We start from the raw sequence: 72,089 nt of genomic DNA on the forward strand, positions 1-72,089 counted from the left end.
TTACGAATGTGAGCATAACCAAGAGTCTGTGAGCATTTGTGCACAGCTGTGTCGTGATAGACTTCAATGCAAGAAGGAAAGAGAAGAAATGCTTATCATGCGATACCACCACAGGGTAAGGGGCTGGGTTGAGAAGGTTAGTGAGAAGCACAAACATACAACAACAACCAGTACCAAAAGAATAAAACATGCAACGGGTAATTATATAAAGCGTAGGAAGAGGGGGGTATTGAGTGGATGTGAAAGAAAAAAAAAAAAAAAAGGTTAGGGGTTGGAGAAGAAAGAGGTGACATGGGGGTAGAGAGTGTCCTGTGAAACTGTATGAGCCTATACGTGTTTACCAACATCTGAGCAAGCATACACACACATACATACACACACACTTAGTATATATACACATATCCATGATTTTCTTTTATTTATCTTTTGAATTATTTCAATTATTTTAGATATATATATATACATACATACATATTTAATTATTATTGTTTATATTTCATTTTTTATTTTTTGAATTTTGTTACATACATATATACATACAGTACACATATATACATACTGTATACAAACACACACACACACACACACACACACACACACACACACACACACACACACACACACACACACACACACACACACACACACACACATTTTACCTTTTAAATAGTGCTACCTTAACTACACCATGAGTGGAGAATTATCCTTTCAATATTAACTCATAAATCACCTGTTTTTTTATTTTTATTTATTTATTTATTTATTTATTTATTTTTTTTATTTTTTTATATGTTTTATTTTATTTTTCTTAGTAGAGCCAGGGGGTGATGTTGGAATCCCTAAGTAGTCGGCCATCAATGTAAAGCTTGTCTACGACCAGTTTGGAATTACGGCCTCTCTGTCGGTTTTCTTTGAAGATAGGATATAAGGTTTTTCGGCGTTCATTTATTTCTCGAGGGAATTGATCATTCATGCCGAATTGCGTACCTTTACTTTTAACCTGGATTTTCTGTTAAAAGTATTCAAATTTGGCAATGATACGGCGTGGGTGGTTACCTCTGCGTGGACCGAGACGATGGACACGGTGAAAGGTGATGTTTTTCATGGTTTCTGCTGGGATTTTAAGCGCAGACGACATGAAGTTTTTCAGCAGAGCCTCTGGGTCGTCGTTGGGGGTTTCTGGAATACCTGAGAATATTAAGTTGTCTCGCATACTGCGAGATTGGATATCCAGGACTGTCTCTTTAAGAAGCTTGTTTTCATTTTTCAGCTCTTTTACCTCCGTGGTCACCGCAGATAAAGCCAAATGGATGTCTTGATTGACTTTCTGTAAGTCCTGAATTTGTTGGTATGCAAATTCCAGGCTGGTTTTCATTTCCTGAAAATCTTGGTGCAGCAAGTCGACTACACCCAGCCTCTTATTGATGGATTTTAGAACCTCGGTGTGGGATTCTGCCTCCAGATCTGACGTGTCTGTTGATGTTGATTCGTTTTTTCGGCGTTTAGCGGACTTACCTGATGTGCTCGCGGCTTTTGGTCCGGATTCCATTACATACTCGGTGTAATATCAGTCGATGAAGTCTTCGAGGTCCTTCACTCTGGCTGGTGAGAGGGCGCGTGGTCGGCTCTCGTTTGTGGCGTGGATTTAACGGTAAGAAGTGTTAATATGTGCAAATAAACAAAGTTGGTATGCTAGTCAAGGCAGCGAGCCGCCATGTTGAATTTTCACAGACTGTCACGTGACTCTCAGAACATCTCGCGTGACTTACGGTGTCTTTCTGTTTGATCTTGGGAGGAGGAGACACAGCTTGATCATTCACACCTAGGATTAGTGTTTAAGTTGTCGTTTATTTTTGGTGCCGACATATTCATTCTTTTTTATTCCGTTTTTCAAGTGCAAAAAAATAAGTCAAATTTTGTTCTCCATTTTTCAGCCATTTAGCTCTAGATCGTTTATAATTTGACTGCATCATTATATAATTTATCTATTTCTTTTTAGAGTTGTATTATTTTTGTTTGCTCACTTATAGAAAGATTCTCTTTATTTAATAAGGGCTTTAAACTATTCATAACTCCTCTTTCTTTTGCATTGTTAATTTTCTTTATTTCTTTGCTACGATGAATAGCAGTTTCTCTAATTTTGAATTTGAAATATGCCCATTTTTGAATATTATTTAACTTTTCATTATTGAAAATATTTAGTGCATTTTGTTTCACAAAGTGTTGAAAGATTGTATCTTTAAGTAAGTTTTTATTTAGCTTCCAGTATCCTCTTAGATTATTATTGTTATCTTTGGAACCAGAAATGAGAATCAAAATCATTTTGTGATCAGATAATGGAGCATGTAAATGTGAAACCTCAGATATAAATTGTATACAAGATGAAGATGTTAACCATGAGTCTATTCTAGAGTGTTGAGTGCATCTAGCATTACACCAGGTAAATTCCTTACAGCGAGGGTTAAAAAACTCAATGTCATTCACGATGTCTGTCACAAGAAGTTTTTCAGTTCAGTAAGATGTAGCTTTAAAACAGAAGCTTTGAGAGTTCTTTTCCAGGATTCTATCTATTGAATCATTTGGAGCATCATTATAGTCACCTCCAATAATTAGTTGTGCATCTTTATGTTTTCCTTGTCGATACTCAATTTTGGAATAAATCTGATAAAACATATTTTTAACTTGAGTTATTCCATTGTGACCATATACATTGCATAGTATGAAAAGAGAATTGTCTAGTTTGAATACAGTTATAATCCATCTGCCATTTTTTGCCATGAGTTTCCAAGACATTACCAGTAAATTTATTAAACAAGAGACATTCCTGCTGGGATCACGTGATCCCTCGACTGCGATGCCAGCGTAGTGTCTATCTCTGCTTAGCATAGTCATTTTTTTTCAATAATCCGATATTATACAACAAATATTTCAACATCCATCTCATCATGAGTACTTCCTCAACCAAAGACGCTTGGAAAAGGGAGGCTGAACAGTCGCCTATAAAGAAAAACTTCAAAGAATCTGCCATCTCGAAGGAAGAACTGGATGCAGCCATTGCTAACGGCATTAAGCTAGCGCTCAAAGAACAACGCGGTGTACTGGATTCAGCTGTTGCCTCCACCATTAGGGATGCTGTGGATTTGATCCTGGTACCAGCTTTACATGACATGCGAACAGAAATACAAAAGACTGCTGAAGCCGTGAATGGCATTACCAATGAACTCGATAAAGTGAGCAAGTCTGCTAAGAGGACCCAGGACCGAATGGATGCTGTGCAGGCCGTGGCATGGGAATATAGGCGTTCGCTTAGCGAGCTAAAGTCACAGCTTGACCTCCTTATCACAAAGTTGACGAACCTGGAGGACAGGGGGCGAAGGAATAACATAAGGCTGGTCGGCTTACCATAATCAGTGGAGGGTTCAGATGCAGTTGGCTACCTGAAAAAGAATCTATCTAAATGGATCCCTTCGTTGGATGGCAGTGACATCGATATTGAAAGGGCGCATCGGGTGTATGACGGAGGCCAGGCTAATTCCAACAAACCATGAACTCTCATCTTCAGACTGCTCTGTTGGCAGGACAGAGCGGCAATCCTTAACGGTGCACGGAATGTCTTCCCAGTGAAGTATAAATCCAACGAAGCCACCCCGAAAACAACCGACTTCAGCCCAGCAATGACAGCCAGGAGGAAGAGCTGCAGCTCTGTCCTGAAGAAGGCTGTCCTGGAGAGAGTGAAGTGGTTGCCATGGTAACAACCCCAGGCCTATTAACAGTGGCCCAAGCGGATCTCCAGGATGACAGAGAGGGTAACGTGACGGACATGGACGCATGAGTCTTCGAATCTTACCTGACATAAACAAGTTCTTAAAGTTTAAGCAGTTAGTGTTTAAGCAGTTTTTTATTTTTATTTTTTTGGTGAGCGGGTAACATTGGAAATTGTATTATTTAATTGGCAATATTAAATATATATTTGCCAGTCCAGTACTTCTGTTCTTCTAAACGGGCTCTATTGATGGTTTAGCATTAACGTACAATCCAGATTGACTTTGCTGGTTCTAGTATTGTCGAATGTATTTATTTTTTGTGTTTAAATCACTGTGTGACTATCTGGCACAATTTGTTGAGTTTATGTTCTTGCAGACCAACAGTTTTTTTTTTTTTTTGTACGGTCTGTTAGTTTTTGTATATAGTTTTCCCCACCCCCTCTTCTTTACAGACATATTTTTACTCTATATTGCAGCAGTATTTGGACAAATATACAGCATTTGGCAGGGCGATGACGCAGTTAAGCTTCATCTTACGTTAGCACTAATACATCTTGGTAGCTGAATAATTTGTGTACTTGTGTATTAAATCTATTATCACTTAATGTGAAAAACTCATGTTCTTGAGTACTTACACCATTGAAAGACACGTCACTGGAAATGATGGGAAAGGAAGACTTGCTTTTGCCCGTGTTAACAATCTTAATCATAAATTAGCTTTTACATCCATATATTGTCCAAATGAGCCTGATAGAGACCTTTTTAATTTCATTGGAAACACACTATTAGAACAAAATGATTGTTCCCTTGTAGTGGGGGGCGATTTGAATACAGTCCTTAATCCATCTCTTGATAGATCAAATTCAGATGCTACTGCCAATCTATCATCTAACCTGCTGAATACACTTATTAAAGATCTTGCTTTGCATGATCTTTGGCATATACAAAATGCTAATGCAAGAGATTATACATTTTTCTCTGCTAGACACAAGACATTCTCCAGGATAGATTATATTTTTCTCAGCCCAGCTTTAATTACATAATAATACAAATTAACACAAATATATTCATCACTATTTTACCGAGACCACTGTCCGATCACTCTGCACTACTGTGCAACATTGATTTACCCAATATTAAAATAAAAGCATCAAGGTGGCGACTAAATACGTCCTTACTAATTAACTCAGGATTTATCAGTTCACTTAAAACCCAATTAAAATAGTTTTTGGACATTAATGCACAAGAGTGCTCTAACCCACAGATATTATGGGAGGCCACAAAGTGTTTTATCCGTGTTTCTGTATCTCATTCTCTTCAACTCTAGCAAAGACAAGAGTTCGACAAATAACAAATCTTGAAAACAAAATACAATCAATAGAGACTTTACAAAAAAATAACTTCACAGAGATTCAGGCCAAACTAGACCCTCTGTTTCTTTAATATACCATGAACTGATAGAGCATAGCGCTAAAGTTCTACCAACTGAATCCGTGTGAAATAAGGAACTGGGCAGTTTAGATTGGAGGAAGATCTGGTGCAACCTCACTTCAACTTCCAAAAATCTAGCGCAATAACTAATTCACTTCAATGCCATACATAGAGCTTACATTACACCCTATAAGAGATTCCAAATGAAATTACAATCTACAAAAAACTGCCATATATGTGGAACTGTGTCACTTGGGACATTCTTACACATGTTTTGGGATTGTCAAATCATTTCTGAATTCTGGTCTCATGTAAACTCTGTTAGCAGACGTACTGAACATTTTTTACATTTTTAATCCCACATTTTGTCTCCTTAATTATCATTCTGATGTAACTTTAACACAAATTAAGCTCAAGTTGGTGTTTGCAGGTTTTACCTCTGCGAAAAAAAAAAACCTATATTAAAACATAGGTTTACTCCAGGTATGTGAATGAAATAATTTTGGTCTCAAAGCCTGATCAATATTATCAACCTCGAACATACGACTGCACGTCTTAACAAGGCTCAACCAGCGACTGTTCAAGCATGGAACTCTATTTCATCCAAGTTCATCTCTTGGACCAGAGACAATGATGAGGCTATCACTGAACTTTATCTGATTAAGGTGCATTATCGTGGTGACGTATCGATCATTTCCTGTTTACGCTCTACCGCTGCTTGCAGCGCTCTACTACTGTGTTCTGCTAACTCTAATCAAACTTGTTGTCATTGATATTTTAGCCTTGAAAACACTTGTTTTAATTTTTACCGTACAGTTAAACGTACGAAGGTTAAGTAAAAAGCAATCTCGCCTCTTATAGGCAGTACAATTTCCTTTAAACTTCCTTTTGTCCTTAGCTTAGCTTAGCTTAAATTTAGAACCTATGGCTTCTCTCTCCTCCCCTCCGCTCTCCTGCCCGGTGTGTCAGATGTTTAGTTACTCCTCGTCCTCCTTTAGGGACAATGGTAGTTGCATAAAGTGTAGCGTACTGTTAGATATGGAGGCGAGGATCAACAATCTGGAGAAGCGGTTCCGCACCCCTGATACCAAAACCGAAGCTAGCAAGCAGGACCTAGCCGGTGCGGACCGTACTAGCTCTAGCTTAGCCTCCCCCCCGGCCAGCAATGAGTGGGTTACTGTCCGTGGTAAGCATAGTCGAAGGTCAAAAAGCCGCTCGGGACACCACCATGTTCACGTCTCAAACAGGTTCTCCCCCCTCTGTGAGGACAACACACTCACCGGGGAACAAACTCTGATAATTGGCGACTCCATAGTGAGAAACGTGAAGCTAGCGAAGTCAGCGGGCATTGTGAGGTGCATCCCAGGGGCCAGAGCGGGCGACATAGAATCAAATCTAAAGTTGCTGGCAAAGAGTAATCGTAAGTTTGATAGGATAGTCCTCCATGTCGGCACTAATGACTCCCGACGTCGTCAGTCGGAAGCAACCAAAGTGAACATTGAATCAGTTTGTGCTTATGCTAAAACAATGTCGGACTCCGTAATTTTCTCTGGTCCTTTACCAAATCTGACCAGTGATGACATGTATAGCCGCATGTCATCATTTAACCGCTGGCTATCGAGGTGGTGTCCAGAAAACGAGGTGGGCTTCGTTGATAATTGGAGATCCTTCTGGGGAAAACCGAACCTGATAGGAAGAGATGGAATCCATCCTACTTTGGAGGGAGCATCTCTACTATCAGAAAACATGGCACATTTATGACATCTCATGAATGAGACCATGTTACAGAGGTGGAGTCCTCCACGCCCCTCTGCGCTTGCCTTAGGACAGTTTCCCTCCCATTGCTATCAGGATAGCTGTGTTCATCGCCATGACAACTGTTGTGATGGTGATGAATATTATTTTATGGAGACGGTGTCTGTCCCCCGACCCATATTTCACAATGATTTTAACATAAAATCAAATAAAAGAGCTATCAATTATAAAAATCTGAAAAAAATTAAAATCTCAAATCTAGAAACACCAAAACATAAAACCATTAGATGTGCTCTATTAAATATTAGATCACTGAGATCCAAATCTCTACTAGTAAATTACCTTATCTCAGAAAATAACTTTGATTTATTCTGTTTAACTGAAACATGGCTGTATCAAGATGAATATGTTAGTTTAAATGAAGCCACTCCTCCCAGTCATTTAAATACTCATATGCCACGAGACATAGGCCGTGGAGGTGGTGTAGCAGCTATTTATCATTCCTCTCTCCTAATCTATCCTAAACCAAAGGCCAATTACACTTCCTTTGAAAGCCTGGTTCTAAATTTATCTCATATCGAATCAAAAACCTGCCAGCCAGTCTTATTTGCGATAATTTACCGTCCTCCAGGCCCTTATTCTGAATTTCTATCAGAATTCTCTGAGTTTATATTAAACTTAGTCCTCAGTTCTGATAAAATACTGATAGTAGGAGATTTTAATATCCATGTGGACAAAGATAGTGATAGCCTGAGCTCAGCCTTTATGTCCCTAATAGACTCAGTTGGCTTTTCTCAAACTATTAATGAAGCTACTCATCGTTTAAATCATACTCTTGATCTTGTTCTAACATATGGCCTTGATATTAATGAACTAAAAGTCTACCCTGAAAATCCTCTGCTATCAGATCACTTTTTAATATCTTTTAACATTATCCTAGAGGATCTCGCACTGTGCAATAAAATAGTTACAAGTAGAAATCTATCCAACAGTGCTGTGGCTAAATTTAAAGAGGCCATTCCTGCTGCCTTAAACTCAGTGCACCATCCAATAAATAACTATGATATTAATTATAACCCCTCTCAACTGGATCTGCTTGTCGATAGCTCTGCTAGTCTACTAAAATCCACCTTGGACTCAATTGCCCCATTGAGGGAAAAAACTATTAAACGTCAGAGGAAAGCTCCGTGGTTTAGCTCTGAAACTCACACACTCAAACAAACAACCCGTAAATTAGAGAGAATGTGGCGCTCCAATAAAACAGAGGAGTCACGAATACTTTGGCAAGAAAGCCATAGTAAATACATGACAGCCTTACGACATAGTCGATCTACATACTACTCCTCACTAATTGAAGAAAATAAAAATAATCCGAGGTACCTTTTCAGCACTGTAGCCAGGCTAACACAAAGTCAGAGCTCTATTGAGCCCATGATTCCTCTAGCCCTCAGCTGTGAGGACTTTATGACATTTTTTAACGATAAAATTCACAAGATTAGAGATAAAATTAGCCACTCCCTGCCTTCACCTGGGCCTGCTGTACCATTAAATGTAAATAGGCCTAACCTAAACTGTTTCACACATATAGGACTTCAGGCCTGGCCCACCGCGCCAGCGGCACGCTCAGCGAAGGCGCGCCCCAGGGAACCAGGCCAAGGCGCCCAGACCGGCCGGCGGAGCAACCCACCGCACCACCCCGCCACCCGACAACCCAGGACGCAAGTGCCGCCCCCAAGAGCAGCCGCCCCCAGCGCCACCCCCATCCCGGACCCCCCCGTCCCGAAGCCACGAACCCCACCACCCCAGGCCCCCAGACGAGCCAACCCCGAGCCACCCACCCAGCGCAGCAATGCCCGCCCCCCAAGCGAAGGCCACACCCCCCCCACCAGCACCCCGGGCCGACAGGAGCCCCCCACACCAAACCCAACGGGAGAGCCGGCGCCGAGCGAAGGCGGAGGAGGGGGGGAGGACGAGACAGGGGGACAGAGAGCAAGAGGAAAGAGTGGCAGAGAGACACGCAGGCCCCCGGCACCAAGGGCCACCCAGATGTGCACGAAGGGGGCAGGAGAGCAACACCCAACCGCCCAGGGACCACAAGAGCACCCGAAAGGGACGCACGCCCCCACAGAGGCACCCAAAACACCCCAGCAACCCACCCAAGCCACCCAGGTCAAGGCCACCCCACAAGCCCATGGAGGTCCAAGAATACAGTTAGATCAGTGTGTTAGTAAAGAGTGGTGCTGGCAGTTGCTTGCAGGCTAGATCATCAGGCTAAAAATGAAAAATCAAGATTCAATGCATCTAGAAAAGGAGTCCAACGCTCCTCAAAGCAGGTTATTTTTTTTTTCTGAGAGCAGACATCTTTTCCATGGAAATAAATTCTATGAGGAGATTTCGCCATTGGTTTATGTTTAAGGATTTTTTATCTTTCCAATTCGCTAATATTGTTTTTTTTGCTATGGCAAGTGCCGCAAGGATGGATTATGATTGGTTTGCTGGAATATCAAGCATAGTCAGGTCTCCTAACAGACATAGATTTGGAGATAGAGGAATCATGTAGTCCAAAATGGAGGACAGTTTTTCAGTGATTAGAAACCAAAACTGTTGAACTGGCGAACAAAGCCATACGGCATGTAAATAGGAATCAGCTGTTCCCTGGGTGCACTGAGAGCAGATGTCTGTTGGGGAGAAGCCCATTTTATACATTTTCTGTTGGGTAATGTGGGATCTGTGGAGGACATTGTATTGAATTAGCTGAAGATTTGTGTTTTTAGTCATCTTTAAGGTATTGCAACAAATTTCTGTCCAGAAATCGGTGTTCGTGGTGATTGAGAGTTCAGCTTCCCATTTAGCGATTGGTAAGTGATTAGAGTTAGTGTTCAAGAGTGCTCTGTATATTTTTGAGAGTTTTTTTGTTTTTGTTGAGATATTTTTCATATATATGGCCAGTTCTGGAGGTTGCAAGGTGATTAAATCTATTGCCGTATTTTTCTTAATTGTCTCTGTTACTTGTAGGTATTGAAGAAAATTACTTTTATTTATATTAAATGTTTGGGTAAGATTGTTATATGTCCTGAGCTTATCATTTTCAAAGAGGTCTTGGAGATGAATAATTCCGCTATCTTCCCATGTTTTTAGATAGAGCGGTGTTTTTCTTTTTCTAAAGGGTTGTGCCAGATAGGAGACAGCATGCTAGTTTTTAATTGAACATTTGTAATGTCCAGGGCTTTCCACCACGCAGTCAGGGTGGAGGCAATCAGTGGGTTTTTAAAGCAGTTATGACGTTTGAGGGTCACAGTGATAAAAGGGAGATCAGAGAGTTTAATATGTTTGCAGTCTAGCTGTTCTATTTCTAGCCAGGTGTTGTGGTATTCTTTTGGTTTTAGCCATTCTGTTAAATATAGAATTTGGTTTGCTAGGTAATAATGCGTGAAATTAGGGGCTTCCAACCCTCCCTCGCTTTTATTTTTTTGAAGAGTTGAAAGGCTTATTTTGGGTTTTTTATTCCTAGCATAGAATTTTGTAATTGCAGAATCTAATCTTTTGAACCATTGCGTTGGTGGTTTCAGTGGGATCATAGAGAACAGATAGTTTATTTTAGGTAAGATTTTCATTTTAACTGAGGCTATTCTGCCAAGGAGTGAGATGGGGAGATTGTTCCATCTCCGCAGGTCTTCTGTGACTTTATCCAACAGAGGGTCTAGGTTCAGTTTAATTAATTCATTTAGGTTTGGTGATATATTTAAACCTAGATATTTAATTATATTTGTGTGGGAGGGGTATTGTGGGTTTTGGGCTGCTGGGTTCCATGAATTTTTCGTTAAAGGAAGGATTGATGATTTTGACCAGTTAATGGAATAGTCTGATAGTTTAGAGAAGCTGTTTATTAGTTTAAATAATTCTTCTAATGAGGATTGGGGTTCTTCCAAATAGAGTAAAATATCATCCGCATAAAGATTAATTTTGTGTTCTGAGATGGATGAGTGGATTCCTTTAACACTAGAAGTCCCAGGGATTTCTATATCCCCCAGAAGTCCCAGAGCAGGGTCAAATGAACTCTAGGACCAAACTGTCGACTCTGAGGGCTACAATTTGCATCTATTCATTTGTAAATAAATCACCTGAGAAATCAGCAGGGGGGAGAGCCTGACTCTAACAATGGAAGTCTGGAATGTTAGGGGGAAGTGCCCTGGAAGCTAAAGTCACAATGCCCCGTTTATTAACTCGTTCTGCTTGATGCTGGGGGAGAACAAACACAGACTACAAACATTGAAAGAAACAGAGTCACTTGAGGGCAAAAAAAACATCAGATTTAATGTGTAGTGTAAACGGGACCTGAGACAAATCCAGTAAGGACATTGTTACTGAGCACTTCAAGAACCTGGGTGTGCCTCTCAACAATAAACTGTATAATAAGGGCCATAGTGTAAAATTATATATATATATATATATATATATATATATATATATATATATATATATATTTTTTTTTTTTTTTTTTTTTTATTATTATCACAATCCCTTCACAACCTGGTCAAGACACTGATGTGCATCAGAATTTATGAACTTTGATGAAGTTCAGAATGTGTTCAGAGTATGTTCACAGGTTGGGGTGGGGTAGGGAGGAGCTGGGATCATTTCCATACCTATAGGAATAGCCTATTTTCATGCAGCCTTTTGTGCTGTGGGGAATAAATAGCTGACTGCTTCCACCACAAAGTCATTAAAAATAAATAATTTTTGTGTTCTATTTGAATGAAACTTGTGTTGGAAAGTTGGCATTTAAAAATAAAAAAAGTAACCAGAAAAATTGTAGATGTTATACAAAAAATGACAAAATCAGGAAAAAAAGTTGCTGTGTCATAAAGGGTTAAAGCCTCCACCTTATGAGAATTTTAAATATATATTTCTTACATAGTCCATTAACACATGTAAAAAAAACCCAAAAAGAGTTAAAATATCAATGCAACTGTATATAACTATATATTAACTGAAATTCTTCCTGAACCCAGGATGCAGGGCCCCTCCTGTGGTGCGACACTTACTGCCTCATTGACATAACAAAAGCAGCTGAGGACAGGCGTTAGCTCAAATCCTTTGGGTCAAATGACACCTCTCTGGGTTTTATAGGTAAAAAGTTCATTTGACACCTCTGTGGGACTTCTAGTGTTAATAACAGAGTTCTGACGAACAGCTGCTGCGAGAGGTTCAACAAATATTGCAAAAAGCAAAGGTGAGAGTGGGCAACCTTGTCTCGTTCCCCTCTGCAGTGTGAAGCTTTGGGATGTTATTTTGTTTGTGGTTACTGAGGCCTTAGGTTTAGAGTATAGGGTGGAGATCCATTGTATGAATGAATCTCCAAAGCCAAATTTGTCAAGGACAGCAAGGAGGAATGACCAGTTGACTCTATCGAATGCTTTTTCTGCATCTAGTGACAAGATTATTGTTTTCCTTTTAGAGTTCTGTGCCATGTTGATAAAATTAAACAGCCTTCTAACATTGTCTGTGGAGTGTCTATTTTTAATAAATCCTGTCTGGTCTTGGTATATAATTGACTGCACGACTTTCTCTAACCTGGAAGTGAGTGCTTTGGAAATAATTTTTATGTCTGTGTTAATAAGTGAGATGGGACGATAACTTGAGGGTAACATGGGGTTTTTGTCTGGTTTAAGTAGTAATTTAATGTTTGCTGTATTCATGTGACCTCCTACATAACCTTTATTTTTAATCTCTGTTACTACTCTGAAAAAGAGCGGAGCCAGCATTGACCAGAAGTGTTTTAGGAATTCAGCAGGGAACCCATCTGGACCTGGTGCTTTGCCTGTTGACATGCTATCCAAAGCATTTTGTAGTTCTTGTAAGGTTAGTGGTGAGTCTAAGGTGCTTTTCTGCTCTATGGTGAGCTGTGGTAGGTTTAAGTTATTGAGGAAGGTTTTCATATCTTCAGGGTCAGGGATTAAGTTTGATGAGTATAGGTTTTGATAGTAATCATGAAAAACCTTATTAATGTCCTGAGGTAAGTTTAAAGTTTGACCTGAATTATCAGAAATTGCTGCTATGAAATAGTTTTCTTTGTTGTGTTTAAGCTGATTTGCTAAATATTTGCCTGATTTATTGTTGTAGTAAAAGTTTTTGTGCCGTAATTGCTGTAAAATAAAATCCGTTTTTTTAGATAAAATTATGTCCAGATTAAATTTTGTATTTTGGAGTTTTTTCCATAAAACTTCAGACGGGTTTGCTGCGTATTCTTCCGTAAGTTTCTTAATTTTTTCTTCAATCGTTTTTTCTGCTATCTGTTCCTGTTTTTTCTTATAGGAAGAGTATGATATAATCTTCCCTCTGATGACAGCCTTGCTGGTTTCCCAGAGTAAGGACGGTGACACTTCCAGAGAATCGTTTGTTAATAGAAAGTCCTCCCATTCTTTTCTTATCATTTTACCAAATTCACTGTCATTAAGTAATGAAGTATTAAAGCGCCACAGAGAGAATAATTTCTGATTAGAGTCACACTTCAGGGTGAGGGATATCGGGGCATGATCGCTAATGATTATAGGATGTATTTTAGAGGAAATCTTATGTGCAATGGATTTATTTGAGAGAAAAAAGTCAATTCGGGAGAAGGATTTATGCACAGGGGAGAAGAAGGTGTATTCTTTTTTAGTTGGATTGTTCAGTCTCCATACGTCACCTATTCCAAGATCATCCATGTAATTCATTAATGCTTTAGCAGATCGAGACGGTTTTGTATTTGGGCACTTACTGGATCTGTCTAATGATGTGTTGAGTGTCAGATTGAAGTCACCTCCGATGATTACAGATGAATCTGCAGATAGGTCCGATAGCTCCGAAAAAACTCTATGGAAGAATTCAGGGTCATCGTTATTGGGGGCATAGAGGTTTAGAATTGTGAAACATTTATTATAGATTACCACTTTGATAATAATATATCTACCCTCTGGGTCTATGGTGGAGTTGATTATGTTAAAGAGCAACCTTTTGTTGAAAAGAACCGAGACTCCTCTTTGCCTGGAATTGAAACACGAATTATATATTTTGTTAAAATTTGAGTCTGTCAGAGATTTTTCTTCTGATTTAAGTAAGTGAGTTTCTTGAAAGAAAACAATGTCTGCATTTAATCTTGATACATAATCAAATATCTTGATCTTTTTAGCCTGCGAGCGAATGCCACGCACATTCCAAGATGTTACTGTAAACTGAGACATGGAAAGGAGTGCGGTTTAGTCCTTACGAATGTGAGCATAACCAAGAGTCTGTGAGCATTTATGCACAGCTGTGTCGTGATAGACTTCAATGCAAGAAAGAAAGAGAAGAAATGCTTATCATGCGATACCACCACAGGGTAAGGGGCTGGGTTGAGAAGGTTAGTGAGAAGCACAAACATACAACAACAACCAGTACCAAAAGAATAAAACATGCAACGGGTAATTATATAAAGCGTAGGAAGAGGGGGGTATTGAGTGGATGTGAAAGAAAAAAAAAAAAAAAAGATTAGGGGTTGGAGAAGAAAGAGGTGACATGGGGGTAGAGAGTGTCCTGTGAAACTGTATGAGCCTATACGTGTTTACCAACATCTGAGCAAGCATACACACACATACATACACACACACTTAGTATATATACACATATCCATGATTTTCTTTTATTTATCTTTTGAATTATTTCAATTATTTTAGATATATATATATACATACATACATATTTAATTATTATTGTTTATATTTCATTTTTTATTTTTTGAATTTTGTTACATACATATATACATACAGTACACATATATACATACTGTATACAAACACACACACACACACACACACACACACACACACACACACACACACACACACACACACACACACACACACACACACATTTTACCTTTTAAATAGTGCTACCTTAACTACACCATGAGTGGAGAATTATCCTTTCAATATTAACTCATAAATCACCTGTTTTTTTATTTTTATTTATTTATTTATTTATTTATTTATTTTTTTTATTTTTTTATATGTTTTATTTTATTTTTCTTAGTAGAGCCAGGGGGTGATGTTGGAATCCCTAAGTAGTCGGCCATCAATGTAAAGCTTGTCTACGACCAGTTTGGAATTACGGCCTCTCTGTCGGTTTTCTTTGAAGATAGGATATAAGGTTTTTCGGCGTTCATTTATTTCTCGAGGGAATTGATCATTCATGCCGAATTGCGTACCTTTAAGTTCCCTACCTTTACTTTTAACCTGGATTTTCTGTTAAAAGTATTCAAATTTGGCAATGATAGGGCGTGGGTGGTTACCTCTGCGTGGACCGAGACGATGGACACGGTGAAAGGTGATGTTTTTCATGGTTTCTGCTGGGATTTTAAGCGCAGACGACATGAAGTTTTTCAGCAGAGCCTCTGGGTCGTCGTTGGGGGTTTCTGGAATACCTGAGAATATTAAGTTGTCTCGCATACTGCGAGATTGGATATCCAGGACTGTCTCTTTAAGAAGCTTGTTTTCATTTTTCAGCTCTTTTACCTCCGTGGTCACCGCAGATAAAGCCAAATGGATGTCTTGATTGACTTTCTGTAAGTCCTGAATTTGTTGGTATGCAAATTCCAGGCTGGTTTTCATTTCCTGAAAATCTTGGTGCAGCAAGTCGACTACACCCAGCCTCTTATTGATGGATTTTAGAACCTCGGTGTGGGATTCTGCCTCCAGATCTGACGTGTCTGTTGATGTTGATTCGTTTTTTCGGCGTTTAGCGGACTTACCTGATGTGCTCGCGGCTTTTGGTCCGGATTCCATTACATACTCGGTGTAATATCAGTCGATGAAGTCTTCGAGGTCCTTCACTCTGGCTGGTGAGAGGGCGCGTGGTCGGCTCTCGTTTGTGGCGTGGATTTAACGGTAAGAAGTGTTAATATGTGCAAATAAACAAAGTTGGTATGCTAGTCAAGGCAGCGAGCCGCCATGTTGAATTTTCACAGACTGTCACGTGACTCTCAGAACATCTCGCGTGACTTACGGTGTCTTTCTGTTTGATCTTGGGAGGAGGAGACACAGCTTGATCATTCACACCTAGGATTAGTGTTTAAGTTGTCGTTTATTTTTGGTGCCGACATATTCATTCTTTTTTATTACGTTTTTCAAGTGCAAAAAAATAAGTCAAATTTTGTTCTCCATTTTTCAGCCATTTAGCTCTAGATCGTTTATAATTTGACTGCATCATTATATAATTTATCTATTTCTTTTTAGAGTTGTATTATTTTTGTTTGCTCACTTATAGAAAGATTCTCTTTATTTAATAAGGGCTTTAAACTATTCATAACTCCTCTTTCTTTTGCATTGTTAATTTTCTTTATTTCTTTGCTACGATGAATAGCAGTTTCTCTAATTTTGAATTTGAAATACGCCCATTTTTGAATATTATTTAACTTTTCATTATTGAAAATATTTAGTGCATTTTGTTTCACAAAGTGTTGAAAGATTGTATCTTTAAGTAAGTTTTTATTTAGCTTCCAGTATCCTCTTAGATTATTATTGTTATCTTTGGAACCAGAAATGAGAATCAAAATCATTTTGTGATCAGATAATGGAGCATGTAAATGTGAAACCTCAGATATAAATTGTATACAAGATGAAGATGTTAACCATGAGTCTATTCTAGAGTGTTGAGTGCATCTAGCATTACACCAGGTAAATTCCTTACAGCGAGGGTTAAAAAACTCAATGTCATTCACGATGTCTGTCACAAGAAGTTTTTCAGTTCAGTAAGATGTAGCTTTAAAACAGAAGCTTTGAGAGTTCTTTTCCAGGATTCTATCTATTGAATCATTTGGAGCATCATTATAGTCACCTCCAATAATTAGTTGTGCATCTTTATGTTTTCCTTGTCGATACTCAATTTTGGAATAAATCTGATAAAACATATTTTTAACTTGAGTTATTCCATTGTGACCATATACATTGCATAGTATGAAAAGAGAATTGTCTAGTTTGAATACAGTTATAATCCATCTGCCATTTTTTGCCATGAGTTTCCAAGACATTACCAGTAAATTTATTAAACAAGGGACATTCCTGCTGGGATCACGTGATCCCTCGACTGCGATGCCAGCGTAGTGTCTATCTCTGCTTAGCATAGTCATTTTTTTTCAATAATCCGATATTATACAACAAATATTTCAACATCCATCTCATCATGAGTACTTCCTCAACCAAAGACGCTTGGAAAAGGGAGGCTGAACAGTCGCCTATAAAGAAAAACTTCAAAGAATCTGCCATCTCGAAGGAAGAACTGGATGCAGCCATTGCTAACGGCATTAAGCTAGCGCTCAAAGAACAACGCGGTGTACTGGATTCAGCTGTTGCCTCCACCATTAGGGATGCTGTGGATTTGATCCTGGTACCAGCTTTACATGACATGCGAACAGAAATACAAAAGACTGCTGAAGCCGTGAATGGCATTACCAATGAACTCGATAAAGTGAGCAAGTCTGCTAAGAGGACCCAGGACCGAATGGATGCTGTGCAGGCCGTGGCATGGGAATATAGGCGTTCGCTTAGCGAGCTAAAGTCACAGCTTGACCTCCTTATCACAAAGTTGACGAACCTGGAGGACAGGGGGCGAAGGAATAACATAAGGCTGGTCGGCTTACCATAATCAGTGGAGGGTTCAGATGCAGTTGGCTACCTGAAAAAGAATCTATCTAAATGGATCCCTTCGTTGGATGGCAGTGACATCGATATTGAAAGGGCGCATCGGGTGTATGACGGAGGCCAGGCTAATTCCAACAAACCATGAACTCTCATCTTCAGACTGCTCTGTTGGCAGGACAGAGCGGCAATCCTTAACGGCGCACGGAATGTCTTCCCAGTGAAGTATAAATCCAACGAAGCCACCCCGAAAACAACCGACTTCAGCCCAGCAATGACAGCCAGGAGGAAGAGCTGCAGCTCTGTCCTGAAGAAGGCTGTCCTGGAGAGAGTGAAGTGGTTGCCATGGTAACAACCCCAGGCCTATTAACAGTGGCCCAAGCGGATCTCCAGGATGACAGAGAGGGTAACGTGACGGACATGGACGCATGAGTCTTCGAATCTTACCTGACATAAACAAGTTCTTAAAGTTTAAGCAGTTAGTGTTTAAGCAGTTTTTTATTTTTATTTTTTTGGTGAGCGGGTAACATTGGAAATTGTATTATTTAATTGGCAATATTAAATATATATTTGCCAGTCCAGTACTTCTGTTCTTCTAAACGGGCTCTATTGATGGTTTAGCATTAACGTACAATCCAGATTGACTTTGCTGGTTCTAGTATTGTCGAATGTATTTATTTTTTGTGTTTAAATCACTGTGTGACTATCTGGCACAATTTGTTGAGTTTATGTTCTTGCAGACCAACAGTTTTTTTTTTTTTTGTACGGTCTGTTAGTTTTTGTATATAGTTTTCCCCACCCCCTCCTCTTTACAGACATATTTTTACTCTATATTGCAGCAGTATTTGGACAAATATACAGCATTTGGCAGGGCGATGACGCAGTTAAGCTTCATCTTACGTTAGCACTAATACATCTTGGTAGCTGAATAATTTGTGTACTTGTGTATTAAATCTATTATCACTTAATGTGAAAAACTCATGTTCTTGAGTACTTACACCATTGAAAGACACGTCACTGGAAATGATGGGAAAGGAAGACTTGCTTTTGCCCGTGTTAACAATCTTAATCATAAATTAGCTTTTACATCCATATATTGTCCAAATGAGCCTGATAGAGACCTTTTTAATTTCATTGGAAACACACTATTAGAACAAAATGATTGTTCCCTTGTAGTGGGGGGCGATTTGAATACAGTCCTTAATCCATCTCTTGATAGATCAAATTCAGATGCTACTGCCAATCTATCATCTAACCTGCTGAATACACTTATTAAAGATCTTGCTTTGCATGATCTTTGGCATATACAAAATGCTAATGCAAGAGATTATACATTTTTCTCTGCTAGACACAAGACATTCTCCAGGATAGATTATATTTTTCTCAGCCCAGCTTTAATTACATAATAATACAAATTAACACAAATATATTCATCACTATTTTACCGAGACCACTGTCCGATCACTCTGCACTACTGTGCAACATTGATTTACCCAATATTAAAATAAAAGCACCAAGGTGGCGACTAAATACGTCCTTACTAATTAACTCAGGATTTATCAGTTCACTTAAAACCCAATTAAAATAGTTTTTGGACATTAATGCACAAGAGTGCTCTAACCCACAGATATTATGGGAGGCCACAAAGTGTTTTATCCGTGTTTCTGTATCTCATTCTCTTCAACTCTAGCAAAGACAAGAGTTCGACAAATAACAAATCTTGAAAACAAAATACAATCAATAGAGACTTTACAAAAAAATAACTTCACAGAGATTCAGGCCAAACTAGACCCTCTGTTTCTTTAATATACCATGAACTGATAGAGCATAGCGCTAAAGTTCTACCAACTGAATCCGTGTGAAATAAGGAACTGGGCAGTTTAGATTGGAGGAAGATCTGGTGCAACCTCACTTCAACTTCCAAAAATCTAGCGCAATAACTAATTCACTTCAATGCCATACATAGAGCTTACATTACACCCTATAAGAGATTCCAAATGAAATTACAATCTACAAAAAACTGCCATATATGTGGAACTGTGTCACTTGGGACATTCTTACACATGTTTTGGGATTGTCAAATCATTTCTGAATTCTGGTCTCATGTAAACTCTGTTAGCAGACGTACTGAACATTTTTTACATTTTTAATCCCACATTTTGTCTCCTTAATTATCATTCTGATGTAACTTTAACACAAATTAAGCTCAAGTTGGTGTTTGCAGGTTTTACCTCTGCGAAAAAAAAAAAACCTATATTAAAACATAGGTTTACTCCAGGTATGTGAATGAAATAATTTTGGTCTCAAAGCCTGATCAATATTATCAACCTCGAACATACGACTGCACGTCTTAACAAGGCTCAACCAGCGACTGTTCAAGCATGGAACTCTATTTCATCCAAGTTCATCTCTTGGACCAGAGACAATGATGAGGCTATCACTGAACTTTATCTGATTAAGGTGCATTATCGTGGTGACGTATCGATCATTTCCTGTTTACGCTCTACCGCTGCTTGCAGCGCTCTACTACTGTGTTCTGCTAACTCTAATCAAACTTGTTGTCATTGATATTTTAGCCTTGAAAACACTTGTTTTAATTTTTACCGTACAGTTAAACGTACGAAGGTTAAGTAAAAAGCAATCTCGCCTCTTATAGGCAGTACAATTTCCTTTAAACTTCCTTTTGTCCTTAGCTTAGCTTAGCTTGAATTTAGAACCTATGGCTTCTCTCTCCTCCCCTCCGCTCTCCTGCCCGGTGTGTCAGATGTTTAGTTACTCCTCGTCCTCCTTTAGGGACAATGGTAGTTGCATAAAGTGTAGCGTACTGTTAGATATGGAGGCGAGGATCAACAATCTGGAGAAGCGGTTCCGCACCCCTGATACCAAAACCGAAGCTAGCAAGCAGGACCTAGCCGGTGCGGACCGTACTAGCTCTAGCTTAGCCTCCCCCCCGGCCAGCAATGAGTGGGTTACTGTCCGTGGTAAGCATAGTCGAAGGTCAAAAAGCCGCTCGGGACACCACCATGTTCACGTCTCAAACAGGTTCTCCCCCCTCTGTGAGGACAACACACTCACCGGGGAACAAACTCTGATAATTGGCGACTCCATAGTGAGAAACGTGAAGCTAGCGAAGTCAGCGGGCATTGTGAGGTGCATCCCAGGGGCCAGAGCGGGCGACATAGAATCAAATCTAAAGTTGCTGGCAAAGAGTAATCGTAAGTTTGATAGGATAGTCCTCCATGTCGGCACTAATGACTCCCGACGTCGTCAGTCGGAAGCAACCAAAGTGAACATTGAATCAGTTTGTGCTTATGCTAAAACAATGTCGGACTCCGTAATTTTCTCTGGTCCTTTACCAAATCTGACCAGTGATGACATGTATAGCCGCATGTCATCATTTAACCGCTGGCTATCGAGGTGGTGTCCAGAAAACGAGGTGGGCTTCGTTGATAATTGGAGATCCTTCTGGGGAAAACCGAACCTGATAGGAAGAGATGGAATCCATCCTACTTTGGAGGGAGCATCTCTACTATCAGAAAACATGGCACATTTATGACATCTCATGAATGAGACCATGTTACAGAGGTGGAGTCCTCCACGCCCCTCTGCGCTTGCCTTAGGACAGTTTCCCTCCCATTGCTATCAGGATAGCTGTGTTCATCGCCATGACAACTGTTGTGATGGTGATGAATATTATTTTATGGAGACGGTGTCTGTCCCCCGACCCATATTTCACAATGATTTTAACATAAAATCAAATAAAAGAGCTATCAATTATAAAAATCTGAAAAAAATTAAAATCTCAAATCTAGAAACACCAAAACATAAAACCATTAGATGTGCTCTATTAAATATTAGATCACTGAGATCCAAATCTCTACTAGTAAATTACCTTATCTCAGAAAATAACTTTGATTTATTCTGTTTAACTGAAACATGGCTGTATCAAGATGAATATGTTAGTTTAAATGAAGCCACTCCTCCCAGTCATTTAAATACTCATATGCCACGAGACATAGGCCGTGGAGGTGGTGTAGCAGCTATTTATCATTCCTCTCTCCTAATCTATCCTAAACCAAAGGCCAATTACACTTCCTTTGAAAGCCTGGTTCTAAATTTATCTCATATCGAATCAAAAACCTGCCAGCCAGTCTTATTTGCGATAATTTACCGTCCTCCAGGCCCTTATTCTGAATTTCTATCAGAATTCTCTGAGTTTATATTAAACTTAGTCCTCAGTTCTGATAAAATACTGATAGTAGGAGATTTTAATATCCATGTGGACAAAGATAGTGATAGCCTGAGCTCAGCCTTTATGTCCCTAATAGACTCAGTTGGCTTTTCTCAAACTATTAATGAAGCTACTCATCGTTTAAATCATACTCTTGATCTTGTTCTAACATATGGCCTTGATATTAATGAACTAAAAGTCTACCCTGAAAATCCTCTGCTATCAGATCACTTTTTAATATCTTTTAACATTATCCTAGAGGATCTCGCACTGTGCAATAAAATAGTTACAAGTAGAAATCTATCCAACAGTGCTGTGGCTAAATTTAAAGAGGCCATTCCTGCTGCCTTAAACTCAGTGCACCATCCAATAAATAACTATGATATTAATTATAACCCCTCTCAACTGGATCTGCTTGTCGATAGCTCTGCTAGTCTACTAAAATCCACCTTGGACTCAATTGCCCCATTGAGGGAAAAAACTATTAAACGTCAGAGGAAAGCTCCGTGGTTTAGCTCTGAAACTCACACACTCAAACAAACAACCCGTAAATTAGAGAGAATGTGGCGCTCCAATAAAACAGAGGAGTCACGAATACTTTGGCAAGAAAGCCATAGTAAATACATGACAGCCTTACGACATAGTCGATCTACATACTACTCCTCACTAATTGAAGAAAATAAAAATAATCCGAGGTACCTTTTCAGCACTGTAGCCAGGCTAACACAAAGTCAGAGCTCTATTGAGCCCATGATTCCTCTAGCCCTCAGCTGTGAGGACTTTATGACATTTTTTAACGATAAAATTCACAAGATTAGAGATAAAATTAGCCACTCCCTGCCTTCACCTGGGCCTGCTGTACCATTAAATGTAAATAGGCCTAACCTAAACTGTTTCACACATATAGGACTTCAGGCCTGGCCCACCGCGCCAGCGGCACGCTCAGCGAAGGCGCGCCCCAGGGAACCAGGCCAAGGCGCCCAGACCGGCCGGCGGAGCAACCCACCGCACCACCCCGCCACCCGACAACCCAGGACGCAAGTGCCGCCCCCAAGAGCAGCCGCCCCCAGCGCCACCCCCATCCCGGACCCCCCCGTCCCGAAGCCACGAACCCCACCACCCCAGGCCCCCAGACGAGCCAACCCCGAGCCACCCACCCAGCGCAGCAATGCCCGCCCCCCAAGCGAAGGCCACAGCCCCCCCACCAGCACCCCGGGCCGACAGGAGCCCCCCACACCAAACCCAACGGGAGAGCCGGCGCCGAGCGAAGGCGGAGGAGGGGGGGAGGACGAGACAGGGGGACAGAGAGCAAGAGGAAAGAGTGGCAGAGAGACACGCAGGCCCCCGGCACCAAGGGCCACCCAGATGTGCACGAAGGGGGCAGGAGAGCAACACCCAACCGCCCAGGGACCACAAGAGCACCCGAAAGGGACGCACGCCCCCACAGAGGCACCCAAAACACCCCAGCAACCCACCCAAGCCACCCAGGTCAAGGCCACCCCACAAGCCCATGGAGGTCCAAGAATACAGTTAGATCAGTGTGTTAGTAAAGAGTGGTGCTGGCAGTTGCTTGCAGGCTAGATCATCAGGCTAAAAATGAAAAATCAAGATTCAATGCATCTAGAAAAGGAGTCCAACGCTCCTCAAAGCAGGTTATTTTTTTTTTCTGAGAGCAGACATCTTTTCCATGGAAATAAATTCTATGAGGAGATTTCGCCATTGGTTTATGTTTAAGGATTTTTTATCTTTCCAATTCGCTAATATTGTTTTTTTTGCTATGGCAAGTGCCGCAAGGATGGATTATGATTGGTTTGCTGGAATATCAAGCATAGTCAGGTCTCCTAACAGACATAGATTTGGAGATAGAGGAATCATGTAGTCCAAAATGGAGGACAGTTTTTCAGTGATTAGAAACCAAAACTGTTGAACTGGCGAACAAAGCCATACGGCATGTAAATAGGAATCAGCTGTTCCCTGGGTGCACTGAGAGCAGATGTCTGTTGGGGAGAAGCCCATTTTATACATTTTCTGTTGGGTAATGTGGGATCTGTGGAGGACATTGTATTGAATTAGCTGAAGATTTGTGTTTTTAGTCATCTTTAAGGTATTGCAACAAATTTCTGTCCAGAAATCGGTGTTCGTGGTGATTGAGAGTTCAGCTTCCCATTTAGCGATTGGTAAGTGATTAGAGTTAGTGTTCAAGAGTGCTCTGTATATTTTTGAGAGTTTTTTTGTTTTTGTTGAGATATTTTTCATATATATGGCCAGTTCTGGAGGTTGCAAGGTGATTAAATCTATTGCCGTATTTTTCTTAATTGTCTCTGTTACTTGTAGGTATTGAAGAAAATTACTTTTATTTATATTAAATGTTTGGGTAAGATTGTTATATGTCCTGAGCTTATCATTTTCAAAGAGGTCTTGGAGATGAATAATTCCGCTATCTTCCCATGTTTTTAGATAGAGCGGTGTTTTTCTTTTTCTAAAGGGTTGTGCCAGATAGGAGACAGCATGCTAGTTTTTAATTGAACATTTGTAATGTCCAGGGCTTTCCACCACGCAGTCAGGGTGGAGGCAATCAGTGGGTTTTTAAAGCAGTTATGACGTTTGAGGGTCACAGTGATAAAAGGGAGATCAGAGAGTTTAATATGTTTGCAGTCTAGCTGTTCTATTTCTAGCCAGGTGTTGTGGTATTCTTTTGGTTTTAGCCATTCTGTTAAATATAGAATTTGGTTTGCTAGGTAATAATGCGTGAAATTAGGGGCTTCCAACCCTCCCTCGCTTTTATTTTTTTGAAGAGTTGAAAGGCTTATTTTGGGTTTTTTATTCCTAGCATAGAATTTTGTAATTGCAGAATCTAATCTTTTGAACCATTGCGTTGGTGGTTTCAGTGGGATCATAGAGAACAGATAGTTTATTTTAGGTAAGATTTTCATTTTAACTGAGGCTATTCTGCCAAGGAGTGAGATGGGGAGATTGTTCCATCTCCGCAGGTCTTCTGTGACTTTATCCAACAGAGGGTCTAGGTTCAGTTTAATTAATTCATTTAGGTTTGGTGATATATTTAAACCTAGATATTTAATTATATTTGTGTGGGAGGGGTATTGTGGGTTTTGGGCTGCTGGGTTCCATGAATTTTTCGTTAAAGGAAGGATTGATGATTTTGACCAGTTAATGGAATAGTCTGATAGTTTAGAGAAGCTGTTTATTAGTTTAAATAATTCTTCTAATGAGGATTGGGGTTCTTCCAAATAGAGTAAAATATCATCCGCATAAAGATTAATTTTGTGTTCTGAGATGGATGAGTGGATTCCTTTAACACTAGAAGTCCCAGGGATTTCTATATCCCCCAGAAGTCCCAGAGCAGGGTCAAATGAACTCTAGGACCAAACTGTCGACTCTGAGGGCTACAATTTGCATCTATTCATTTGTAAATAAATCACCTGAGAAATCAGCAGGGGGGAGAGCCTGACTCTAACAATGGAAGTCTGGAATGTTAGGGGGAAGTGCCCTGGAAGCTAAAGTCACAATGCCCCGTTTATTAACTCGTTCTGCTTGATGCTGGGGGAGAACAAATACAGACTACAAACATTGAAAGAAACAGAGTCACTTGAGGGCAAAAAAAACATCAGATTTAATGTGTAGTGTAAACGGGACCTGAGACAAATCCAGTAAGGACATTGTTACTGAGCACTTCAAGAACCTGGGTGTGCCTCTCAACAATAAACTGTATAATAAGGGCCATAGTGTAAAATTATATATATATATATATATATATATATATATATATATTTTTTTTTTTTTTTTTTTTTTTATTATTATCACAATCCCTTCACAACCTGGTCAAGACACTGATGTGCATCAGAATTTATGAACTTTGATGAAGTTCAGAATGTGTTCAGAGTATGTTCACAGGTTGGGGTGGGGTAGGGAGGAGCTGGGATCATTTCCATACCTATAGGAATAGCCTATTTTCATGCAGCCTTTTGTGCTGTGGGGAATAAATAGCTGACTGCTTCCACCACAAAGTCATTAAAAATAAATAATTTTTGTGTTCTATTTGAATGAAACTTGTGTTGGAAAGTTGGCATTTAAAAATAAAAAAAGTAACCAGAAAAATTGTAGATGTTATACAAAAAATGACAAAATCAGGAAAAAAAGTTGCTGTGTCATAAAGGGTTAAAGCCTCCACCTTATGAGAATTTTAAATATATATTTCTTACATAGTCCATTAACACATGTAAAAAAAACCCAAAAAGAGTTAAAATATCAATGCAACTGTATATAACTATATATTAACTGAAATTCTTCCTGAACCCAGGATGCAGGGCCCCTCCTGTGGTGCGACACTTACTGCCTCATTGACATAACAAAAGCAGCTGAGGACAGGCGTTAGCTCAAATCCTTTGGGTCAAATGACACCTCTCTGGGTTTTATAGGTAAAAAGTTCATTTGACACCTCTGTGGGACTTCTAGTGTTAATAACAGAGTTCTGACGAACAGCTGCTGCGAGAGGTTCAACAAATATTGCAAAAAGCAAAGGTGAGAGTGGGCAACCTTGTCTCGTTCCCCTCTGCAGTGTGAAGCTTTGGGATGTTATTTTGTTTGTGGTTACTGAGGCCTTAGGTTTAGAGTATAGGGTGGAGATCCATTGTATGAATGAATCTCCAAAGCCAAATTTGTCAAGGACAGCAAGGAGGAATGACCAGTTGACTCTATCGAATGCTTTTTCTGCATCTAGTGACAAGATTATTGTTTTCCTTTTAGAGTTCTGTGCCATGTTGATAAAATTAAACAGCCTTCTAACATTGTCTGTGGAGTGTCTATTTTTAATAAATCCTGTCTGGTCTTGGTATATAATTGACTGCACGACTTTCTCTAACCTGGAAGTGAGTGCTTTGGAAATAATTTTTATGTCTGTGTTAATAAGTGAGATGGGACGATAACTTGAGGGTAACATGGGGTTTTTGTCTGGTTTAAGTAGTAATTTAATGTTTGCTGTATTCATGTGACCTCCTACATAACCTTTATTTTTAATCTCTGTTACTACTCTGAAAAAGAGCGGAGCCAGCATTGACCAGAAGTGTTTTAGGAATTCAGCAGGGAACCCATCTGGACCTGGTGCTTTGCCTGTTGACATGCTATCTGAAGGTTCTCAGAGAGAAGAAGAACTTCACGTTTGGAGAGTTGGAGGAACGTAAACAACGACTGGAAAAGAAAGCTCGTGGAAACACGGGGGAAAAAGACTGTGATGAGGAGTAACAACAGGAACAATGACTGCAGACAAGAACACATCACAAAAAAAAAAAAAAAAAAAAAAAAAAAAAAAAAAAGGGAAGAAACGAGGTTGGATGTAAAATTATCTGTGTTCAAATTAGGGGACGGATCTAGATAAGCATAATGCTTTTTTCCGTCGCCCTTTCCGGCATGAAAAAAAAAAAAAAAAAAAAAAAAAACAATGCTCTGAATGTCAAATGAATTTCTGTGAATGCAACCATGTCGGAAATGAACTGAATAAATAAAATAAATAAAATAAAATAAATTTTGTAGTTCTTGTAAGGTTAGTGGTGAGTCTAAGGTGCTTTTCTGCTCTATGGTGAGCTGTGGTAGGTTTAAGTTATTGAGGAAGGTTTTCATATCTTCAGGGTCAGGGATTAAGTTTGATGAGTATAGGTTTTGATAGTAATCATGAAAAACCTTATTAATGTCCTGAGGTAAGTTTAAAGTTTGACCTGAATTATCAGAAATTGCTGCTATGAAATAGTTTTCTTTGTTGTGTTTAAGCTGATTTGCTAAATATTTGCCTGATTTATTGTTGTAGTAAAAGTTTTTGTGCCGTAATTGCTGTAAAATAAAATCCGTTTTTTTAGATAAAATTATGTCCAGATTAAATTTTGTATTTTGGAGTTTTTTCCATAAAACTTCAGACGGGTTTGCTGCGTATTCTTCCGTAAGTTTCTTAATTTTTTCTTCAATCGTTTTTTCTGCTATCTGTTCCTGTTTTTTCTTATAGGAAGAGTATGATATAATCTTCCCTCTGATGACAGCCTTGCTGGTTTCCCAGAGTAAGGACGGTGACACTTCCAGAGAATCGTTTGTTAATAGAAAGTCCTCCCATTCTTTTCTTATCATTTTACCAAATTCACTGTCATTAAGTAATGAAGTATTAAAGCGCCACAGAGAGAATAATTTCTGATTAGAGTCACACTTCAGGGTGAGGGATATCGGGGCATGATCGCTAATGATTATAGGATGTATTTTAGAGGAAATCTTATGTGCAATGGATTTATTTGAGAGAAAAAAGTCAATTCGGGAGAAGGATTTATGCACAGGGGAGAAGAAGGTGTATTCTTTTTTAGTTGGATTGTTCAGTCTCCATACGTCACCTATTCCAAGATCATCCATGTAATTCATTAATGCTTTAGCAGATCGAGACGGTTTTGTATTTGGGCACTTACTGGATCTGTCTAATGATGTGTTGAGTGTCAGATTGAAGTCACCTCCGATGATTACAGATGAATCTGCAGATAGGTCCGATAGCTCCGAAAAAACTCTATGGAAGAATTCAGGGTCATCGTTATTGGGGGCATAGAGGTTTAGAATTGTGAAACATTTATTATAGATTACCACTTTGATAATAATATATCTACCCTCTGGGTCTATGGTGGAGTTGATTATGTTAAAGAGCAACCTTTTGTTGAAAAGAACCGAGACTCCTCTTTGCCTGGAATTGAAACACGAATTATATATTTTGTTAAAATTTGAGTCTGTCAGAGATTTTTCTTCTGATTTAAGTAAGTGAGTTTCTTGAAAGAAAACAATGTCTGCATTTAATCTTGATACATAATCAAATATCTTGATCTTTTTAGCCTGCGAGCGAATGCCACGCACATTCCAAGATGTTACTGTAAACTGAGACATGGAAAGGAGTGCGGTTTAGTCCTTACGAATGTGAGCATAACCAAGAGTCTGTGAGCATTTATGCACAGCTGTGTCGTGATAGACTTCAATGCAAGAAAGAAAGAGAAGAAATGCTTATCATGCGATACCACCACAGGGTAAGGGGCTGGGTTGAGAAGGTTAGTGAGAAGCACAAACATACAACAACAACCAGTACCAAAAGAATAAAACATGCAACGGGTAATTATATAAAGCGTAGGAAGAGGGGGGTATTGAGTGGATGTGAAAGAAAAAAAAAAAAAAAAGATTAGGGGTTGGAGAAGAAAGAGGTGACATGGGGGTAGAGAGTGTCCTGTGAAACTGTATGAGCCTATACGTGTTTACCAACATCTGAGCAAGCATACACACACATACATACACACACACTTAGTATATATACACATATCCATGATTTTCTTTTATTTATCTTTTGAATTATTTCAATTATTTTAGATATATATATATACATACATACATATTTAATTATTATTGTTTATATTTCATTTTTTATTTTTTGAATTTTGTTACATACATATATACATACAGTACACATATATACATACTGTATACAAACACACACACACACACACACACACACACACACACACACACACACACACACACACACACACACACACACACACACACACACACACATTTTACCTTTTAAATAGTGCTACCTTAACTACACCATGAGTGGAGAATTATCCTTTCAATATTAACTCATAAATCACCTGTTTTTTTATTTTTATTTATTTATTTATTTATTTATTTATTTTTTTTATTTTTTTATATGTTTTATTTTATTTTTCTTAGTAGAGCCAGGGGGTGATGTTGGAATCCCTAAGTAGTCGGCCATCAATGTAAAGCTTGTCTACGACCAGTTTGGAATTACGGCCTCTCTGTCGGTTTTCTTTGAAGATAGGATATAAGGTTTTTCGGCGTTCATTTATTTCTCGAGGGAATTGATCATTCATGCCGAATTGCGTACCTTTAAGTTCCCTACCTTTACTTTTAACCTGGATTTTCTGTTAAAAGTATTCAAATTTGGCAATGATAGGGCGTGGGTGGTTACCTCTGCGTGGACCGAGACGATGGACACGGTGAAAGGTGATGTTTTTCATGGTTTCTGCTGGGATTTTAAGCGCAGACGACATGAAGTTTTTCAGCAGAGCCTCTGGGTCGTCGTTGGGGGTTTCTGGAATACCTGAGAATATTAAGTTGTCTCGCATACTGCGAGATTGGATATCCAGGACTGTCTCTTTAAGAAGCTTGTTTTCATTTTTCAGCTCTTTTACCTCCGTGGTCACCGCAGATAAAGCCAAATGGATGTCTTGATTGACTTTCTGTAAGTCCTGAATTTGTTGGTATGCAAATTCCAGGCTGGTTTTCATTTCCTGAAAATCTTGGTGCAGCAAGTCGACTACACCCAGCCTCTTATTGATGGATTTTAGAACCTCGGTGTGGGATTCTGCCTCCAGATCTGACGTGTCTGTTGATGTTGATTCGTTTTTTCGGCGTTTAGCGGACTTACCTGATGTGCTCGCGGCTTTTGGTCCGGATTCCATTACATACTCGGTGTAATATCAGTCGATGAAGTCTTCGAGGTCCTTCACTCTGGCTGGTGAGAGGGCGCGTGGTCGGCTCTCGTTTGTGGCGTGGATTTAACGGTAAGAAGTGTTAATATGTGCAAATAAACAAAGTTGGTATGCTAGTCAAGGCAGCGAGCCGCCATGTTGAATTTTCACAGACTGTCACGTGACTCTCAGAACATCTCGCGTGACTTACGGTGTCTTTCTGTTTGATCTTGGGAGGAGGAGACACAGCTTGATCATTCACACCTAGGATTAGTGTTTAAGTTGTCGTTTATTTTTGGTGCCGACATATTCATTCTTTTTTATTACGTTTTTCAAGTGCAAAAAAATAAGTCAAATTTTGTTCTCCATTTTTCAGCCATTTAGCTCTAGATCGTTTATAATTTGACTGCATCATTATATAATTTATCTATTTCTTTTTAGAGTTGTATTATTTTTGTTTGCTCACTTATAGAAAGATTCTCTTTATTTAATAAGGGCTTTAAACTATTCATAACTCCTCTTTCTTTTGCATTGTTAATTTTCTTTATTTCTTTGCTACGATGAATAGCAGTTTCTCTAATTTTGAATTTGAAATACGCCCATTTTTGAATATTATTTAACTTTTCATTATTGAAAATATTTAGTGCATTTTGTTTCACAAAGTGTTGAAAGATTGTATCTTTAAGTAAGTTTTTATTTAGCTTCCAGTATCCTCTTAGATTATTATTGTTATCTTTGGAACCAGAAATGAGAATCAAAATCATTTTGTGATCAGATAATGGAGCATGTAAATGTGAAACCTCAGATATAAATTGTATACAAGATGAAGATGTTAACCATGAGTCTATTCTAGAGTGTTGAGTGCATCTAGCATTACACCAGGTAAATTCCTTACAGCGAGGGTTAAAAAACTCAATGTCATTCACGATGTCTGTCACAAGAAGTTTTTCAGTTCAGTAAGATGTAGCTTTAAAACAGAAGCTTTGAGAGTTCTTTTCCAGGATTCTATCTATTGAATCATTTGGAGCATCATTATAGTCACCTCCAATAATTAGTTGTGCATCTTTATGTTTTCCTTGTCGATACTCAATTTTGGAATAAATCTGATAAAACATATTTTTAACTTGAGTTATTCCATTGTGACCATATACATTGCATAGTATGAAAAGAGAATTGTCTAGTTTGAATACAGTTATAATCCATCTGCCATTTTTTGCCATGAGTTTCCAAGACATTACCAGTAAATTTATTAAACAAGAGACATTCCTGCTGGGATCACGTGATCCCTCGACTGCGATGCCAGCGTAGTGTCTATCTCTGCTTAGCATAGTCATTTTTTTTCAATAATCCGATATTATACAACAAATATTTCAACATCCATCTCATCATGAGTACTTCCTCAACCAAAGACGCTTGGAAAAGGGAGGCTGAACAGTCGCCTATAAAGAAAAACTTCAAAGAATCTGCCATCTCGAAGGAAGAACTGGATGCAGCCATTGCTAACGGCATTAAGCTAGCGCTCAAAGAACAACGCGGTGTACTGGATTCAGCTGTTGCCTCCACCATTAGGGATGCTGTGGATTTGATCCTGGTACCAGCTTTACATGACATGCGAACAGAAATACAAAAGACTGCTGAAGCCGTGAATGGCATTACCAATGAACTCGATAAAGTGAGCAAGTCTGCTAAGAGGACCCAGGACCGAATGGATGCTGTGCAGGCCGTGGCATGGGAATATAGGCGTTCGCTTAGCGAGCTAAAGTCACAGCTTGACCTCCTTATCACAAAGTTGACGAACCTGGAGGACAGGGGGCGAAGGAATAACATAAGGCTGGTCGGCTTACCATAATCAGTGGAGGGTTCAGATGCAGTTGGCTACCTGAAAAAGAATCTATCTAAATGGATCCCTTCGTTGGATGGCAGTGACATCGATATTGAAAGGGCGCATCGGGTGTATGACGGAGGCCAGGCTAATTCCAACAAACCATGAACTCTCATCTTCAGACTGCTCTGTTGGCAGGACAGAGCGGCAATCCTTAACGGCGCACGGAATGTCTTCCCAGTGAAGTATAAATCCAACGAAGCCACCCCGAAAACAACCGACTTCAGCCCAGCAATGACAGCCAGGAGGAAGAGCTGCAGCTCTGTCCTGAAGAAGGCTGTCCAGGAGAGAGTGAAGTGGTTGCCATGGTAACAACCCCAGGCCTATTAACAGTGGCCCAAGCGGATCTCCAGGATGACAGAGAGGGTAACGTGACGGACATGGACGCATGAGTCTTCGAATCTTACCTGACATGAATAAGTTCTTAAAGTTTAAGCAGTTAGTGTTTAAGCAGTTTTTTATTTTTATTTTTTTGGTGAGCGGGTAACATTGGAAATTGTATTATTTAATTGGCAATATTAAATATATATTTGCCAGTCCAGTACTTCTGTTCTTCTAAACGGGCTCTATTGATGGTTTAGCATTAACGTACAATCCAGATTGACTTTGCTGGTTCTAGTATTGTCGAATGTATTTATTTTTTGTGTTTAAATGACTGTGTGACTATCTGGCACAATTTGTTGAGTTTATGTTCTTGCAGACCAACAGTTTTTTTTTTTTTTGTACGGTCTGTTAGTTTTTGTATATAGTTTTCCCCACCCCCTCCTCTTTACAGACATATTTTTACTCTATATTGCAGCAGTATTTGGACAAATATACAGCATTTGGCAGGGCGATGACGCAGTTAAGCTTCATCTTACGTTAGCACTAATACATCTTGGTAGCTGAATAATTTGTGTACTTGTGTATTAAATCTATTATCACTTAATGTGAAAAACTCATGTTCTTGAGTACTTACACCATTGAAAGACACGTCACTGGAAATGATGGGAAAGGAAGACTTGCTTTTGCCCGTGTTAACAATCTTAATCATAAATGAGCTTTTACATCCATATATTGTCCAAATGAGCCTGATAGAGACCTTTTTAATTTCATTGGAAACACACTATTAGAACAAAATGATTGTTCCCTTGTAGTGGGGGGCGATTTGAATACAGTCCTTAATCCATCTCTTGATAGATCAAATTCAGATGCTACTGCCAATCTATCATCTAACCTGCTGAATACACTTATTAAAGATCTTGCTTTGCATGATCTTTGGCATATACAAAATGCTAATGCAAGAGATTATACATTTTTCTCTGCTAGACACAAGACATTCTCCAGGATAGATTATATTTTTCTCAGCCCAGCTTTAATTACATAATAATACAAATTAACACAAATATATTCATCACTATTTTACCGAGACCACTGTCCGATCACTCTGCACTACTGTGCAACATTGATTTACCCAATATTAAAATAAAAGCACCAAGGTGGCGACTAAATACGTCCTTACTAATTAACTCAGGATTTATCAGTTCACTTAAAACCCAATTAAAATAGTTTTTGGACATTAATGCACAAGAGTGCTCTAACCCACAGATATTATGGGAGGCCACAAAGTGTTTTATCCGTGTTTCTGTATCTCATTCTCTTCAACTCTAGCAAAGACAAGAGTTCGACAAATAACAAATCTTGAAAACAAAATACAATCAATAGAGACTTTACAAAAAAATAACTTCACAGAGATTCAGGCCAAACTAGACCCTCTGTTTCTTTAATATACCATGAACTGATAGAGCATAGCGCTAAAGTTCTACCAACTGAATCCGTGTGAAATAAGGAACTGGGCAGTTTAGATTGGAGGAAGATCTGGTGCAACCTCACTTCAACTTCCAAAAATCTAGCGCAATAACTAATTCACTTCAATGCCATACATAGAGCTTACATTACACCCTATAAGAGATTCCAAATGAAATTACAATCTACAAAAAACTGCCATATATGTGGAACTGTGTCACTTGGGACATTCTTACACATGTTTTGGGATTGTCAAATCATTTCTGAATTCTGGTCTCATGTAAACTCTGTTAGCAGACGTACTGAACATTTTTTACATTTTTAATCCCACATTTTGTCTCCTTAATTATCATTCTGATGTAACTTTAACACAAATTAAGCTCAAGTTGGTGTTTGCAGGTTTTACCTCTGCGAAAAAAAAAAAACCTATATTAAAACATAGGTTTACTCCAGGTATGTGAATGAAATAATTTTGGTCTCAAAGCCTGATCAATATTATCAACCTCGAACATACGACTGCACGTCTTAACAAGGCTCAACCAGCGACTGTTCAAGCATGGAACTCTATTTCATCCAAGTTCATCTCTTGGACCAGAGACAATGATGAGGCTATCACTGAACTTTATCTGATTAAGGTGCATTATCGTGGTGACGTATCGATCATTTCCTGTTTACGCTCTACCGCTGCTTGCAGCGCTCTACTACTGTGTTCTGCTAACTCTAATCAAACTTGTTGTCATTGATATTTTAGCCTTGAAAACACTTGTTTTAATTTTTACCGTACAGTTAAACGTACGAAGGTTAAGTAAAAAGCAATCTCGCCTCTTATAGGCAGTACAATTTCCTTTAAACTTCCTTTTGTCCTTAGCTTAGCTTAGCTTGAATTTAGAACCTATGGCTTCTCTCTCCTCCCCTCCGCTCTCCTGCCCGGTGTGTCAGATGTTTAGTTACTCCTCGTCCTCCTTTAGGGACAATGGTAGTTGCATAAAGTGTAGCGTACTGTTAGATATGGAGGCGAGGATCAACAATCTGGAGAAGCGGTTCCGCACCCCTGATACCAAAACCGAAGCTAGCAAGCAGGACCTAGCCGGTGCGGACCGTACTAGCTCTAGCTTAGCCTCCCCCCCGGCCAGCAATGAGTGGGTTACTGTCCGTGGTAAGCATAGTCGAAGGTCAAAAAGCCGCTCGGGACACCACCATGTTCACGTCTCAAACAGGTTCTCCCCCCTCTGTGAGGACAACACACTCACCGGGGAACAAACTCTGATAATTGGCGACTCCATAGTGAGAAACGTGAAGCTAGCGAAGTCAGCGGGCATTGTGAGGTGCATCCCAGGGGCCAGAGCGGGCGACATAGAATCAAATCTAAAGTTGCTGGCAAAGAGTAATCGTAAGTTTGATAGGATAGTCCTCCATGTCGGCACTAATGACTCCCGACGTCGTCAGTCGGAAGCAACCAAAGTGAACATTGAATCAGTTTGTGCTTATGCTAAAACAATGTCGGACTCCGTAATTTTCTCTGGTCCTTTACCAAATCTGACCAGTGATGACATGTATAGCCGCATGTCATCATTTAACCGCTGGCTATCGAGGTGGTGTCCAGAAAACGAGGTGGGCTTCGTTGATAATTGGAGATCCTTCTGGGGAAAACCGAACCTGATAGGAAGAGATGGAATCCATCCTACTTTGGAGGGAGCATCTCTACTATCAGAAAACATGGCACATTTATGACATCTCATGAATGAGACCATGTTACAGAGGTGGAGTCCTCCACGCCCCTCTGCGCTTGCCTTAGGACAGTTTCCCTCCCATTGCTATCAGGATAGCTGTGTTCATCGCCATGACAACTGTTGTGATGGTGATGAATATTATTTTATGGAGACGGTGTCTGTCCCCCGACCCATATTTCACAATGATTTTAACATAAAATCAAATAAAAGAGCTATCAATTATAAAAATCTGAAAAAAATTAAAATCTCAAATCTAGAAACACCAAAACATAAAACCATTAGATGTGCTCTATTAAATATTAGATCACTGAGATCCAAATCTCTACTAGTAAATTACCTTATCTCAGAAAATAACTTTGATTTATTCTGTTTAACTGAAACATGGCTGTATCAAGATGAATATGTTAGTTTAAATGAAGCCACTCCTCCCAGTCATTTAAATACTCATATGCCACGAGACATAGGCCGTGGAGGTGGTGTAGCAGCTATTTATCATTCCTCTCTCCTAATCTATCCTAAACCAAAGGCCAATTACACTTCCTTTGAAAGCCTGGTTCTAAATTTATCTCATATCGAATCAAAAACCTGCCAGCCAGTCTTATTTGCGATAATTTACCGTCCTCCAGGCCCTTATTCTGAATTTCTATCAGAATTCTCTGAGTTTATATTAAACTTAGTCCTCAGTTCTGATAAAATACTGATAGTAGGAGATTTTAATATCCATGTGGACAAAGATAGTGATAGCCTGAGCTCAGCCTTTATGTCCCTAATAGACTCAGTTGGCTTTTCTCAAACTATTAATGAAGCTACTCATCGTTTAAATCATACTCTTGATCTTGTTCTAACATATGGCCTTGATATTAATGAACTAAAAGTCTACCCTGAAAATCCTCTGCTATCAGATCACTTTTTAATATCTTTTAACATTATCCTAGAGGATCTCGCACTGTGCAATAAAATAGTTACAAGTAGAAATCTATCCAACAGTGCTGTGGCTAAATTTAAAGAGGCCATTCCTGCTGCCTTAAACTCAGTGCACCATCCAATAAATAACTATGATATTAATTATAACCCCTCTCAACTGGATCTGCTTGTCGATAGCTCTGCTAGTCTACTAAAATCCACCTTGGACTCAATTGCCCCATTGAGGGAAAAAACTATTAAACGTCAGAGGAAAGCTCCGTGGTTTAGCTCTGAAACTCACACACTCAAACAAACAACCCGTAAATTAGAGAGAATGTGGCGCTCCAATAAAACAGAGGAGTCACGAATACTTTGGCAAGAAAGCCATAGTAAATACATGACAGCCTTACGACATAGTCGATCTACATACTACTCCTCACTAATTGAAGAAAATAAAAATAATCCGAGGTACCTTTTCAGCACTGTAGCCAGGCTAACACAAAGTCAGAGCTCTATTGAGCCCATGATTCCTCTAGCCCTCAGCTGTGAGGACTTTATGACATTTTTTAACGATAAAATTCACAAGATTAGAGATAAAATTAGCCACTCCCTGCCTTCACCTGGGCCTGCTGTACCATTAAATGTAAATAGGCCTAACCTAAACTGTTTCACACATATAGGACTTCAGGAACTTAACTCTATTATTTCATCCTCCAAACCATCGACCTGCCTTTCAGATCCGATCCCAACTAAGCTGTTTAAAGAAGTTATTCCCCTAGTCTGCCCATCTTTGTTGGAGACAATAAATATATCCCTATCAATAGGCTACGTGCCACAGTCCTTTAAAGTAGCTGTAATCAAACCCCTTCTCAAAAAACCTACTCTTGATTCCAGCACTTTAGCAAACTACAGGCCTATATCCAATCTTCCTTTTATTTCAAAGATTCTTGAGAAAGTTGTGGCAGCTCAGCTCTGTGAATTTCTTCAAAACAACAGCCTGTTCGAGGACTTCCAGTCAGGTTTTAGAGCTCAACACAGCACAGAGACTGCTTTAGTTAAAGTAACTAATGATCTACTCTGGGCTTCAGATGAAGGACGACTCTCAGTGCTGGTTTTATTAGATCTTAGTGCAGCTTTTGACACTATAGATCACTATATTCTACTAGAGAGATTAGAGAAATTACTTGGAATCACAGGGACTGCCCTAAACTGGTTTAAGTCCTACCTATCTGATAGGTACCAGTTTGTACACGTGAATAATAAGTCTTCTGTGTACACTAAAGTAAGCTACGGGGTTCCTCAGGGCTCTGTGCTAGGTCCAATCCTCTTCTGTATCTATATGATCCCCCTTGGTAATGTTATGAGAAAATACTCTGTTAACTTCCACTGCTATGCTGATGATACCCAACTGTATGTATCAATGAAGCCAGGTGAGACAAATCAGCTATCTAAACTTGAGGCCTGTCTAAAGGACATTAGGGCCTGGATGGACCAAAATTTTCTTCTTCTCAACTCAGACAAGACTGAGGCCATTGTACTGGGCCCGCGACACCTTAGAGAAACCTATGCTAGCCTAACTGCCCTAGATGGCATTACTCTGGCACAAAGCACAACTGTTAGAAACCTTGGGGTTCTATTTGATCAGGACTTATCCTTCAACTCTCACATAAAACAAACTTCAAGAACTGCCTTCTTTCATCTCCGTAACATTGCTAAAATCAGATCTATCCTGTCTCAGGGCGACGCCGAAAAACTAGTCCATGCTTTTGTTACCTCTAGACTGGATTATTGTAATTCTCTTTTAGCAGGCTGCCCGAGCAAGTCGCTTAAGACACTTCAGCTGGTTCAAAATGCTGCAGCACGTGTACTGACTAAAACTAGGAGAAGAGATCACATTACTCCTGTATTAGCCTCTCTGCATTGGCTTCCCATAAAATATAGAATAGAATTCAAGATTCTTCTTCTCACTTATAAAGCCCTAAATGGACAGGCACCAGTCTATCTCAAGGAGCTTGTAGTGCCATACAATCCCCCCAGAACACTACACTCTCAAAATGCTGGACTACTCGTTGTTCCATTCATCTCTAAAAGTAGTATAGGAGGAAGAGCTTTCAGTTATCAGGCCCCACTTCTCTGGAACCATCTACCAACCACGGTTCGGGGGGCAGACACCCTCTCTACCTTTAAGGTTAGGCTCAAAACATTCCTCTTTGATAAAGCTTTTAGTTAGGAACCAGCTCATAGCTCATAATTAAGATGCAATAGGCATAGACTGCCGGGGGGGGGGGGGGGGGGTCTGGCATGCTCGGTTGGAGAGAGGTTGGAGAGGGCGTTAAGAGAGAGGTCATTTAGGTTAGAGAGGGACCGGAGAGGGTCCCATTCCTCTTTCAAACACTCCCTCTATGTCTGCTTCTTCCCTTGTGTGTTTGCTCCTGTACTCCTTCTGGCTTTTGTCTTGCAGGTCCGTGGGATCCTCAGTGTGGAGTTACAGAGACTCAGCGGCTCTGTCTCCACCCTTTTCTCTGCACACACCCAACACAGCATAACGTGGATGGCTGTTCATCATAGGGATGGGATCCACACAAGGTTCCTGCTGCTTAACAGAAGGTTTTCCTTGCCGCCATGATGAATTCATGTTGGGTGTGGGATACATATGTATGTGTATATACGTATATATGCATATGTGTGTATCCATAAAATGAAGAGTCCGTCCTTAAGACTGCTCTACTGTAAAGTGCCTTGAGATACCATTGGTTATGATTTGGCGCTATACAAATAAAGATTGATTGATTGATTGATTGATTGATTACCGCCATCCACTGGTTACAAAACTGACCGAAAGACTGATTTTTATCAGGCCGGACTACCGAACTCAAAACGCTACTCACTTTGTTTTTTTTTTTTAAATGCAGCCCAGGGGCCCACCTCTATTTCTGTAAATTTCCAACTTTATGGGGAAATAGTTGTGTGATATATCGTTTCAAAGGCAATTCAATGTTGCACAATTTGATTTTTTTATACGGTGGAACTGAGTCATTTGACTGAATATTGATAGTTATTTTCTTCTTCTTTTATTGTTTTGTTTCTTGATATAATTTTAAAATTTAATGTTTTTATCAACTAATAAATGAACTTACACTAAACTAAAAGTTAATAGTAATGACAAATCATTATTATTTTAAACATAAATCTTCATGAAAAAATGAGGTGGGGTTTTTGGCCCTATTGTTCCCGTAAGGATTTTTTTATTATTATTATTATTATTATTATTATTATTATTATTATTATTATTATTATTATTATTATTATTATTATTATGTTTTCTCACACTTTACTTGGATTTTTTAGTTCAAAATGGGGACATTCAAATGTAAATGGTTTATTTCACCTGTTTGAGGCTAAAAGTTGATATTAATGATTCCAAAGACATTTCTTGAACAAATTAGTAACTAAGTTTTATGATTCACGTGTGTTTTATGCTTAAGTTTGATCATAATTTATACCTTTTTTATGTTTTGCTTCAATGTCCAACAAGTAAAAAGACTAAAAAATACACAAAAAAACAAAGATGTAGTAGTAAAGAAAACACTAGAACAAAATGATAGAATGCTTGGACTTTTAAAAAAAGTTTATTCCATCACGTTGTGTGTTTGAGATACTTTTTTATTTTATTTTATCATCTTAAGCAGGGTTTAAATGTGCTTTATATATATACTTGTACATAATGGTGGTAATAGTTTAAAGATAAAGTCTGGTCTGTAATGGAGTGAGGCTGGATTAATTACATTTAGACTGGGGTTAAAGTGACTTATCACATCTACTTAAATTTGTTTAATTGTTTTAAGGTGTGTGTGTGTGTGTGTGTGTGTGTGTGTGTGTGTGTGTGTGTGTGTGTGTGTGTGTGTGTGTGTGTGTGTGTGTGTGTGTGTGTGGCAAATATCTCCCCGACAGCGGTGCCAGTTCGACCTGAAACTCGGTCGACGGGTTCCAAATACCCCGAGTGTGTGTATCTGTTATTTTGGAGTCATTTGGTCATTTCAAAATGTTTATTTAAATATTATTTCACTTCTGGACGGCCCCGATATGAAACCTATTCAACTTTTGACCTCAGGGTGTGAGGGGGCGCTAGCGCACCATCTGCACTGCACAGCTCAAGAGTAAGAGTAAGAGTCACGTGTGCAGCCAGAGCCAACTTAGCCAGCTAAGCAGCTGTAAACACACGAGCAATAGAGAAGAAGATAGTTTAGACCGAGACACTTTGCTCTCTGAATAGAGTGAGTAATGAGTCTTTTAGAGTTCACTGGAAAACTGCAGATTCTCTGTGGTGCCGTGCATGGAAGCTAAGCGCTGTCCACTCGGTTCAAAGGTGAAAAATTAGTTTTGTGTTTTAAAAAAAGACAGCCGAATTGTAGATAATACTTTAATTTACTTACTCACTCATGTAGTGTGGAGCTTTACGTTTTGTTTTGCGTAGTTTTGTTACTTTTCTGATTGGCGCTACAATGTCTATGGAGTTTGGTTATCAGCGTCTCAAACATTCACGGGAACACACAAGGTATTTATTTATTTGATGCGCGTTCACGGAGGAGATGGATGTAGACACAAACACACGGCTGATGCGCGTGCACGGAGTAGATGGATGTAGACACACACGGTTGTTCGCGTGCACGGAGTAGATGGATGTAGACACACGGCTGATGCGCGTGCACGGAGTAGATGGATGTAGACACACGGCTGATGCGCGTGTACGGAGGAGATGGATTTATAATAAAAATATACTAAATGAGTAAAATAAAAACTAAACAATATTTATACAAAAGTACACAAAACAACAATAGAAATGCACAAAACTACACTAAAAGAGATACAAAAACACACAAAATGATTCCAGAACCACTACATTGGCAACAAAAAACAATAATTGAACAAAAAATGCACAAAAAGAAAAACAGAAAGATACAAAAATACACAATGACTCCAAAAACATACATTACAGAAGAATACATCAAACAAAAGAAAAAATGTAAAAATTTTGTATGACAAACACATTTGTCATACACATGTCCCATAAAATTAAACCAGGGAAGTTGCACACACTATTTCACTTTGCACCTGCAAATAAATCCCTTTATAATACTACAGAGTATGTACACGTCTTTGTACATCCATTCTTCAAACACATTCTCATTTGGCCATAAATGACAACTGTACTTATTCTCCCACTGCACTAGATGGATGTAGAGAGAGACACACACAGTATTTATAATAAAAATATACTAAATGAGTAAAATAAAACAAAAACTAAACAATATTTATACAAAAAATACACAAAAGGATTCCAGAATCACTACAATGGCAACAAAAACGATAGTTATACAAAAAATGCACAAAAACACAACAGAAAGATACAAAAATACACAATGACTCCAAAAAACATACAATGCAGAAAAATACACCAAACAAAAAAATATAAAAGTGAGTAAAAAAAAAACAAAACAACAAACACATTTATCATGCTCATATCCCATAGAATTAAACCAGGAAAATTGCACCCACATTTTGCACCCGCAAATATAACCCTTATGCTCCCACATAAATGCATACTTCCGACGGGCACTGTACTGGTATATAATAATGTAAAATAGTACACTACAAACAGTAAACATTATGACATAGGGGTCATTATTCACTATATTTAGCTTTTGTGTTTCAGAATTTTACATTCTTTTGGTGCATACATAGTTGGACACTTAACCAAATGTATTGTAGAGCTGCAATACCCATTACTTTAACAATAAACATACTGGTAAAAGCTTCTTCAAAAAAACAGTGCAGACAATATTTTTAAACAAAAGATGTCAAAATAAAGAATGAAAAATTAAAATAAAATGGATATAAATATGGTGCAATATTTGTTCAATGCTTTGGTTAGGTTCTTCAAAATTGTATCTTTCTTGCTTTCTGAGATGAAAAGTCATTTATGACATCATTGTAAGTTATCTCTTTTCCTACCTGATGGTTAATACTTATTATTGCTAAACCTGTGAGGTGTTCTTGTGCCATTGCTGGTCACATTTAAAAGTAAAATAAACATGACCAAGGGGTAAAACCAGAAAACTCAGAAGCTTCAGTAATTAACAAGCCTACAACATGAAAAATGTGAAAGATATTAGTTATTTCATAATAGATATTCCATTTTAACCAGTGTACTGTATTTACGTCAAATATATGTTTCATCCAGCAGATGGCGCTAGGAACCCAGTGGTCGGTTGGCATGCAGCATATCTAGCAGTGAAGAAGATATACTAAGCTAGCAGACAGAGCTAATAATAAAATGTAACTTTTACAGATATTCACACAATATTACAGATATTCTTTCGGTGCTAAAGCGGTAAGGAATCATTTATGAACATGTTTAAGAGTATTAGGTGATTGTAATTACAAACAAATGCATGGCTGGATAGATTACTGGAAATGTGCCCTGCAGTTGATGCGCGCATCAACACTGGCACCCATGTCACTAAGAACATTTAAGGAAGAGACAAAAGACTAGATCTTCATCGGTAAAGATGAAAGCGCAGAACATGAAAGGAGGAGGTAAAAAAGAACACACTACCTTGGGAGAAAAGGATTAAAGCGCACAGAACAACTGTGACTGGCTAGAAGCAGCAGACAGGAGAGAGCAGGAAACAGTTTTGGGACACAATCTCAGGCTTCATCATCCTTTAGCTGGCCACCTTTAATGAGTGTGTCTAGTGTTTAAAAGACCAAAACACCCACTGATTTTGATTTGATTTTGATTCATTCATTCAAAGGAACATTACTGATTATGTTTCCCATATTTAAGAGACAGCCCCCAAGCCATTCTGAATTGGTAAATATCATGTTACTGCCATCTTTTGACACAAAGGACAATTAACATCTCATCCCATGTTTAATGATTGTTATTCTAGCATTACAAGACAAGCTGCTTCAGTTTATTTATTTTTTTTCAACTTCTCAATCTTAATTTTAACTTTTCTGTAAGGCTGATGTATAGTGTGTAATTATCAGCGTTCTGCTTCTGTTTTAGCTGCTAATGTGTGTGCTGAGGATTATGAAGGCCCTAAACTGTATATTTAGATAAAGTGTGGCCCCTCTGCTCTCTCTTGGTTTCAGATTCGGAGGCTAAACGCCGTGAGTGGAACACGAAAGAGGGAATTTGAGGAGGTGGAAGCCTCCTCCTCCCCGTGTTCCTCCGTGCGGGAGTCTGATGATGAGGTATCCTTCAGCGAGAGCGTCAACCCGTCCACCTCAGACCCATTTATCCGTGAGTGTCTGAGTCTATAGTGTGGCAACGTCAACTATTGACAACAAGAGAACTGTGTCATGATTTCTTAAGGAAAACAAATCCAAAATACATGGTAAAAATGGAATAAGTGGAATAAGTTTGCTTCAACTAAGTGAGCAACAAATGCTTGTTTGGTGAAATTCTAATCTGCATTTTTTTATATAAAGAGTCCTAATGCAAAAGCAGATAACTCCGTTAGATGATACGGGTGAAACAGACCGCAAATTGTGATTTAGTTTTAGTATAGTCTGTTGACCAAAATACAATGTAGTTTTAGTCCAAATTTAGGGTAACACTTAACTTGATGTTTTATAATTAAGGCTGACATTACGATGTCATTATCTCTCATTAGCATGAATAAGGCTGTCGTTATTTGTCGTTCACTAAATTATGACACCTTTGGAGCTATGTTGGCATTTTTTGTATTAGGTGGAGGATCTAGTGGGGTTAGGTAGGGTTAAGGTTAGGGGTTAGGGTCAAAATAATGACATCATAATGTCAGCCTTATGTATAAAACTTCAAGTAAAGTGTTATCAAATGTAGTCATCAGGACTATGATTTCAGTTATAGTTTTAGTAAACTAAATGACATTAAGATTTTAGTCTATTAAATCTGTTACAGATACTGTATAGTCGACTAATATATAGAGGATAAGAGTTTATGTATTTTTTAAAGATTCAATTATCATCGATCAAACTGATATGAGATGGAATAAATGTTTGTAAACACAGACAGATTTGATGTGATCAATACATAAGACCACATGATCACGTGAGTTTTGATTACATTTCAATCCATAAAATCTAATCATGTTTTAGCACATTGCATTGTGGGATGTGGAGTCTTGTAAATGGATGCATACAGATTTTTAGTGGGATTTCTTGTTTTTCTTCACCAGACAAGAAGGACAGGGATCGCTTGGATTTTTTTGTTTGAGTTTGTTCCCTGTACTCCTACGTGATATCAGAATACTCCGCGACTCCATATCCCACAATGCAACGCATGAAAATGTCAACAAATGTGTGTTTAGGGTCGAAATAAAAGCAAACTTTCAAGAGACAATTTCTACCCTTTTCCATTTATTTTTATAGTAGACAATGTTTGATTCATTGATTTATGAGGTACTCACAATGATTTTATCTAATAACACATTTTTGGGGGTAACAGCTTTAAGTTAATCGAGACATTTAATTAACAGTGACCTAATGCTTCCTTTGCTTTGCAGCTGACTCCATTCTGAAGAAGGAGAAGCCCCGGAGGACGAGGAAGGTGCATTTCGAGAATGTGACTGTTTACTACTTTAAACGGCAGCAGGGATTCACCAGTGTTCCCAGTGAGGGCGGCAGCACGCTTGGCATGTCTGACAGGCACAGCTGGATCAGACAGTACTCACTGGATGAGTTTGCCCTGGAACAGGAGCGGATCCACAAAGAAATGCTGCGAGAGCATTTGAAGGAAGAAAAACTCAACTCATTCAAACTCAGGGTAAAGGTTAGCTTTCTATGAACAGTTTGATTTATAAAAAATAGAAATAATATTGTTGAGACATGCTGGCAGGTTAAAGCCCTCTACTGCATTGAGTTAGAGAGTACTTGAACAATGTTTTGTCTGGTTTTCAGTTGACTAAGAATGGTACAGTGGAGTCAGAGGAGGCCAACATGCTCACAGTAGACGACATCTCTGATGATGAGATTGATGTGGACAACACAGAGGTGGACGAATACTTCTTCCTGCCAATGCTGACCACCAAAAAGCGGTGCACGCTGCTGCGCTCGTCTGGAGTGAGGATAGACATGAAAGAGAAATATGAACTTCAGGCCATTCGTATGTCCAGACAGCACTGTGGCTGTGATTGTATACTGTTCTGTTACCCGGAGACGTGTGCGTGCAGCGCTGCAGGCATCCCGTGCCAAGTGAGTCCTCCTCAACTTTTAGAGCATGTGTGAAACTCAAGTTTTGGGTAGGCAAATCCGGCCCTTTAGAGCATCCAATTTGGCCCGCAAGAGACAGTAAAAATGACAGAAAACATGAATTATTGTGTAAATTACCAAATAATCTAGTTGTAGATGACTGAAATTCTCCAATTTAATGAAACTCTACAATATTTTTAGGCACTTCCAGTGTTTTTTTGTTTTTATCACATGAATGCAGTCATTTTTAATTGCAAATTGTGATAAGAACTTCTCACAAACAATTCCACATAATTCCTCTAAATCAGTGGTTCTCAATTTTTTTCTCTCAAGTACCTCCTTTTTTATTTTTAAATTCATGTACCCTCTTTCTCTGACTACAATATTTTACTTAGAATACAATGAAAAACAACTTAATGGGATCAACAAGTGATGAACATTATAAAGAATCCTATTGTCAATAAGTGGAATGAAACAGTATTTATTGCCTCCTGAATTGATTTATTTCTATAGTTTTATTGTTTCCAGTCATCCCCTGCCTGGTGTGGGACAAATTTTCCAATATTTCATACCCCGTGTAGTGCCATCACGTACCCCCATTTGAGAAACTGCTCTATATTACACATAAATGCGTCCCTGTTTTAAAGGAACGATCACATAAACTGAATGGATGTTAAGTGTGGTTGTTATATGCTGAATATTTTTGCTTCTTTAGGTGACTCACACGTCTCTGTGCGACTGCACTAAAGAGGGCTGCAGTAACTCAGCTGGAAGGGTAGATTTCAATCACGACCAGGCCCAAAACCACTTTTTGGACACCATCATGAAGCTTGAACTGGAGAAGAGCCGCGAGCAGCAGCAACCCACCCCGACCAACGGTTTCCACAGTGAGACCAGTGACTTGGGGCCTCCAAACCTGTTCACCCAGTCCCAGCACACATTGGAGTATTCCCTCTCTGACACCGTTCCACAGACGACCAGCATGCACCTCCATGCTGCAGAGGAGATGGAGGAGCCGCTGGATGATGATGAGGAAAAAGATTAAGATAATGAGGATGAGGAGGATGAGGAGGAAAGTTGCTTCATGTTAGACTGCAGCTCACTCAGTTTTCAGTGTTTGGCTTTTAAAGAGTAGATAAAGCCAACTGCATTTTTGTTTTCATTTTTGCATGATTTTAAGATTAAAAGTTTAATAATGGATTTTGTTTTTGAAAGAACTTGTTTAATTTTCACCAACGTTGTAATACAGTTTTTCTCAGTCGCTTTGCTTTTCTCACATCACAATTAACATTTGCGCAGCATTTAGTGCATTTCTCAAAACAATTAGTGTAAACTGCAAAACCTAGTGGATAACCTGCAAAGCATGTCACTTGCTCAAAATGGATAGTCCATTCCTCAAAAGCAAGTCTTCATGTCAATGAAACTGCCATTGTCATCAAAATGAGAAGTCTTGACACCATCGTTTATGAACAAGTTAGTTAAATGACTTTGTCATGTTTTCATTATGACAGTTTATTCTCAGTGTTTTCCAATCGGTGACACTGCAGTACACGCTTTATCAAGAGAGAGAGAGAGACATGTAACACTGCGCAAAAAGCCCAAGAATCGAACCCCGAATATTCCAAGATATGAGTCAAATACGGTGATATCCACCTGGGATACTCTCCGAACAGCAGTTGAAGTCGATGTCATGTTCGGAGCATGTCAAACTCCGGATATGGGAACACTTTTATACTTGCCATATCCCGGAGTTCAATTCTTCCCGGATACTCTCCCCGGTCATATCCGAAGTCCGAACACCACTAGTATTTTGATTCCGAATACTGCACCGATACTCTCCCCGGTCATATCCGAAGTCCGAACACCACTAGTATTTTGATTCCGAATACTGCACCGATACTCTCCCCGGTCATATCCGAAGTCCGAACACCACTAGTATTTTGATTCCGAATACTGCACCGATACTCTCCCCGGTCATATCCGAAGTCCGAACACCACTAGTATTTTGATTCCGAATACTGCACCGATACTCTCCCCGGTCATATCCGAAGTCCGAACACCACTAGTATTTTGATTCCGAATACTGCACCGATACTCTCCCCGGTCATATCCGAAGTCCGAACACCACTAGTATTTTGATTACGAATACTGCACCGATACTCTCCCCGGTCATATCCGAAGTCCGAACACCACTAGTATTTTGATTCCGAATACTGCACCGATACTCTCCCCGGTCATATCCGAAGTCCGAACACCACTAGTATTTTGATTCCGAATACTGCACCGATACTCTCCCCGGTCATATCCGAAGTCCGAACACCACTCGTATTTTGATTCCGAATACTGCACCGATACTCTCCCCGGTCATATCCGAAGTCCAAACACCACTAGTATTTTGATTCCGAATACTGCACCGATACTCTCCCCGGTCATATCCGAAGTCCGAACACCACTAGTATTTTGATTCCGAATACTGCACCGATACTCTCCCCGGTCATATCCAAAGTACGATATACAATTCATGGCCCATTGGGTGACTCACCATACCCAGGACAGTTAAATGCAGTGTCCCTAACTCTATACTAGGTCCACTTTTTCCCCTCTGTACCAATTGTCTCATCAAAAATGGCAGATCTACATTGAAGATAGAGACTATCAAGATAAATATTAAAAACAAAAATCACTTAGTGCACATAACATTTTATTCTATCACAATAAAATTAGAATGAGTTAGAAAAAGAAACACACACACACACATATATCACACAAACAAAATTTTAAACATCTCTATCTGAGTCTTCTTCCACCTCACTCACATGCAGACAGATAGATGTTTTATCTGAATTAGGGCGGAGCCTTTTTGAAAAGTGTCCAGAGTCTGTGCATAAGTAAGTGGATCTTGGCTCAACACTTTTTTTTCTGTTATTGCCCAGTGCTTTCTGGCAGGTTTCCATCATCTCTGACAGCTGTGTTGCTCGCCACTTTGGTAGAGGCAAATTTGTAAACAGTTTTTTCTTCTGGAGAGAGGATCCTCTGTCCCACTTTGACCCATTCCTTGAAAAGCTGTGTGACAAATGGGAAGAGAGGTCAGTATCCTGACCATTTTTATTTCAGCTGTCCTAACATGAACACAAGACCCACTTTAAATATTTAATCCCATACATTTCTTGGCTAACACAATGTAACAAAACAATTATGGGTCCTTAAATTATGACAATAAATGATAACAGAAACAAATCCATTGCTGATATTAATTGTTGTTCCAATTGGTTTATTGATGCATTAACCTTAGCTCAACAGCTTGTCGCAGGCAATTAAAATGTCTTAAAGAGTCACTTTAGAAATAGCCTGTATACACTTTGTTTACAGGTGATTGATAAATACCATGATCAATAAATGCAGCAGTATGGAGCACGGCAATAACATTGGATCTCTCCTGGTGGTAAGAGTCTTCCTACTCTTTACATCCTCCTTGGTCCCATTCAGGTCCTGCTCCTCATTGGCCTCGTAGGATTCTAAAGCCATGTTGCAGGCTCCTAGTGAATGAAAATGACAACACAAATACTATGTCATGAATTCATACTAAATGTATTATTTTAAGGCATCTGAAAAGGATAATGATCACTCAAATACATTAAATTTAGTCCCCAGATTAATGTGATCAGACTTACTTCTAACTTGGCTTGTGCCCCAGTGTGGCTCAGCATCTTAAATGGCCCCCATCACAGCCATGGTCACTTTTTCATTGTGATCAGAACAGAATCTGTGGTGGTGGTGGTGGAGGTAGAAGATACTCATCATTCAGCAAAACATGTTACAAAAAAAAAAAAAAAAAAAAAAATCTAACTAACTGTGTTTTGTAATTTTCACAAACAGTGCCAATTCAGAGGGAAAAAGACAAAAAACATACTTGTCCTCTGGCTAGACCTTCCATTGCAGCTCTGTGAGGCTTCTACAGTATATGTATGACGGACCAAGCCCTGTATGGATATAAATACAGTGGTGATCAAATGTGTGCAATGTAGAGGAGAGACATAAATACATGCTTGGACATACAATCTAGCCATAGTACATGGATTCTTCGACATGCAATACACAAGTGGTTCTCAACCTGTGGGTTGGGACCCTTCCACTCTATTAGAGTTTTTTTTTTCCGATTGCTAACAAGTATTGGTTGAAACTGAAGTCACATGTTCAAAAGTCTAAACACAGCCTGCATATCCATCAGTCGTCTCAGCTTAACAATTACTCTCATCTCCAAAAGTGTTTCTCACCAACAAAACACTTCATACACGTCTCAAATGAAGCTCATTCAACCACAACACTAACAAATAATCTCATCTAGTCACTCTGAGCACACTGAACTACTAAATACTAACAACAAAGAGCAATACATTGTCAGGTAAATCAGTATTTTAATACAAAATAAGATCTTTGCACAAAAAAAACATAAAAATTACTGTAAACAAAAAAATAATCTATAGGGTACAGTTATATAAAACACAAAATACTATAATCAATATATTTCATTTAGCTGATGTGTTTTGAACAAAGTGTGTTAGCATTTTAAAAATGTGCTGTAAACGTTTAGTGTTTTGCAGGTGGTGAACTAATTATAATATTAATAATTAAAACTAGTGAGTGAGAAAAGAGTTGATGAATGTTGTTGACTGTGGTCAGTGATTGTGTTTTGTGTGAAAACAATGAAAAATGAGTCACAGTTTAGTCCACATGGACTGAGAGATTTGCAGACCGTGTTCAGAGTTTTGAACATGTGACTTCAGATTAGACCAATGCTTATTAGCATTGAAAAAAAACACTAATACACATGAAAAATAGTCACACTGACCAAAAACAAATCTAATATAATAACACTTACCCTCCTTGATCTTCATCGGTCACGTCTGAGCTGAACTCCACAGCTGCGATGAAGATGTGGTTTGTACTGAAGCTCAGTAGAAGTTCCCCTGCTACCCTGATTTGCATGTGTATAGCTCACAGCATTTTCATTTACATGTTAAAGCCTCTCCTAGAATTGAGGGGAAAGGTCATGGGGGTCCTCCCCCCAGAAATGTTTTAACAAAAGACATGCAAATTCCTGCATTCTGGTGAATTTTAGCTGCAAGAACCAGTAAAAATTCTTACTAAAAACGTTGCTACAATATTTTTTCTGAACTCAGTCACACTTCTGTCACAACCAGTGTTGTTCTAGTTACTGAAAAAACGTAACTAGTTACTGTTACTAGTTACTTCATTCACAAATGAACTCAGTTACTATTTTGATTACTTACCGCAAAAACTAATGAGTTACATGAAAAGGTAACTTTTAAGTTACTTAAAATTAAAGAATGCATTATTTTTTGGGTCATCTGTGTCTGTACAGCTTCATATCAGCGCTGTATCAGAAAAGAATCCACTGTTGATCAACTCTGTGGTGGAGCAACAGTGGTTAATGAAGCTGACTTGTAATCAGAGGTTCAGAGGTTTGAATCCCTCCTACCTCTACTGTATTAACATTGCTTTGGATAAAAGCCTCTGATAAATGAAATGTTATTGTATCTAACCCTACAGTTTATAATCATTTACATTAACAGAACTAAACTCTGCCTAGTATTAATCTTTACAAATACCAATCTGACTGAAACACAAAGTATTCTATTCTTTCAATACCAGTTTATTTACCTGAGACCAGCAGAAACTGAAAATGTTACAAGGAATTCTGAAATAAATAACACAAAACAACCTGAATATTATTCAGAATCAAAGGTCAAAACTTAAAGTGGCTTCAGCTTCATAAAACAGTTGTGTTTAGCTCTTAGAATGTTCCTTTACAGGCATCAAAGAATGGAATGGGCTCCAAGATAATCTAAAGAACAACGCAGCTTCTCATGGGCAGTCAAAGATTGACTTTAGCACAACCATGTACGTAAGCAATGAGACTAATCAGATATAACTGAGGCAGATTGAAACTAAAAAGACAGTTTGGAAGAAAAATACACAAAATCTAAATTTTTAACAAATAATTCTAATTTAAATACTAAACTTAATACACATTAAACAACTCACATACAGATACCAAATAAATCAAAGCAGGCACAAAAGACCCCTAAATAATAAATAATAATAAATCAATTAATAGATCTTTAACATAATTTGTGTTGCTTTAAATCAGCAGTAAATTTAATCTATAACTAACTACAAGAAATTGATCATTTGATTTGTAAATGTAAAATATTTTCTAATTAAAAGAATACTGTAGATATACACTTTTGAAATCTATGATTTGGCCTTTATAATTTATGTATGTCTTTATCTTTGATTTTGCCGAATGGCAACGATTACATGATGTTTTTGCATTCGGAATTATTTACTCCGATTTAAATCATTCGGAATTAAAGTGGTAATTCCCGAACGAGGTTTACATGGAAAACAGGTTTATTCGTCTTTAGATAATTCCGCTTTAGGGCTGGGGGTTGGGAAGGCTCTGACTGGACAGGGGGACAGGGGTTTATCAGGAAAAACATACAACAAACATTTTATTGTCGTCTATGAAACAGAAGACCACACACGACAATTGTTTTCACCTTTATTTTGATTTAGTTTTGAAGCATCAGCTCAACAATAACACACGGTTTCAGTTTGGACCATGGAGCGGAAGGAGATATGAACTAATCACTGGTAAAAATCCCAGTAAAACTCTGAAAACAATCACCACGAATAAATATTTGCTCCCTGGTAAAGACAGTAGCTCTAATAACAGGTAAAATGATAAACTGGTGATATTACAGCCTGAGAATGCAGTACTGGGACGCATTTACTCCGGGGGGTCCTAGTGCCAGCTGTTCGATGAAGCCTGTTACGTTTACCGAGGTTCGTGTGTGTTTATTAAGTCCGTGTATGTCCGTGTGAAAGTCTGCATGCTTATGCCTTTGTCCATCCACTCTTTTCATTATATCCATGTCTTTTAAGGCTCTTATCAAATAATCTAGGCTGGAGTCCGGGCCGTCGCTATCTTGGATTATGTCGTCACCAGCACGTCATCTTCGCAAGTCGCGCATGTGCAAAACAATACAGATTAAAATAAAGCGGCTTTAACCAAGTTAAGTGTTTACAAGAAAGAGGAATTATCTAATTTGGAATTAAAAACGGAATAAACCAGCCACATAATTTGGAATTAACTGTACTTGGCAATTAAAACGATTCTGATTCTGATACGGTTTAGAGGGGAAACACTTTTTCACACCACTGTAGTTCAAAGCATAGATTTCATAGACATCACATCCTGGATGAGCCGTAATTTTCTCCTTAACCAGGATAAAACCAAAGTGATTTTATTTTGTCCAAAACACCTCAGAGATAAATTATCAGAGTAAATAGTGTCTCTGGATGGCATTACTCTGTCACCCAGCACCACAGTAAAAAACTTAGGCGTTGTCTTTGATACTGACTAATCTTTTAATTCTCATATTAAACAAATCACAAAGACAGCCTTCTTCCACCTCCGTATTATCTCTAAAATCAGGAATGTCTTGGCCCAGAGTGCTGCTGAAAAACAAATACACGCATTTGTTACATTTTGTTAGATTTTTTTATGTTTATTTGTTTATTATGTTTTCTACATTATTATATGTTTGTGCAGCAAACAGAGAAGTCCATCTGCCTCCAATTTAACTTCCTGAAATGTCTGTGCAGCGCACTGACGTCCACATTAAATGAGCAAAATGCTCATTTAAATGGGGCGGTCTGCACCACTGCATGCACGTTAATTATTGCTGCAATCTTAGTGAATTCCTCACAGTAGGTGGGGAAACTGCGTCATCAAAGGATTTAGGGAAGCAACTGTTTTACCACCCTTTAGTTCAGATCTTAGTGAATACGGCCCTCAGTCTGCTGGTCTTCTTGAAGTTTCTAGTGTCTAGAAGTAGAACAGGAGACAGAGCATTCAGTAACCAGGCTCCTCCCCTTTGGAACCAGCTCCCAATCTTAGTACAGGAGGCTGCTAGTCTCTCCACCTTTAAAAATAAACTCAAAATCTACTTATTTGCTAAAGCGTATATCGTATAATAGCAATAACCTAAAACGGACATGGTCTCGTTGTTTTGGTCATAATCACCGACCATTACACGTAAATGGACAACACCTCAGACCGTTACATTCAAAACCTACTTATTTACTAAAGCGTACATCGTATAATTGATATAATTTAAAGCAGACATGGTCCCCTCTGTAGTGATCGCTGAGATGCCTACGTGTGCCCAGTACAAGACGAAACCTCATCTGTAGTGGTAGCATTTCAGAGCATGGCATCGATACGAGTATATTGTAGTGTATCATGTTTATCCTGCAGTCTGTGTCTTGCGGCTGAAGCTAGTAGTTCCTGATTAATGGTGCCTTGATGCTGGAGCTGGCAGTTCCTGGTCGATGGTTCATGGTTCAACTAGTCTGGGACACTCAGATGTTCTGCCCTCTATCCTGTTCTGATGGTCCTTCTGTTCACTAACCCCAACCAGTCGAGGCAGATGACTACCACATCTGAACCTGGTTCTGCTGGAGATTTCTTCCTGTTAAAAAAAATGTGGAGTTTTTTTCTTCCCACTGTCGCTAAATGCTTGTTCATGTGGATCTTGTTGGGTTTTCTTACTATGCATTTTATATTGTTAAGCACTTTGAGACGAAAGTTGAACTGAATTGAATATTTGACCAGATATGGGGCATATAAAAAAACTCCGGATATGCATCAGAATAGTCCGTATTCTCGACAGAATCAAAAACCAGATATTTAGGGATTCTGGGTATTTTCAACCTGAGGACATTTCCGGAACACATATATGACAAAATCTAAATAATGTTCGCATCCTAACAAAATATACTGTCTTCATGAAGTATATTGGGTCCGTATTTGACCAGATATGGGGCATATCAAAAAAACTCCGGATATGCATCGGAAATGTCCGTATTCTCGACAGAATCAAAAACCGGATATTTAGGGATTCTGGGTGTTTTCACCCTGATGACATTTCCGGAACACATATATGACAAAATCTAAATACTGTTAGTATCCTAATACAATATACTGTCTTCATGAAAAATATTGGGTCCGTATTTGACCAGATATGGGGCATATCAAAAAACTCCGGATATGCATCAGAATAGTCCGTATTCTCGACGGAATCAAAAACTGGATATTTAGGGATTCTGGGTATTTTCAACCTGAGGACATTTCCGGAACACATATATGACATAATCTAAATACTGTTAGTATCCTAATACAAAATACTGTCTTCATGAAGTATATTGGGTCCGTATTTGACCAGATATGGGGCATATCAAAAAAACTCCGGATATGCATCGGAAATGTCCGTATTCTCGACAGAATCAAAAACCGGATATTTAGGGATTCTGGGTGTTTTCACCCTGATGACATTTCCGGAACACATATATGACAAAATCTAAATACTGTTAGTATCCTAATACAATATACTGTCTTCATGAAAAATATTGGGTCCGTATTTGACCAGATATGGGGCATATCAAAAAAAACTCCGGATATGCATCAGAATAGTCCATATTCTCGACGGAATCAAAAACTGGATATTTAGGGATTCTGGGTATTTTCAACCTGAGGACATTTCCGGAACACATATATGACATAATCTAAATACTGTTAGTATCCTAATACAATATACTGTCTTCATGAAAAATATTGGGTCCGTATTTGACCAGATATGGGGCATATCAAAAAAACTCCGGATATGCATCGGAAATGTCCGTATTCTCGACAGAATCAAAAACCGGATATTTAGGGATTCTGGGTGTTTTCACCCTGAGGACATTTCCGGAACACATATATGACAAAATATAAATACTGTTAGTATACTAATACAATATACTGTCTTCATGAAGAATATTGGGTCCGTATTTGACCAGATATGGGGCATATCAAAAAAACTCCGGATATTCATCGGAAATGTCCGTATTCTCGACAGAATCAAAAACCGGATATTTAGGGATTCTGGGTGTTTTCACCCTGATGACATTTCCGGAACACATATATGACAAAATCTAAATACTGTTAGTATACTAATACAATATACTGTCTTCATGAAGTATATTGGGTCCGTATTTGACCAGATATGGGGCATATCAAAAAAACTCCGGATATGCATCGGAAATGTCCGTATTCTCGACAGAATCAAAAACCGGATATTTAGGGATTCTGGGTGTTTTCAGCCTGAGGACATTTCCGGAACACATATATGACAAAATCTAAATACTGTTAGTATCCTAATACAAAATACTGTCTTCATGAAGAATATTGGGTCCGTATTTGACCAGATATGGGGCATATCTAAAAAACTCCGGATATGCATCGGAAATGTCCGTATTCTCGACAGAATCAAAAACCGGATATTCTCGATTCTTACTCTTTTTGCGCAGTGTAACCACTTCTCATGTGTAACATAAAACTAGAGTATACATAGAAGACACGTTTTACCTATACATACTGTTGACAGATCTCCTTCACTCTTTCACTATTCCATTCAAATGGCACTTTGTACAATTGTTTCATGCACATTTCATTCATTTTGAGCACTTTGTCATTTGTTGCATTTGACATGGATTCAATATTGCCAAATACATTGTTGTCCTCTATGACAGCGCTTTGCATTTCTTTCAACCTTATTGCATTGTTTGCAATCACCATTGAAAAAATGGCTTCCTCTTGCTGTGAGGTAAAACCTCTGCGAGGTTGTCTTTCAATCCTATGTGGTGCAGAGTAAAATTACAGTAATGCACAGTAAACATGAGATATTACGAGATGTTGGATTACTGTCCAATACTATACATACCTGATCTCCCGACAAAATGTTTGAATGATTGAATTCACAGTGGTTCTTCCAACATTTGGTTGCAGCCTCTGACCAGCCTCAGCCATTGTGAGGCCGTGATTGACAGCATGGTCCACAACTGTAGCCTGAGTTTCATTAAGAATCTGCCAATATATTTAGCCTCTTCTCCCTCTTCCCCTGTTTTATCCCCTTCCCTTTCCTCCCCTAGCTTGTCATTGGTTACAACTATACTTCACACACCTCCTCGTGAGTGAAAGCTGAAGTTCACCTGAGCGCAATTGTTCAATTTAGGAGACATTTCCAGAAAAAATTATGAAGAAAGGTATAAAATTGGCTTGATAGACTTTGATAAATAGTTCAACAATTGTGTATGTAATGAAATGAAGACTATTAGTTTTTATTGGGAACGACAATTCAACATCCATAAGTATAGTTCATTTTGATGGACATAACTTAAGCAAACAATAATGTTATAAAACAGCAGATAATTGTATTAAAGCAGCTGATACATGTCCAAAAGCATTTGCAGGAAGGAGAAATTGCTACTATGATGTACACAAATGACTAAATGTAGTGGAGGTTGAACTAATAGTTACTGTATGAGAATTTTCATTCTGATCTGAGAAAAGCACCAAAGCGACTGAAAAAAATTGTATTAACTCCTCACAGTACTAAAAGACATTAATACAAACATTTACAACACGCAACCACGGGACCACATGCTGTCATTGGTCTAATCTAAATTACAGTAAAATACACAAAACAAGAACATACATGTATGTGTATATACACATACAATATAATGCACAAAATATATTACACAAATATGATAATAAAATACACAAAAAATATAGAAAAATACACAAAAAATATAGAAAAATACACAAAACAAGAGCAAGATATACAAAAGCAAAAAATATAAACATAAAAAGTATGCACAAATATAATACACATTGCAGTGTCTGTTCCACCTGAAACTTTTTTAACTTCCACATGGCCCCATGGTATGTATCCATTATTTTGGAATTATTTGGTGTTGCAAACCCCCCCCCCCTCAAGTCTCATGTTTGGGCGTGAGAGACATGCATTTCAACAACCTGTGACAGAGTATGTGCATGCACAGCCGCGTGTGAGAGAGAACCTACGGAGGAGATGCAAAGAGTCCCACACGGCAACCAGGAGGACAGGTAGCGAGTTACACACACACGCAAAACACGGCCTCACCACACATAAGGTATTTATAATAAAATTATACTAAACGAGTAAAATCAAACAAAAAACTAAACAATAGTTCTACAAAAAGTACACAAAACGACAACAGAAATGCACATATAATACAAAATGACTCCAAAATATTATTGATTTTACATGACAGAAAAATACACCAAACAACAACAAAGATATGAAAATAACTTAAAATACACAAAACTAAATATTTATACAAAAAATGCACAAAATGACAACAGAAATGCACAAAACTACACTAAAAAAGATACAAAAATACACAAAATGACTCCAGAATCACACTACAATGGCAACAAAAAACTATACTTTTACTATATACTATACTATACTATACTAAATAATGCACAAAGACAACAGAAAGATGCAAAAATACACAAATTGACTCCAAAAAACATACATTACAGAAAAATACACCAAACGTGAAAAAACAAAAAAAACAAACAAACATTTATCATGCGCATGTCCCATAGAATTGAACCATGGAAGCTAAGCTCTGACCACTCGGTCCAAAGTTAAACAATGATTTTTGTTAAAAAAAAAGACAGCCGAATTGTAGATAATACTTTAACTTACTTACTCATTCATGGTGTTTGGAGAGTTATTTTTGTTTTGAGCAGTTTTGTTACTTTTCTGATATGCGCTACAATGGCTATGAAGTTTGGTCATCATTGACATATTGATGTGAACGCAGCTGCGTTTTGAATGAATGAATATTGGGCAATTATTTAAACACGAGTCTTATTCTGCTTGAGTAGTTTGATATTCAAAAGGTGTGCTTTGACTTTAACTTTGATTCTGACTGTGAATATGAACATGATCCTGGGGTGCTAGGTTATGGTGTCTTGGTTACTATTGTAATTTTGATTTATTAATGACAATTAATTAAATAATTTCTTAATTTATTTGTATTTAGCATGTATGTTTATGCATACATTGATTTTATCTTTAATACTGACTTGGTTATTTCAAATGCAATTCTTATGTGTATTTTTGGCCTTTTAGGACAGTTTTTTTTGTACTAACTTTGGAGTTTCTTCTAATTGATTTTGATCCTTACATCTCAACCACTATGGTGAGCTACATCAACGAACTGGTAGGACAAAGTCTGTCACCTATAGAGATGTCCCGATACAACTTTTTCACTTCCGATACGATATTGATATTGCAGCCTTCAATATCACTGCGCAAAAAGCCCAAGAATCGAACCCCGAATATTCCAAGATATGAGTCAAATACGGTGATATCCACCTGGGATACTCTCCGAACAGCAGTTGAAGTAGATGTCATGTTCGGAGCATGTCAAACTCCGGATATGGGAACACTTTTATACTTGCCATATCCCGGAGTTCAATTCTTCCCGGATACTCCCCCCGGTCATATCTGAAGTCCGAACACCACTAGTATTTTGATTCCGAATACTGCACCGATACTCTCCCCGGTCATATCCAAAGTCCGAACACCACTAGTATTTTGATTCCGAATACTGCACCGATACTCTCCCCGGTCATATCCGAAGTCCGAACACCACTAGTATTTTGATTCCGAATACTGCACCGATACTCTCCCCGGTCATATCCGAAGTCCGAACACCACTAGTATTTTGATTCCGAATACTGCACCGATACTCTCCCCGGTCATATCCGAAGTCCGAACACCACTAGTATTTTGATTCCGAATACTGCACCGATACTCTCCCCGGTCATATCCGGAGTCCGAACACCACTAGTATTTTGATTCCGAATACTGCACCGATACTCTCCCCGGTCATATCCGAAGTCCGAACACCACTAGTATTTTGATTCCGAATACTGCACCGATACTCTCCCCGGTCATATCCGAAGTCCAAACACCACTAGTATTTTGATTCCGAATACTGCACCGATACTCTCCCCGGTCATATCCGAAGTCCGAACACCACTAGTATTTTGATTCCGAATACTGCACCGATACTCTCCCCGGTCATATCCGAAGTCCGAACACCACTAGTATTTTGATTCCGAATACTGCACCGATACTCTCCCCGGTCATATCCGAAGTCCGAACACCACTAGTATTTTGATTCCGAATACTGCACCGATACTCTCCCCGGTCATATCCGAAGTCCGAACACCACTAGTATTTTGATTCCGAATACTGCACCGATACTCTCCCCGGTCATATCCGAAGTCCGAACACCACTAGTATTTTGATTCCGAATACTGCACCGATACTCTCCCCGGTCATATCCGAAGTCCGAACACCACTAGTATTTTGATTCCGAATACTGCACCGATACTCTCCCCGACCATTTTTGAAGTCCAACAAATTATTTCAGCAGTATGCATATTTCAGTATACAATTCATGGCCCATAGGGTGACTCACCATACCCAGGACAGTTAAATGCAGTGTCCCTAACTCTATACTAGGTCCACTTAAACCTTTTCCCCTCTGTACCAATTGTCTCATCAAAAATGGCAGATCTACTTTGAAGATAGAGACTATCAAGATAAATATTAAAAACAAAAATCACTTAGTGCACATAACATTTTATTCTATCACAATAAAATTAGAATGAGGTAGGAAAAGAAACACACACACACATATATCACAAAAACAAAATTTTAATTATCTCTATCTGAGTCTTCTTCCACCTCACTCACATGCAGATTGATAGATGTTTTATCTGAATTAGGGCGGAGCCTTTTTGAAAAGTGTCCAGAGTCTGTGCATAAGTGAGTGGATTTTGGCTCGACACTTTTTTTTCTGTTATTGCCCAGTGCTTTGTGGCAGGTTTCCTTCATCTCTGACAGCTGTGTTGCTTTGGTAGAGGCAGATTTGTAAACAGTTTTTTCTTCTGGAGAGAGGATCCTCTGTCCACTTTGACCCATTTCTTGAAAAGCTGTGTGACAAATGGGAAGAGAGGTCAGTATCCTGACCCTTTTTTTTTCAGCTGTCCTGACATGAACACAAGACCCACTTTAAATATTTAATACGTTTCTTGGCTAACACAATGTAACAAAACAATTATGGGTCCTTAAATTATGACAATAAATGATAACAGAAACAAATCCATTGCTGTTATTAATTGTTGTTCCAATTGGTTTACTGATGCATTAACCTTAGCTCAACAGCTTGTCCCAGGCAATTAAAATGTCTTAAAGAGTCACTTTAGAAATAGCCTGTATACACTTTGTTTACAGGTGATTGATAAATACCATGATCAATAAATGCAGCAGTATGGAGCATGGCAATAACACTGGATCTCTCCTGGTGGTAAGAGTCTTCCTACTCTTTACATCCTCCTTGGTCCCATTCAGGTCCTGTTCCTCACTGGCCTCGTAGGATTCTAAAGCCATGTTGGAGGCTCCTAGTGAATGAAAATGACAACACAAAAACTATGTCATGAATTCATACTAAATGTATTATTTTAAGGCATCTGAAAAGGATAATGATCACTCAAATACATTAGCAGACAATTACCAATTAGGTCCCCAGATTAATGTGATCAGACTTACTTCTAACTTGGCTTGTGCCCCAGTGTGGCTCAGCATCTTAAATGGCCCCCATCACAGCCATGGTCACGTTTTCATTGTGATCAGAACAGAATCTGTGGTGGTGGTGGTGGAGGTAGAAGATACTCATCATTCACAAAACATGTTACAAAAAAAACCAAAAAAAAATCTAACTAACTGTGTTTTGTAATTTTCACAAACAGTGGCAATTCAGAGGGAAAAAGACAAAAAAACATACTTATCCTCTGGCTAGACCTTCCATTGCAGCTCTGTGAGGCTTCTACAGTATATGTATGACGGACCAAGCCCTGTATGGATATAAATACAGTGGTGATCAAATGTGTGCAATGTAGAGGAGAGACATAAATACATGCTTGGACATACAATCTAGCCATAGTACATGGATTCTTCGACATGCAATACACCAGTGGTTCTCAACCTGTGGGTTGGGACCCTCCCACTCTATTAGTTTTTTTTTCCGATTGCTAACAAGTATTCGTTGAAACTGAAGTCACATGTTCCAAACTATAAACACAGCTCATTCAACCACAACACTAACAAATAATCTCACTTTGGAAACACATCTTGTCACTCTGAGCACACTGAACTACAAAATACTCACAACAAAGAGCATTACATTGTCAGGTAAATCAGTATTTTAATACAAAATAAGATCTCTGCACAAAAAAATATAAAAAATACTGTAAACAAAAAAATAATCTATAGGGTACGGTTATATAAAACACAAAATACTATAATCAATATATTTCGTTTAGCTGATGTGTTTTGAACAGTGTGTTAGCATTTTAAAAATGTGCTGTAAACGTTTAGTGTTTTGCAGGTGGTGAACTAATTATAATAACTCATCATTATTAATAATAAAAACTAGTGAGTGAGAAGAGTTGATGATTGTTGTTGACTGTGGTCAGGGAATGTGTTTTGTGTGAAAGCAATGAAAAATGAGTCACAGTTTAGTCCACATGGACTGAGAGTTTTGCAGACCGTGTTCAGAGTTTTAAACATGTGACTTCAGATTAGACCAATGTTTGTTAGCATTGAAAAAAACACAAATACACCTGAAAAATAGTCACACTGACCAAAAACAAATCTAATATAATAACACTTACCCTCCTTGATCTTAATCGGTCACGTCTGAGCTGAACTCTTCACAGCTACGACGAAGATGTGGTTGTTCTACTGAAGCTCCTGCAGTAGACGTTCCCCTGCTACCCTGATTTGCATGTGTATAGCTCACAGCATTTTCATTTACATGTTAAAGCCTCTCCTAGAATTGAGGGGGAAGGTCATGGGAACCCTCCCCCCAGAAATGTTTTAACAAAAGGCATGCAAATTCCTGCATTTTAGCTGCAAGAACAAGTAAAAATTCTTACTAAAAACGTTATAATTTTTTAATAATTTTTCTGAACTCAGTCACACTTCTGTCACAACCAGTGTTGTTCTAGTTACTGAAAAAACGTAACTAGTTACTGTTACTAGTTACTTCATTCACAAATGAACTCAGTTACTATTTTGATTACTTACCCCAAAAACTAATGAGTTACATGAAAAAGTAACTTTTAAGTTACTTAGAATTAAAGAATGCATTATTTCTTGGGTCATCTGTGTCTGTACAGCTTCATATCAGCGCTGTATCAGAAAAGAATCCACTGTTGATCATCTCTGTGGTGGAGGAACAGTGGTTAATGAAGCTGACTTGTAATCAGAGGTTCAGAGGTTTGAATCCCTCCTACTCCTCCTGTATTAACATTGCTTTGGATAAAAGCCTCTGGTAAATGAAATGTTATTGTATCCAACCCTACAGTTTATAATCATTTACATTAACAGTACTAAACTCTGCTCAGTATTAATCTTTACAAATACCAATCTGACTGAAATACTAAGTATTCTATTCTTTCAATACCAGTTTATTTACCTGAGACCAGCAGAAACTGAAGATGTTACAAGGAATTCTGAAATAAAAAACACAAAACAACCTGAATATTATTCAGAATCAAAGATCAAAGCTTAAAGTGGCTTCAGCTTCATAAAATCAGTTGTGTTTAGCTCTTAGAATGTTCCTTTACAGGCATCAAAGAATGGAATGGGCTCCAAGATAATCTAAAGAACAACACAGCTTCTCATGGGCAGTCAAAGATTGACTTTAGCACAACCATGTACGTAAGCAATGAGACTAATCAGATATAAAAACTGGGGCAGATTGAAACTAATTTAAATACTAAACTTAATACACATTAAACAACTCACATACAGATACCAAATAAATCAAATAAAGCAGGCACAATAGACCCCTAAATGATAAAAAAAATAATAAATCAATTAATAGATCTTTAACATAAATTGTATTGCTTTAAATCAGCAGTAAATGTAATCTTTAACTAACTACAAGAAATTGATCATTTGATTTGTAAATGTAAAAGATCTTCTAATTAAAAGAGTACTGTAGATATACACTTTTGAAATCTATGATTTGGCCTTTATAATTTATGTATGTCTTTATCTTTGATTTTGCCGAATGGCAACGATTACATGATGTTTTTGCATTCGGAATGATTTACTCCGATTTAAATCATTCGGAATTAAAGTGGTAATTCCCGAACAAGGTTTACATGGAAAACAGGTTTATTCGTCTTTAGATAATTCCGCTTTAGGGCTGGGGGTTGGGAAGGCTCTGACGGGACAGGGGGCAGGGGTTTATCAGGAAAAACATACAACAAACATTTTATTGTCGTCTATGAAACAGAAGACCACACACGACAATTGTTTTCACCTGTATTTTGATTTAGTTTTGAAGCATCAGCTCAAAGCTTTGGACCATGGAGCGGAAGGAGATATGAACTAATCACTGGTAAAAATCCCAGTAAAACTCTGAAAACAATCACCACGAATAAATATTTGCTCCCTGGTAAAGACAGTAGCTCTCACAACAGGTAAAATGATAAACTGGTGATATTACAGCCTGAGAATGCAGTACTGGGACGCATTTACTACGGGGGTCCTAGTGCCAGCCGTCCGATGACGCCTGTTACGTTTACCGAGGTCCGTGTGTGTTTAATAAGTCCGTGTGTGTCCGTGTGAAAGTCTGCATGCTTATGCCTTTGTCCATCCACTCTTTTCATTATATCCATGTCTTTTAAGGCTCTTATCAAATAGTCTAGGCTGGAGTCCGGGCCGTCGCTATCTTGGATTATGTCGTCACCAGCGCGTCATCTTCGCAAGTCGCGCATGCGCAAAACAATACAGATTAAATTAAAGCGGCTTTAACCAAGTTAAGTGTTTACAAGAAAGAGGAATTATCTAATTTGGAATTAAAAACGGAATAAACCAGCCACATAATTTGGAATTAACTTAGCATTAGGAATTATGTGTTTACGAGTTCAGGTTAAGGGGAATTAAATTTTACTCCGCTTTAAAGAGGAATTAAAGCTCCTATGTAAACGTAGCCAATGTGCGACCAACCCAGCATACCAACCAGGCCAATATTTTGTATATTGCTTCACATATTGTACATTTTGTGTTTCTTATTATTCCTTATATTTTACATTATATATTTGATTTCTTCTTTTTGGAAATTGCCTCTCATATTTTATTTTATGTGGGTAATGCTGTTCTTTCTTTCGCACCATCACACAAAGACAAATTTCTCATATACGCAATGTACTTGGCAATTAAAACGATTCTGATTCTGATAAGGTTTCGGGGGGAAACACTTTTTCACACCACTGTAGGTCAAAGCATAGATTTCATAGACATCACATCTGTAGTGGTAGCATTTCAGAGCATGGCATCGATACGAGTATATCATAGTGTATCATGTTTATCCTGCAGTCTGTGTCTTGCGGCTGAAGCTAGTAGTTCCTGATTAATGGTGCCTTGATGCTGGAGCTGGCAGTTCCTGGTCGATGGTTCATGGTTCAACTAGTCTGGGACACTCAGATGTTCTGCCCTCTATCCTGTTCTGATAGTCCTTATGTTCACTAACCCCAACCAGTCGAGGCAGATGACTACCACCTCTGAACCTGGTTCTGCTGGAGATTTCTTCCTGTTAAAAAAAATGTGGAGTTTTTTCTTCCCACTGTCGCTAAATGCTTGTTCATGTGGATCTTGTTGGGTTTTTTTCTTTCTTACTACTTTGAGACGAAAGTTGAACTGAATTGAATATTTGAACAGATATGGTGCATATCAACAAAACTCCGGATATGCATCAGAAATGTCCGTATTCTCGACAGAATCAAAAACCGGATATTTAGGGATTCTGGGTATTTTCACCCTGAGGACATTTCCGGAACACATATATGACAAAAGCTAAATACTGTTAGTATTCTAATACAATATACTGTCTTCATGAAGAATATTGGGTCCGTATTTGACCAGATATGGGGCATATCAAAAAACTCCGGATATGCATCAGAATAGTCCGTATTCTCGACAGAATCAAAAACCGGATATTTAGGGATTCTGGGTGTTTTCAACCTGAGGACATTTCCGGAACACATATATGACAAAATCTAAATAATGTTAGTATCCTAACACAATATACTGTCTTCATGAAGAATATTGGGTCCGTATTTGACCAGATATGGGGCATATCAAAAAACTCCGGATATGCATCGGAAATGTCCGTATTCTCGACAGAATCAAAAACCGGATATTTAGGGATTCTGGGTGTTTTCACCCTGAGGACATTTCCGGAACACATATATGACAAAAGCTAAATACTGTTAGTATCCTAACACAATATACTGTCTTCATGAAGAATATTGGGTCCGTATTTGACCAGATATGGGGCATATCAAAAAAACTCCGGATATGCATCGGAAATGTCCGTATTCTCGACAGAATCAAAAACCGGATATTTAGGGATTCTGGGTGTTTTCAACCTGAGGACATTTCCGGAACACATATATGACAAAAGCTAAATACTGTTAGTATTCTTATACAATATACTGTCTTCATGAAGAATATTGGGTCCGTATTTGACCAGATATGGGGCATATCAAAAAACTCCGGATATGCATCAGAAATGTCCGTATTCTCGACAGAATCAAAAACCGGATATTTAGGGATTCTGGGTGTTTTCAACCTGAGGACATTTCCGGAACACATATATGACAAAAGCTAAATACTGTTAGTATCCTAACACAATATACTGTCTTCATGAAGAATATTGGGTCCGTATTTGACCAGATATGGGGCATATCAAAAAACTCCGGAAATGCATCGGAAATGTCCGTATTCTCGACAGAATCAAAAACCGGATATTTAGGGATTCTGGGTGTTTTCAACCTGAGGACATTTCCGGAACACATATATGACAAAATCTAAATACTGTTAGTATCCTAACAAATTATACTGTCTTCATGAAGAATATTGGGTCCGTATTTGACCAGATATGGGGCATATCAAAAAACTCCGGATATGCATCAGAAATGTCCGTATTCTCGACAGAATTAAAAACCGGATATTTAGGGATTCTGGGTGTTTTCAACCTGAGGACATTTCCGGAACACATATATGACAAAATCTAAATACTGTTAGTATCCTAACACAATATACTGTCTTCATGAAGAATATTGGGTCCGTATTTGACCAGATATGGGGCATATCAAAAAAACTCCGGATATGCATCGGAAATGTCCGTATTCTCGACAGAATCAAAAACCGGATATTTAGGGATTCTGGGTGTTTTCAACCTGAGGACATTTCCGGAACACATATATGACAAAATCTAAATACTGTTAGTATCCTAACACAATATACTGTCTTCATGAAGAATATTGGGTCCGTATTTGACCAGATATGGGGCATATCAAAAAAACTCCGGATATGCATCAGAAATGTCCGTATTCTCGACAGAATCAAAAACCGGATATTCTCGATTCTTGCTCTTTTTGCGCAGTGTATTGGCACGAATCATACATACTTTGATGACTTATTTTGTAGTGTGGAATGTTAGAAAAGGCTTGATCAAGTGATGTTACTCAAACAAAGAACAATAGTCAGCAACAGTAGAGATGAGAAAAACTGACCCATTTATTATTATCCAATTGGTTACTTAAATTTTAATCTTCAACATATTATCTACAGTATTCTATGGGGTGTCCTGATCCGATATTAATATCGAAGATTTTAGATGCAGTCCGATGAAATCCGATATTCGTTTTCTCGCTGATATCGGACCATTATCCGATATCAATATTGGATCGGGACACCTCTAGTCACCTACCGCTGTGGACAAACCTTTCTTTGGATTATAAGGACAGTAACTGAAGGCTTGAACTGAACTGAGCATTTGGGTTATTGTGGGTAATCCATATTTTTGTCTTTGGAATAGTGTATTGTTTGTAATAGTTGTTCTTTTTGTAAATATTTCTGTTAATACTCACACTCAAACTGCACTACTGCCTGATGTATTCATTCACAATCCAAGCTCCTTTAAAGGGCCCATGTTACGCTAAATCAACTGTTCTGTGTTTTAAACATCATAAAAGTGCTATATGGGCTTTATTCTCTCAATCGTTAGTTAGATGGTGATTTGCTCCTTTCTTACTGCAGGGTGAGCCCAAACACCTCGCTCCAATTTGATGATGTGTTCCCACGTTGATGACGAATTTGACGCGGCACTGAGCTGGAGAAGCCACGCCTCCAGGAATCTCTCTGCCGTGATTGACATGTAAACAGACACGCCCACGAAGGTGAGCATTTCAGCGTCCCTCGCGCAGTGTTATGTATGTATTTTCTAGTCTATGTATGTACCAATGAACGCCCAGCCCCCACGCTCTGTCTCGTGTTTATAAAGCAGCGGGTTAAAACTCTGGGAAATAGGCGAGTTTGGGAAAATAAACCTCAAATACTATGTTTTTGGGGTTCTTAGAACAAATGGAGATGGGTGAAAAATAGCATGACATGGGACCTTTAAAGAACATTCTTCTGGTGCCGCTATTGTAGCCGTAGTCAACCGCCTTGCCCAAATGCGCTACAACAGCATTATAAACGCTGGTATTTTTATCACGTGTTTATAACCTAACGCGCACTTTGGATGTACATGTCGCATGCACACAGAGCCGTTTAGAGTGAGAGAGTTGCGACAATGGAGGTTCGAAATAAACTCAAATAGGAAGTTATTGCTGGGCAATGGCAGCGGCTGTGCACAAAGCGAACAGCGAAAACATGTTAATTCCTCCACAAACACAGCATTATAAATGCTGATATTTTCACCACGTGTTTATAACCTAATGCGCACCATGGATGTACATGACATGCTTGTGTGTAATTTTTTTTTTTAAATAGAAAAGGTGGGGAAGAATAGACTGTTTTGCAGTGAGGGTGAGATGTGAGGTTGTAGAATATATTGTGCCTATTATGTTGTGTAATCCAGCCAGTATGGTGACAAGTGTGAAGCTTAGCTATAATGGTGGTGGCTGTGAACAGGGGGAATGAGTGAATGGTAGTACCTAAAGCAGGTATTTGGGATTAACGTGTCTAAGGTTAAGCCCAGTATGAGTTTTATTACACATCCCAAGGCGTGCCAGTGCATCGTATACCAGAAAAAAAAAAAAAAAAAAAAACGCTACTGCAAGCCCAGGAACTGCCCTGGGCCCGCAGATGCAGCCAGGCCAGCAGAAAGAGCGGAGGCCAGGAAGCCCCAGGCAACCCCCCAGATGCCCCCAAGATCCCAGGCCGAGAGGCAGCCACCGCCCCCCATACACACATCCGAGGAAGCCCTAAGCAGCCGAGCACCCAGCGCATCCCCCCACCGACCCCAACCCCCAACCCCAAGGCCCCCCGCCAGCATCCAGCCCACCCACACCCACCCACACCCAAGCACCCAACCCCCCGAGGGAAGGGCCCAGAGAGCCCCCCGCCCGAGACCCCAGCAGAGGAGCCGAGGCCCCCGCCCAGCAGACGGCCAGAGCCGCGCGGAACGGGCAGCTGGCGGGCGCCTGCCGGCGGGCCCAGAGCCAGCAGGGTCCGGACCCCAGGACAGAAGGACCCGGAACGGAAGCAGCACAGAGAGCAGCGCCCCCAGGGACGACAACCACGCCCATAGTCGCCGGCCCCCAGGCGCACCGACCAGGCACCCCAGAGCGCGCCAGATCGCCTCTCCCCCCCCCAGGAGCCCAGCCACAATGCAGAGCCCGGCTCACAGGGCGCAGCCCAAGCCGGGCTGCACCTGCAGGGATAGTAGGGCGCGGCCCGTACAGCCAGGACCGGCCCACCCAGCCGGCCAGACCCGCCGGACCCAAAGGGCACCACCGCAGGACAGGGAACCCCCAAGGGCGAGCCCCCAGGCCAGACCTCCGTGGGGAGCACCCCCCCACCCCCCAGCCCAGGAACAGGCCACAACCCAGCAAGACCGCGCAGCCCCAGACGGCACAAAGACAGCTGCCCAGGTCCCGCCCCCCACCGGACAGCGCATGCCACGGGGCAATGCCCCCCCCGGCGCAAGAGCGACCGGCGGCCGCCACCACAGGAGAGAGGGACCCCAACGGCACACAACCGATGCGGAGCAGCAGCCCCCAGCCAAAGGCGCAGAACCCACCCACCCGCCAGCCCGCAGATAGCAGGACAGACCTACCAAGTGGCCGATACCGACCTCAACCCCCAGAACAGCTAGAGCCGCCCCCCAGCAAAGAGCACCACCCCGGAGCGCCAAGCAAGCCCGCCTCAACCCCGGCGCAGACGCCGGCACCCCCCAGCGCGCCCACCCCCCACAGCGGTGCGGCAAGCCGCCCCGGACCCACACGCCGCGAGGCACGCCCCCAAGGCAACCAGGAAACAAGACAAGCGCCAAGCCCCACCCTCAGGGAAGGGGCACCCCCACGCCCCACCAGGCCGGCACCGCCCGGAGAGACCCCGCAAAGGGAGTCCCCAGCAACACCCCTCCACACCCCCCAGAGACCAACCGCCCCGCCACGCCCGACCGCACCCCCCGATCCCCACCCAACAGGCCCAGATGTGTGAATTTACCCACCACCCTGTTATGGTGCCTCTCCATTCCCCAATAGAGAGGCACTTCCCTATCCCCTGAGTGAATGTATGTGCTTAGTGAATGCATGAAGTGCTATTAAAAAAGGGTGGATGGAGGGGAGCGGTGCTCCCCATCCAGCCTATGTGTATATATGTGTATGTGGTGCAATAGCTCCGGAGGGTGGAAGTGGTGGTCCCACCCTCCGGGGGGTGGTGTGTTGAGGTGTAATTAAAATTGGAGGGATTAGTAGGGCAGCCAGAGGTGGGAGTGCCGCCCCCGCGCCACTACTTAGTAGCGCAGGCGGCGGCCCCCTCCACCCTCAGCCCCACCATCCAGCCCCCCAAGGGTTGGGTATGTGAGTGTGGTGCAACAAGTGGGTGAGGGGAGTGAGCGATGTGAAGTGTCCATGTAGGAGGCCTGTCTGGTAGGAGCCCGGCCCGTCCGCACCGCCGGCCACCGGAGAGGGCAGACGGCGCAGACGGGCACACGGCACCGCGGGCCCCAGAGACGCACCGAGCGGCACAACCGGAGACCCCCCGCGGCACCCCCCGAATCGCGGCGGCCATACGGAGCACGGCGGGACCCCCCCCCCCCCACCCACGGAGACCACCCCCAATCACCCCCGCGCCGACATGAGACACCCCCGACGCCAGCACAGCCCGGAGGACAGCAGGCCCCAGCCAACAGCCCCACCCCGCCCAAGGTAGCGCGGCACCTCGCTGAACCGCAGCCCGTCCCCGGGCAGACGGCGGGAGGGCGCACCCCGAGACGCCAAACCTAGAGACCCACCCCCGGGGCACCCCCGCCCAGACACAGCACCCACGGGACCCGGCGCCTCCAGCCAGCAGACCAACCACCCCGACGCGGATCTGCCAGGACAGGAGCCACCGGCCGCGCCCCCACACACACCCACCTAGCACGGCCCAGGGGAGGCCCCAGCATGGGCGAGGCCCCACAACTCACCCTTCCCTCCCCCCGAAGCCACACAAGCCGGCCCCTGCGGTCCCCCAAGTGAGCCCCCGAGGAGGAGGGGGAGGGGGCGGCCTGGCCCACTGCGCCAGCGGCATGCTCAGCGAAGGCGCGCCCCAGGGAACCAGGCCAAGGCACCCAGACCGGCCGGCGGAGCAACCCACCGCACCACCCCGCCACCCGACAACCCAGGACGCAAGTGCCGCCCCCAAGAGCAGCCGCCCCCAGCGCCACCCCCATCCCAGACCCCCCCGTCCCGAAGCCACGAACCCCACCACCCCAGGCCCCCAAACGAGCCAACCCCAAGCCACCCACCCAGCGCAGCAATGCCCACCCCCCAAGCGAAGGCCACAGCCCCCCCACCAGCACCCCGGGCCGACAGGAGCCCCCCACGCCAAACCCAACGGGAGAGCCGGCGCCGAGCGAAGGCGGAAGAGGGGGGGAGGACGAGACAGGGGGACAGAGAGCAAGAGGAAAGAGTGGCAGAGAGACACGCAGGCTCCCGGCACCAAGGGCCACCCAGATGTGCACGAAGGGGGCAGGAGAGCAACACCCATCAAGCATAGTCAGGTCTCCTAACAGACATAGATTTGGAGATAGAGGAATCCTGTAGTCCAAAATGGAGGACGGTTTTTCAGTGATTAGAAACCAAAACTGT

The 72,089-nt window shown here is 39.9% G+C and overlaps 2 long non-coding RNA genes and 1 pseudogene across 2 annotated transcripts; 1 reads left to right on the forward strand and 2 right to left on the reverse strand.

The window, feature by feature from the left end:
- Positions 1-31,733: 31,733 nt before the first annotated feature.
- On the forward strand, positions 31,734-47,021 carry LOC114455687 (cysteine/serine-rich nuclear protein 3-like; annotated as a pseudogene).
- A 1,828-nt stretch (positions 47,022-48,849) lies between these two features.
- Positions 48,850-50,910, reverse strand: LOC114454800 (uncharacterized). Its single transcript, XR_003672629.1, has 5 exons — positions 50,766-50,910; positions 49,797-49,866; positions 49,558-49,649; positions 49,271-49,422; positions 48,850-48,949 (listed from the first exon to the last, which is right to left on the reverse strand). It is a non-coding gene; the product is annotated as an uncharacterized LOC114454800 (long non-coding RNA).
- A 9,802-nt stretch (positions 50,911-60,712) lies between these two features.
- LOC114454799 (uncharacterized) lies at positions 60,713-62,650 on the reverse strand. Its single transcript, XR_003672628.1, has 5 exons — positions 62,601-62,650; positions 61,712-61,781; positions 61,477-61,568; positions 61,177-61,328; positions 60,713-60,860 (listed from the first exon to the last, which is right to left on the reverse strand). It is a non-coding gene; the product is annotated as an uncharacterized LOC114454799 (long non-coding RNA).
- Positions 62,651-72,089: the final 9,439 nt, after the last annotated feature.

The sequence above is a fragment of the Gouania willdenowi genome, chromosome 21 (genome assembly GCF_900634775.1).
Source record: "Gouania willdenowi chromosome 21, fGouWil2.1, whole genome shotgun sequence".
In the NCBI taxonomy this organism is placed as follows: domain Eukaryota; kingdom Metazoa; phylum Chordata; class Actinopteri; order Blenniiformes; family Gobiesocidae; genus Gouania; species Gouania willdenowi.